The sequence below is a fragment of the Anas platyrhynchos genome, chromosome 11, assembly GCF_047663525.1.
Source record: "Anas platyrhynchos isolate ZD024472 breed Pekin duck chromosome 11, IASCAAS_PekinDuck_T2T, whole genome shotgun sequence".
Lineage (NCBI taxonomy): Eukaryota > Metazoa > Chordata > Aves > Anseriformes > Anatidae > Anas > Anas platyrhynchos.
The window spans coordinates 23,189,796-23,259,352 of NC_092597.1; the positions used below are offsets into that span (position 1 = coordinate 23,189,796).

The following is a 69,557-nucleotide window of genomic DNA, read 5'->3' on the forward strand; positions in this document are numbered from 1 at the left end:
ACGGTCCTCCGGGCCCACAAGGATTTGGCTTTATATAGCACCTGGGAGATGCATGTCAGATAACGCTGGCAGGCTTTCAAAACCTTCTCTGCAGCTTTTGTGCCAAGACCTATAGGACGCGTTCCAGAGCATCTCGCAGGAATGTTTGTTATTATGGCAGGCCAAGAAAAAAAAGAGGGGGGAAAAGAGGCAGTGCGGGAGCACATCGCTGTTAATTACCAAAAATCCTTTAATAACCCACATTACTATAAATGATGTGTGCATTACGGGGAGGACAATTGAGGGCTCTGTTTTTCTTGCCCCACGTTGGGGCGTGGAACAATGCCCCCTTGTTGCCCAGCCCGAGGTGGTGGCACTCCTGGTGAAATTGGGGTTTCTCCATCCCGTACCTGTGCCCGCTGTGAAAACCCCATTGTTCGTCGCCCGGGGACAGGCAGGGGCCGTCACGCGACCTTATCTCCACACAAAGCCCATCAGGACATTTCTGAGGAGGTTTTAAGGTTTCCATAAGAAATTGGATTCATTAACCCAAAGCTGTGCGGGTGCAGCCGGGGCTCCGCAGGTGCTGCCCAAAAATGCTGATCAGGAACCTGCCCAAACCGGGATTTACAATATCTTGGTTGACAAATTTTGTTCATTTCTTTCTTTTTTGTTGCTTCCTGGAGTTTTCCAGGTGCTGTGAGGCCGGGCCGCCAGGTGAAGGTGCCCCACTGCCCTTTGGGGGCACCTTCCTGGGGCTGCTGCGGGGCCATCACCGCATCCCAACTGCTCGATAACCTCAATAAATCACAGGATATCCACAGGATATTCCCCATAAACCATGGCATAAAGGTGCGGGGGGATTTGTATTTTATTTTATTTTATTTTATTTTATTTTATTTTATTTATTATTTTATTTTCTTTTATTATTTTTTTATTATTTTATTTTCTTTTATTACTTTAATTTTTATTATTATTTTATTTTATTTTCTCTTATTATTTTATTTTCTTTTACTATTCTATCTCCTTTTATGATTTCCTTTTATTATTTTAACTTTCATTATTTTCCTTCATTATTTCTTTCATTTCATTCTTATTTTTTTTTCTTTTCTTCCATACCCTTTTCCATCACTTTAATTTCTTCCTTTTGTACTGAAACGTCAAATTCGTGCAGGGCAGCCCCCCTTCCCCCGTACCCCTCCGGGTGCCCCCACCGGGCCCTACCCGGGGCACGCCGCCCCCCCACGGCCCCTGTCCCCACGCTGCCGCCGGCGGGCACAAGGACCCAGCGCGGGCCCCGCGGCGCGCCTTTCATTCACGGCCACGCCGCGGCGCGCGGGGAGGGCGGAGCCGGCTCGGCAGAACAGCCAATGGGAAGCGGCGGAGCCGCGCGTCACTCGCCGACTGACCAATGGGCGCGCTCCGAGCCTGAACTTTTGCCACGGCGGACGAGTCGCTGCAGCGCGGGGGCGGGGCCCGGCGCCGCGGCTCCGGCGGGAGGGGAGGGAGGGGGGTGAGGAGGAGCGGCGTTAACCCTTTCGCTGCCGGATCGCCGCCTTGACCTACTTTCCCCGGGGGCAGCCCCTTGGAACCCCCCCATATTCCCATTCCGTGCCCGGGCTGGGGCAGCGAGGGGACTGGGTTGCGAGGGGAAGGGGGCGAGCGGCAAAGCTGGCTCGGTGTTCGGGGGGGAGGTAAATAAGGAGGGGGGTGATGGTAAAAAAAAAGGGCGCGTGTCCCTTTAAGAGCGCGGCCGGCCGAGCCGCTGTTTGCGCAACGGGCGGCGCGGCGCGGGGCCGCCGGAGTGTCTAGACTGGCACATGATGGGGCCGCAGCCAATCGCGCCGCCGCTCGCCAGGGGCCCCGCGTGCGCGCCCGAGCCACACAAAAGCTCCGCGAGGGCGGGCGGAGCGCGGCGGCGGCGGCAGCGGCGGCCCCGGCAGCCGGAGCCGAGCCGAGCCCAGCCGGACCCAGACCCAGCGCCCAGAGCCAGCAGCGCCCCGCCCGCCCCCCGGATCCTCAGCGCTGCCATCCATGTCCTGAAGCCGGCGTCTCTAGTTCCGAGCCTTCTTGGTTTTTTTTTTTTCGCTTTTTAATTTTTTCTTCCGTTTTTTCCCCGATTTTTTTCCTTATTTTTTCGCGTTTTCCGTTTTTGCTCCTTTTCCCCTACCTTTTTTGCCGTTTTCCTTTTTCCCCCTAAATTTTCCGGGATATTTTCCCCTAATTTTTTCCCTTTTTTTCCCCTGATTTTCCCCCTTTTCCCCCTAATTTTTCCCTAATCTTCCTCCTTTTTCCCCTCATTTTCCCCTAATTTCCCCCTAAACTTCCCCTAATTTCCCCCCTTCTCCCTTTTAAATCCCCCTTTCCTCCCCCCTTCCCCTCCTTTTTTTATTTTCCCTTTTCCCCCCCATTTTTTCCTTTTTCCCCCCATTTTTCCCCTTCTCCCCCTTTCCTCCCTCCCCCCCCACACCCCCCCTTTCTCCTCCCTACCACCCCCCCCGGCCTCCTCTCACCCCCCCCACCTCCCCCCTCTCCCTCTCCCTCCCCCCGGTTTATGCTCGGCCTCCCCCCGGCCCCGTCCCGTGCCCCGGGCCTCGCCGCCGCCGCCGCCCCCTTCTCGCCGCTCCCTTCGCGGCCCCGGCGCGGCGGCGGCCGATGGCGGAGGGCCCGGCGGGGCGGCCGTGAGCCCGGCTCCGGGAGCTTCCCCGCGGCGCCGTCTATGCCCGCCCGGCGCCCCCGCCCCGCCGCCCGCCCCATGGTGCAGCCCCGCCGCGGGCCGGGGGCGAGTCGCTGCGCAGGGCTGTGGCGGGGCGCCGCACGGAGGAGCCGGGGAGCGGGGCCCGGCCGCCGGGAGGGGGCTGAGATGAGATAGAGGCGGCGGCCGGCCGGCCACCAGCCCCCCCCCCCCCTCCCCTCCCCTCCCTTCCCCTCCCCTCCCCTCCGCCCCGGCGCCACAGGGGGCGGCGAACGGCGCCGCCGGCCCCCGGCCGCCCGCTCCTCGGCGTATGTTCAGGTCCAAACGCTCGGGGCTGGTGCGGCGCCTGTGGAGGAGCCGCGTCGTGCCCGACGGCGACAACGACGGCGGCGATGGAAGAGCCACGAGCGGCGACCGCGAGCCCGGAGCCGGCGGTGAAAACGGCGAAAAAAGCCCGGAGCGGAGCCGCCCGGCCCTAGGGAGCTGCGGAGGGGCCGGGGGAAGCCGCGGGGGCCCCCCGATGGCGGAGCGCCGGGGGGGTCGGCACCGCCGGGGGGACGCCACCGAAGGAGCGAACCCGAGACGCGGCCGGGAGCGAGGCGGGCGCACGGTGACCTGCTGCCTGTTCGGGGAGAGGCAGCCCGGAGGAGCCCCTCGGGTCGCCCCCCCGAGCCCCGACGGCAGCGGAGCCGGAGCCGGAGCTGGAGCTGGCGGCTGCGGGGCCCCCCCCGGCGGTTCCCCGGAGCGGAGGGGCCGCGAGGCGCGGTCTCGGCTGCTGGTGCTGGAGCAGGAGCTGAAAGCCGTCACCTACTCGCTGCTGAAGCGGCTGAAGGAGCGCTCGTTGGACAGCCTGCTGGAGGCGGTGGAGTCCCGCGGGGGGATGCCGAGCGGCTGCGTGCTGGTGGCCCGCACCGAGGTGCGTTTGGGGGGCCAGGCGGCTCCCCCCCACCTCCTGCTGGGGAAACTTTTCCGCTGGCCCGACCTGCAGCACCCCGCCGAGCTCAAACCCCTCTGCGAGTGCCAGAGCTTCGGAGCCGCCGACGGCCCCACCGTCTGCTGCAACCCCTACCACTTCAGCCGCCTCTGTGGGCCAGGTGAGAAGCGGGGAGCTGGGGGGGGGGCTGTGGAGATGGGGGGCAAGGGGGTGGTGGGGAAGGAGGGCTGGGGTTTGGGGACGGGGGCCTGAAGTTTGGAGAGGGGGGGCTGAGGTTTGGGGAGGGGTCCTTTAGCTTTGGAGAGGGGTCCTGAGTTTTGGAGAGGGGGTCCCGAACTTTGGAGAGGGGTCCTTTAGTTTTGGAGAGGACGCACTGAGCTCTGGAGAGGGATCCTGAGCTTTGGAGACAGGGTCCTGGAGTTTAGGAAGGAGGCTCCCGAGCTTTAAGAGGGAGTCCCAAAGTTTGGGGATCCCCCACCCCAAATTACCCCATGCCCAGCCAAGATGGGACAGGCACCGGCGCTTGGGAGACCCACGCAGCAACCCCCTTTTCCCTATATTTTTTTTTTTTCCACCCCCCCCCGCGGAGGTCCCCCTGCTATTTAGGTGCCGAAGGGGCGATAATGTGCAGTTTGCATCCTGCTGGCGCCAGCCTGGCTCGCCGCTTCTCGGGGCGGCCGCGGAGCCGGGCAATTACCGCCGCGCCTCCAGCCGCAGGGCCCCGCGCGGGGCTGCGGGACCGGGGGGGAGCGGGGGCAGCCACAGCCCCACCGAGCCCTGGGCTTGGCTTTTGGCTTTGCCCCTTTTTTTTTTTATTTTTTTTTTATTATTATTTTTTCCTTTTATTTTTTTTCTAATTTTTTTTTTCGATGCGGATGGAGAAACCCCGGAGGATATCGGAATCCTGCTCACGGTCCCCTTCTTGGCAAGGGCTTTGATTTTATTTATTTTGCAATCCGGAATCCTGCCTCGCTTTGCATCACTTGGTTGAAAGAAACTTCTGTGCTCGGCACGCAGCGCCGGCGCGCTGCTTCCCCCCCGAAGATCGCTAGAGGCTGGAAGTAGCTTTTTGCTTCGATTGGAGGGGATGGGCGTTTATTTTAGAAGCGGCCAAAGTTTCCAAGCCGCCTTCCCGCAGCGATGGCTTTTTCCCAGTGCTCTGTGGCTGCGAGCCCCGGGCGCTTCTGGCGCGTTCCTGCTCTGCAAGGGGGTCCCTGGGCTGGGGCCCCCCCAGCTCCAGCTCTGCCTCTACTGGGGGAAGGCAGCGGGAGGCCCAGCATGGCCCTGGTGCCGCCACGAATGGTGCCCCTGCTCTGGCCACGGGTGCGCCTTCATCCCCAAAATCCCCGCGGGTGATGGGATGGAGCAGCACAAGAACTCAGCCGTGCTTCGAAGAACCGCACCGTGGCACCGGGTCCAGCTCTGGCAGGGGACCTGCTGCTGCTCCAGGGCTGGACGTTGGCTCCGTTTCCTGTTTGTGTGATTTTTTTTTTTCTTGGAGGCTGTTAAGAGCCCTCGAGGAGAGCGTCTAGCTGCTGGCAGCATGCTCGGTTAGGGCCTTTCAGTGCCTGTTTCGGGATGAGGATGAGGAACCTTTCCTTTTTGAGAGGTATGAATTGGGCAGAGGCCATGCCAGAGCACCACGGAGGGGATGCTGACGTCGGTTTTGATGAAATAACCCCAAGTGAGCTGCGGTCATTACACTGAGGGACTGGTCTTCTGCTCAGTGTGGGAGCTGAGGAGCGCACGCTTGTTGGAGAGGCCTGGGGTCAGCGTCCTGCCTCCGAATTTCCAGGGCAGCGCCTCCCCAGCGTCAGCATCAGCCCAGCTGCAGCAAGGCTGAATTCTAGAAGGAGCTCATGATTGAGAAGAAAACCCCACCTCTACCCCAAAAAATGATGGAGGACCTTCCCCAGCTCGTCGCGTGGTCTTTATGCTTCCAAGCACAGCAGGAGCCAGCTCGCTGACCCGATTCATCCAGGCACTTCTGGGGACTTGCTGCGGGCACGTGGCTGTGGATGTGCTGCTGCTGAGCACCAGGCGCCTTCACGGGGTGAAGGACCATCAGAGGACCAAACTGGGGCCCACATGACTGAGCCCCCAAGCAGCCAGGTGCTGCTGGACACACCAAAGTGACTTTGGTGGCTTTTTGGCCGAAGCCAGCCAGCCCTCAGCATCGGTCTGTCCGTGCCAAGAAAGGAGCCTCTCGTCATCACCCAACGCCCATTTTTTAGTCTTTGTAATGCGGAGTTTGGGGAGCTCTGGCTGGGTCCTCGCACGTGGGTTGGAGCCGCTGTTGGGGTGGCCGTGCTGGGAGGCAGGACGGCCACGTTCCCAGCCGTAATGTCTGCCTTGAGGGGTCAGGGCTGAACCCTGTTGGGCAAAGACATGGAGGAGACTTGGTGTAGAGTTCCTGGTGGGTTCCCAGTGCGAGTGGGCTTCCCTCCGTTGTGTTTGCAGCCTTCAAAGCGCTCCTGACTCAGAAGAGCTTTCATTTGTAGACTGAACACAACACTAACGCAAACTTTCCTTTTTTCCAGAGTCTCCACCACCTCCTTACTCTCGGCTGTCTCCTAATGATGAGCAAAAGCCACTGGGTACGTGCCTTCACCTCTTTTGATCTCCTGCAGCTCTCGTGCTGCAGCCCCGGTGCCGGCACCTTGCGGTGGCGCAGCGGGCAGCGGCGGGGATTTTCTGCCTGCTCATTACTTCTGAGCAAGCATCAGCTGACGGGCTTCGAGCAGTAAACGAACGCCGGTTTATCATCCCAAATTGCCGTGCGGGCGCATGCAGATTTCCCCAACTGAGCCGAAGCCCACGGGGGCGTAATGAAGGGTTCCCGGGCGCCGTGTTTTGTCTGCGTGCGGGTGCCGGAGCGAGGGGGGCGTGGGAGCTCCCGGCTGCACCCCGGCCGGCTCCTGCCCTTCCTGTGCTCATTAACCCGAGACGCAGCCTCTCCAAAAGTCGCTGCTCTGTAATTTTGGAAGGGCATTTTGCTGCTCCTAATGAATCAGAAAAGCTTTGGAAAGGGAAAAGCCCTCCCTAGCCTTCGCGTCCGGAGCATCCTGCGAAGGAGATTTGCTGGTTGTGGGTTGCTTTTGTTTTCCTTCTCCTTTTTTTTTTTTCTTTGTTAGGTGTGGGAAAAAAGAGAGGGGAAAAAAAAAACAACCTCGTCCCTCCCTGTTCTCCCCACTGCGGGGTAATTCCCTTCAGAAAGTGCTGGTGCTGCAGGGAGGGATGGTAGGGAGCCACACGTGACTTGGTTAAAACAACAGCCAGGGCCTGAAATCTGCTTCATTGGCTTGTTTGATTGGAAAAATAATAGTTAATCTGTGAGCAAACAGTTGAGCACTTAATTAGAGGGGTGTAAGCAAGAGAGAATAACAAAGACTCTTAACTTGTTAAAACAAAGTTTCCTTCGCTTCAGCAAAGAGGAAGGAAGGAAGGAAGCAAGAATAAACAGCTTCAAGAATTTTAATGGCGATAATTAAGTATAGTAACTATGAATTGTTTAGAGGCTTAATGTAACCTTATCCAGTAAGCACCAAGTTCCTACTTGTTTGATTGACTTTGCTGCAGTTATTTCTGTGGTCGAAGCGATTCAGACTTTGCACGGTGGAGGTACAAAGCTAAATGCTGCTTTTTGGCCCAGCTGAGAGTTTGTCGGGAGCTGTGGGCAGGGGATGGGAAGCAGAGGGGCCCTGGGCACGCACATAGCGCTTGCAAATTCAGGAGGATTAAAAACTGGGCTTTTTTTTTTTTCCTGTCTCTTTGCAGATCTATCGGATTCCACGTTGTCTTACACTGAAACAGAGGCTACAAACTCGCCCAATGTCACACCCGGAGAGTTCTCAGGTTGGCAGGCGGTCGTGCTCCCGGGGAGCTCGGGGACTGGAGGAGGAGGAGGAGGAGAATGGAGGGGGGGGGTTGTGCTGCGCCCTCCCTGTGCTTGGCACAAACGGGGAGCACGAGGGGCAGCCGCTCAGGGTGGCTGCTTGGAGATGTCTGGGCTCCAAGGCCCTGGCTTTGCTCTGCCCCACCCCTGCACCTTTTCTTGCATTTTGCGGTGCGCAGGCACCACCAGAGGCGGTTTTGGAGCAGGGGATCAGGATTTGGATCCGCGTGGCGCTAGGGCTGTGCTTGGTCGTTGAACCTCTCCGGTCTGGGGCTGAGCGCTGTGCGGCGGGGAGGAGGAAAGAAGGGACCTGTCCGTGGGACCTGCTTGTTTCCATGCCAGAAAGGACTTCGTTTGAGGCAGAGCCTGGCAACTAGGTTTGGGGTGGACAAACCCACTGAGCTATCCGGGGCTGAGCACCTGGGTGGGTTTGGTGCTCGCTGGGGCCGGTGCAAGAAGACGGGGTGGCGGTGACTTGGCTGGTTTGGCAAAACCCACTCCTGAGGATGCTCAAGCCTTCAAGCAGCACAGCATGGTGCTGTTGTGATCGCATGGCACGTGGCCCCGTGGGCATTTTTTGGGGATGGTCTCCCTGGGAGGCTCCCCAGTGGCCGCAGGTCTTGCCGTGTGCGTGCTGGGGGCTCGCCGTGTGCGTGCCAAGTGGCTGCAGCGGGGAAACAATTGATAGGAGCACGGTGCTGTGATAAACGTGTGCTCCCAGCGCCCAGCAAAACATCTCCTGGGCTGGATCCGTCCCCGTAAAGCTCCCCGTGCCCGTGGCTTTTATTGTAACTTGATAATAGCCATTAATTACAGCGGCGGAGTTTTAAAAGCAGGGTTCCTGAGGATGTAATGGTTTAGCTTCTATCACAGCTGAGTTCTTTATGGGACATCTGGTGGGGTTTCTGGGCTGGAAGGGAGATTTTAACTTTTACTCGAACAATATAATGATAACATGTGACCAGGATCGGGCTGAAATCGGATCCCTGCTCTCCCCCTGCGTGGTTTCAAATGGTGTAACTTTTAATAAGAGTCTGGGGCTGCGTGATTTATTTTTCCCCAGCGCTCCCGATTGCTGAAAGAGGATAAGAGCCTCACTGAAGTTAACCCATACTTGTCATCGCTGCAGAGTAAAAGGAGAAAAAAAAAGCACTTAGGCCGTGGTCTCTCTGCCACGTTTGGGTTTGTTTATTCTCCATCCCGACTTATTTCGTGGGTCTGTGCAAACGGCACAGGAGGCACGCGGCCTGCCCTGCCCGCGCTGTGTGTACCGAAGGAAGGAACTGTGCGTTTAGCTCCCCTTCCAGAAATAAGGACGTTTTGGATCCAGCATCAAGCCGCTACTATTTATTGCTCCGGCTTTGATCATCAAAAAGGCTTTTCCTCCGAAAACCACAGAATTCAGTTTGGGGTAACAAAGAGAGCCATTCTTGTGCTGTCGCTCGTTTGCTTGATGGGCTTCTAAACGGGAAGCTTTAGCATGAAGTGGGAAGATCATCTCTTTATATGTACAAAAACTGAAAATGCTGTTTGAAGTTGGGCCTTTTCATGGTTACAACGATGATCTTTACCATCTGAAAGGCCGAAGCCTGAGGTTTGGGCCATGACATGGGGCTGTCTGCCCATGGGTAACCCCGTGGAGAGCAGGTTTTGGGAGCAGGTTGGGAGCGCTTCTTGTTCCTCTGAAAAGTGCAATGGTCAGGAAGGGTCTGGGGTGGTGGAGGAGGCACTTGGAGGTCTTTGATCCCAAGTTTCCAGCCGTGGAGTTGAAGCAGCATCACGTTTAGGCACACAGCAGTTTGTGGGGTGGCCTCCAGTGTGCCTGAGATTTACTGGTGCAGCCGAACCCTGGGGATCCATCGGGGCTGGTTCCTGGGGGATCCGAAGAGGAAAACCTGGGGTTTCGTGGTCCTGTGGAGCCCGGGCAGGTTTCTGTGGGCAGGCTCACAGGGCCGAGCAGCCACGTGGGGACACCCAGGTCACTGCCCTGGCCTGGGGCTGCCGATGGTGGCTCCGTGCCGCGGTCACCCAGGAGGGGACGTCCCCAGCCCAGCTCGCCGGGACGGGGCTGGGGAAATACCAGGGAAAGGGCAAAATCCAGCGAGGCAGAAACAAAGCTCAGCCCCGTGACTCATAACTGGTGGAACATTTGTAGTAATTTCTCTCTTTTTTTTTTTTTTCCCTCTTCCCCTCAGACTTGGCTCCTCCAGCAGTGCCAAGAAGCTGCTGTACCCGTTCGACTCGCCAGGCTTGCAGAGGGCTGCGCGGCTCTGCAAACTGGTTCGGGGTGCAGCAAGCAGCCCGGCCCTGGGGGCTTCGCCGTTCCCTGCCTCCCCCAGGGCTCTTCCTCACCCCAAAAGACCCCATTTCTTGCCTTCCCAGTGGACAAAACCCCATAAATTTGCACGAGCAGCGATCCCGAGGTGCTGTGGTCTTGTTCATGGTGGCGCTGAGCTCTCCAAGGGCTGTGCTGGAGCAGGGGCAGCGGTGCCGCTTGTCGGGAGCGGTTTATCTGTCTTTTGGGGTCCATGGGATCATGTTGGGGCACCTCTTTTCCTTGAGCAGCTCTCAGGACGGGGAGGTCTGAGCCGTAGGAGCAGGCAGCAGCTCCCGCAGCAGCCGGTGCCAAGCCTTTGTGCTCGCTGCTCTGCCCCGAAACGCGCCGCTCGTCGCGCCGCCTCGCCTCGTGTGCCGCCGCACGCCTGCTCCCTTGCATTGAAAGTTTCATTGTTCGGAGGGAAAGGCCTTTGGGAATCGGGCTGCCTGCGGGGCTCCAGCCTCGTGTGTGGCAGGGCTTTGCTCCTCACCATGCCTCCCTCCTGCACAGTCCCTTGGCTACAAGTCCTGGCGAGGGCTTGTACCCGCAGCCAGGGGCTTTGCAGGAGGTGCCGGGGAAGATGCTGCCTTAGGTGTTCCAAAACTGGCGTGCTCTTTGGTCCAGAGATGAATTTGCTTCCCCTGTGCTCAGGCTCTTTGAGAGTTTCAGCCCTGGTGGGCTCGCTCGTAGCATCCGAAAGGTGCAGCTGGGACCCTGGTAAAGATCTGGGATGAATTTGGGGCATTTGGGAGCCTCTCCTGAAAGGATGGAGCCGGTGTGAAAACACATGGATGGATCTGAAACCTGGAGAAGGAAGGAAAGGCTTGTGTGCAGGGCTGGGCTGTGCCAAAGGATGCGCTCTGCATTACTCTGGTGTTGGCAGAGGACAATCGTGGATTAACAGAGTAGAGAAACCGAGACTGGATGGGCCAGAGCTCATTTAGATCACTTCTGTCAGGTCTTGGAAAGCCGAAGGATCTGCTTGTGGTGGTGGTGGGATGCAGGGATGGTGTCCCTGTATGCTTTGGGATGGCTCAGCCCCGTTGCAGCGATGTCCCGGGTACAAAGGGAGAGCTGCAGGGGGATTTTCTCTGCTCGCAGCAGCCTTGGGAGGCTTCAGGAAGCAGATTTCCAAATGCACCGCATGGAGAAAGTGAGCGTCTCCCTTCCTCTCCCCCCCCTAGAAATAACAGACCACGAGGATTCATGCTAACAAGGAAATTTATGAAGATCCTCTGTGTTAGGGATAGGAAAAAAAAAAAGCCTATAAATATGTAAGGCGGATGTGTGTGGAAACTGGGCAAACACTGCCCTTTCCAGGCGGGGGGAGAGACTGGGAAATTACCTGCTAGTAGAAAACCTGCTATTTTTCTCGTTAGGCGGGCAGTTTCTGCTGGAGGTGACGAGGCAGGGGGGTTTGCAGCGGGTTTGGGAGCATTTTGGGGCTGGGGGCTGAGGTTGGGAGCGGGCAGCATCGCTGACCCTACTCCTCCTGTCTGCCCCCGTCCTGTTCCAGCAAACAGACGTCCCCCCTAAAAAACGAGCGGAGCGTATCTGTGCATCCAGCTTAATCACAGACAGATGTTTATTTGGGCCAGTAATGGTTTTGGTTTCCTTTTTCTTTCATATTTAACTTAAAGCTCGCTGGCGTGTCTGACTCGGAGCAGTCCATAACAATCAGGGTTTGGCTAAAAGGTTTTCTCGTCGGAGGAGCGCGCGCCTTGCCAAGAGCTACTTCTTTGATGCAAAAAAATACATCCTGGAGGTGCTTTGTCAGATGTTTTTATATTAAACATTTTTCCCTCCATAGTTTTAAGTTTGCCAACGGGAAATAAAATGCATCTATTTTCCAATGGGCTTCAAGAGAGGAATTCTGCGCGCCGCGTGAAGGTTTTCCCCCACGGCCCGTGGGCTGCATGGATGCTGGAACACGGATCAGAGAGCGCAGCCGCACGGCATCCCTTTTCCCTTCCTTTCCTTTCCCTTCCCATCCCGAGGACTTCACACCACCAAACCTCGCTGTGGGAGCGAAGCCTCCAGCCCTGCCTGGCCCCGACATCAAAGGCAGCCCCAAATCGCCGAGCGAGCCCCCAGGGAAGGTGGGGAAGTCCTCGGGGATGGCACCCTCAGCTTGCAGCGCTCACCCCTTTCAGAGACAAAGGTGTGCAGCAAGTGTCCTCAAACCGTCCGGGCTGGTGATGAGTGCTCCAGAGCCTGCAGATCTACAGGAGGGTCCTTGTTGGATTTATTACCTTGGGGCTTGCTGCAGCGGTGGCTCCGGTGGCAGCTCCTGGCATGGAGACGTTGGTTCCTGCAGGGCAGGAGGGCAATGAGGAGCAGTGTCCGGAGGTGGGGCAGCACAGAGACCTCGCAGGCCTGCAGCTGAACTCATCTGGAGCATCAAGACTCAGCAAACACCCTCTGGGGCAAGATGATGTGTGGAGAAAGCCCTTTAGACCCAGGCTCCGGAGATGTTCCCGCATGCGGAGCTCCCTCCGGTGCAGCGGGTTGCTCGAGTTGGGTCCCCAGCCCCGTGGTGTGTTTTGGGGTCTGCAGGAGCTTGCCCAAATTTTGCCACCCGTGCACCTTCGTCTCGCCTTGCACACCCAACGCCCCGTGTGGAGCAGCAGGGAGGTGGTGCTGAACCCATCGGCACGAGGATGAAGTTCTGGTGGCGGCTGCGCAGCTGTGGAAGGGTTTCTAAGGCGAGTGCCACCTGTTTGTAAAAATACCCTGCGGGTTATGGGCTCGCAACGCAAGCCTTTTGGGTTTTGGAATTGATTTCTGAGCTGGGCCAGGTCAGTAGTGTGGGGAGGGGAAATGAACTTCAGAAAGGGTGAGGGGCTGCTGGGGAATGCGCTGGAGATGCGGAGAGGTTTGTGCGCAAGGAGAGGGCAGTTGGCTCTGTGGGCATCCCTAGAAGGGAAGAAAGGCTGTTCTCAGGGTCTGCAGCTGCTGTGCTGTGAGAGGACATCACCAGCCTCCAAAAATGCTGTCCTCCAGCAGGAAAGATGTCGTCTGGGATGGAAAATGGAGAAGTGTCAGCGATGCATCCAGGCTCAGCGGGGCAGTAGGGCTGGAATCCACCCCGTCACCACCCACCACGTGCATTCCTCCACCTGTAAGAGATCCTTCCTCTTCCATCGGTCCTGCTTTAACAGGCAGCACTTAGAAAAATGTGGACAATCAGAGCTGTCCCTGCTCCAGGAGGACAGAAAAAATGGGAGCTGGCTGCCAGAGCCCTGGGATCGTTTGTCTACAGCAACACAAGCCCGCGTCTTGCACAGCCAGCGGCAGGAGGTTGGGCTCATCGATATTTGGCCCCGTGCCTGCTGCAGGGATTAAAGCAGCTTTGCAGACGATGCCTCTGCATTTGTGTGTGTACACAGAGCTCCTCGGGACGTGAGAAATGGCCGTGGTGGAGCCGGTAGGGTGCTGTAAAGGCAGTGTGTGTGTGTGCCTGGGGTGCTCTGGGAGCAGTGCCCCGTTCCAGAGGGAAGCGGTGGCAGGGCTGGGGACGGGGCACTCGGTGGGTGCCTGGAGGACGGAGCCCCAGAGGTGCTGTCCCTCTGCAGCAGGGACTGCTGGGCGAGGGGACAGCACGAAAAGCCTTTGGGGAGCAGTGTGGGGACAGCACGAGCAACATTTGGGGAGCAGAGTTTGGGGAGCAGCGTTGTGCTGGGGACGCTGCATTTTGCAGCACGTGTTGTAGAGGAGTCAGTCGCCTCTCCTCTTCCTTCCTTACCTGGATCCACACTGGCTTTCAGCAGCTAGCCGAGATGTTTTCGGCGTAGAAGTTCTTGGAGTAAGTACAACACCCAGATAAAATATGTTTTTGTCTGTGGTTCATTGAGTAGTTCTGGTGTTTGGCCTTGAATCACAGAGCAATCACATCCCTCACTTCTCCAAGCACCTCAGCATCACACTTGGAGGAAAAAAGAAAAAAAAGAAAAAAAAAAAAGAAACATCAGGAAGTAAGCAAGTTACTTAAAAGTAAATTAGTTTAATCTTTGTAGCCAAAACACTACATTCTTGCACCCTATTAGGAGTTGGATACGGCTTTCTAGGTAGTAAAAGTCCTTTTGATGTGACTCCGGTTGTGTCTTTCAAGCAGTGCACATCTGATGGCACGGCTTTGTTTGAACTCCCTCTCTGTGCGTGTTTTACTTCTTAAATGGATTTGCTGAATACTGGACACAGTGTATTGCTGACCTTTGAAAACGGTGAATGTTTTGAAGGGGAATTTTGGCTTCTTGGAGCGACCTGTAGAGAGAGGCTAGCATTCAGAGTTACAGTAATAGATTTTTTTTTTATTTTTTTTTGGTGGCACTTTGATGAGTGAGAGGTGTTTATAGGCTTGATTCATACCCGAGTTACTAAGGTTTTCCACGGAAATAACTTATTAAATCTGTGGCGCTTACCGAAACGATTGAAGTCCGTCGATTTGCTATTCATCAAAGGCACCTCCTTTCCTGGCCGCCGGTCCCTAACTCAGCATTTTACCTCTGGAGGATGCTCAAATCCAAGCGGGGTGTGCGGTGCGGGAGCTCGAGACGTGTTTTAGTAAGAAAGAGAAAAAAAAAAATACCCCAAGACAAACTGGAAAAAAAAAAAAAGACTTCAGGAAAAACATCTCCCGTCCCTCGGAGCGGCTGATGGTTAAACCTGCCTCGCTGGAACACTGCTTATTTGTGTGGATTTCACTTCGCCGCTCAGCAGCCGAAAAGTACATCCCTTTACTGCCTCTGGCCGGGCTGCTGCCGGCTTTGAAGTGCCTCGCGTCCCTGGAACCACAGGGTAAATCTGCTGGCGAAGGAGACTCGGCTCTTTGTCCTCCCGAAGTGCTGGGGATTAGGCACGGGGCTGTTCCTGCTCGCATCGCGCTGCGGGGCGCAGCCGCTGCCTGGAGAAGATGCCCCATGCTGGGGGTGTCAGGCTCTCAGGGTGCTGCCCTTGCTCATCCGCCTGTTTTCAGCCAAGATGACCAGAGCTGAATTCCTCCACACCACAAAACCCGTTCCTGCCTCTCCTTTTGGGTACAAACTTGCTCTGGGAGCAGCCTCACTGCGATGCTTCTCCATGCAGGCGGTGCTTCATGTTCCAGGTTATAACCTGCTAAAAAGCCAAATTCCCAGTGATAAAAGAAGGGAGGCAGGGGAGATTATATCCATACCTGTGTATGCATTGATTCATTTCAGCAGTTTTTCATTCCTGGGGGAGCAGGAGGCTTTTTCTGGCAGTCAGAGGGCCCTGTGCCCTAGGGTTGGTGTGATCCAGCCCTGCAGCATCCCTGCTGCTCCCCTCCATCACCTTCAGTCCTTCCCTCCCCTTCCTCCACCTGTGCTGAGGTTTTGGGGTTTGGGGATGGTCCTTGTCCTAGGTGGGAGGATCAGGCTGCCCTTCCCTGCCTCAGCTGGGCTTCAGAGGCCGGAGGATTTTAGGATTCAATTTTAGGAATCGGTGCTGGATCCAGCAAGCGCCGTGCCAGGGATACCTGGGAAGGATTCCTCGCAGCAGCGCTGAGGAAGGTTCAAGACCCAGATGTGTCAGTTTTATCTATGTATTCCATTAGAAGGAGCGAACTGTGCCAGCAGAAAGGCTATTTTTCAGCTCTTTCCATTTATTAAGGTCTCGTTTGCTAAGATTTTTCCACTCAAAGAGCCAAAGAATGTTAAAGACTTTTTTAAAGGAGAAAAAAAAAGCCAGCTGCTTTACTCTTTCACACATAGTGATGCAAACCGCTGTTGTCTATTCAAGAAAGAAAAAAAAATATGGATATAATAAAGAACAAAATGCATTTCCTGGTTTGAAAACCAGCCCGGCAGCCACCTGAAAAGAGGTGCAACACTTGGGGCACCTGCTCGGTGGGTGCCAACAACGCTGCGCCATCTCCTCTATGCTCACCCTGGCTCTGGAGGGTGCAGAGCAGCAGATGTGCTGCTCAGAGCACGTCTCTTTGCCTTCATTTCCTTGTTTTTTCCCCAGGCCTTTACAAAACGTGGCTGGATCTGGTGGAGGGGAGAGTGCCCGGCACAGACAACGGCTGCTTGTGAGCTGCCGCGCCGGGCTGTGCGCTGGGAAGAATGGCACGGTTGATCCCTCTTCCCCCAGCACAAGGCGCTGCAATCCCTGCCCGCCTGTCCCCGGCGTGCCCGGGCTGCAGAGAAAGCAAACATTGACCGTGGTGGCTGTAAACGCTCCTGGCTCTGCTCTCAGCCCCTTCTGAACAAATGCCGTTGTGTCCCCGCGGCGGCCGGGCGAGCGCGGTCACATCTTCCTCGTGCGCTGCAGCTCGTGCCCTTTTGCTCTTTGAGCCTTGAAGTGAGCAGCGTGTGAAAAATGAGGTCGCTGTGGGCTTTCTTTTTCTGTTTTAAAGTGAATGGGAACCGTAGCATAACTTCTTGCAAAAAGGGAACCAGAGAATTGCACTGTGTTTTGCCTTGTGCTCATGTTTCTTCAGAGTCTGATGCTTGCAAAAGGGAAAGAAATGGATGGGGAAAGGTCTTCCCACTAATTAAGTCAAAGCAGTAAGTGTAGCACATGGGGAGCGTCGTACTAAAGCATTAAAAGGCATTTTGAAATATCCCCCAGACAGCTGAATGGGCTGTCCCCTGTAGTGTCCTCCTCTTGGGCTTAAGTGGCTGATGGTGCTCTCAGCTCACGTCCAGGTGTTGCGTTGCGTTGAATTCTGTTGGGTTGCATTTTATGGTGTTGGGTTGCATTGAATTTTGTTGGGTTGCATTGTGTTGAGTTGGTTTGGGTTGTGTTGCGTTGTATTGAATTGGGTTGGGTTGGGTTGGGATTCCTGGTGCAGTAAAAGTGGCGTGGCCCTGCTGGTGTTGGCCCCATGGGAGTATGGCTTTGGCTGTCCCTGCTCGTCCAAGAAGAGGAGGAGCTCTCCTCATGCTTTGAGGAAAAGTCCACGGACAAAGTTGAGCCAGGTCTCTCAGCTAAAAATCGCTGGTAATTACAAAAAAACTCCTGCTCTAAATTTCAACCCGTTCGGTTTATTTAGTGCAACAGCTTGGTGCACCCAGCTGTGCACGGAGCGAGCAGATGCAAAAACTGAGAGTTAAACGTTGTGCACCCAAACCAGCCCTAAAAGATGCGTGTGTCCGCAGCCTCCACCCAGGTCTTGGGCTATTTCTGCCCCAGGGCTGATAATGGTGCAGCTGAATCCATGAGGTTTTGATTGAAGCCCATTGAAAGCTGGAGGACCCCTTATAGAAAGGTTTTATGAAGGGCTGGAAGTGGGATGCCAGGGCTTGGAGGGGCACGAACACAGGGGGCAGCCCTTCGTGGGGAGTCCTGGGCTTGTTTTCCCCCCAAGTGTCTCAGGAAGTGCTTTCTGAGATCTGCAAAGAAAATCCAACCAACCAAAAAAAAAGAAAAAAAAAAAAAGAAACCAACAAAACTTTATGAATCAATTGGGAAGCCAGTAAAAATTAGTAGTAACAAGCTCATTTCAATAGAAATGGGTTTGCTGCTCTGCCGGCTGCCAACCATTTATGAGACTGGCTCAGTGCCGGCGAGCAGGGTCCAGCACACTGCATCCTTCCACCCTCCTGCTGCTGGAAATAATTTGTGACTTAAAAAAAATAAATAACGCTATTGTGGAGCTTGTTTTATGGTTGGGGCCTGAGTTGGGCGAGGGTGACAGCTCCAGCTCCGGAGTTTGCAGAAGCTGGCTGGGGGCTTTCTGCTCCATCACCTCCCGTGGGTTTCTGCTGGGTTTCTGCAGAGCAAGCGAGGATGCTGGTAGGTGGGTGCCAGATCCACGGCACGTTCAGTCGGCTCCCAGAAATCCAGGGCAAGCAGAGGAGAGCTGGGGCAGGTGGCTGTCCCAATGCAGGAGGATGCCACATGTTGGGTAGCTCAGCGGCGCGCGGCAAAAGCCTTACACGGGGCGAGGAGCCTGGGTTTTGGTGCTGGTGCCCTGGATGTGTCTGCTCGTGTCGTGTTTTCTGCCCCGCTTGGTCGGTTTTCATGCAGGAAACCTACTGAAATGCTGTCTGGAGGGAAGGGAATGGGCTGGTTGGTCCAAACGGCAGTGGTAGGTAACTTCTGGACCTGCTGCAGTCTGTGACCATCGGTGGTGGTTGGTTGATGTGTTAGGAATGAGCCCACCAGAGGATCCCTGTGGTGCCACGGCCTTTGGGAGCTCTTGGCCTTGTGGGATGGGCGATCCTAGGACAAGGGGTGAGCTGTAGTGCTGGACAAGGTGGCTTTGGCAACAAGCAGCTCCAGGGCTGGGGGGGGGGGGAGAGCTGTTTGCACCCCCAGGGCTTGGGGTGTGCATCCCATCCATCTTCTCGTAGCCGAGCTGATTTACACCCGGGTTTGGAAGATTTTACAGCCGTAAAAAGAGGCAAACGGCTGTGACGTGAGCCGGGGATCCGTGGAAACTTCCACTCCGGAGGAGATGAAGGAAATTCCTCTGCGAGTACAAAGTAAGGTAAAGATCCTATGTGCGCGGCGAGTTGCTTTTCCCCCCATTGTTGAGCTATTTTAATGAAAGGGAAATGTCAGCAAAAGTGTGTTTAAAAAAACGTCACTCACGCATCGCTGGGCTTGGAGTAGGAGCTCTCCGGGCAGCCTCTTCGCTGCCGAAACTGAAAAACGAAGCCGTGCTTTGTGCCCAGATGATCACGGACACGTATTTTGAAACACCCCTGCTCTTTTCCACGTAGAGTCACTGCTGTGGGCCTCGGGAGCTGGCCTGAAGCCAGCCGTGCTCGAAAGGGTCGGTCATTCGAGACTTGGGGCATTAAAGTCCTTTGCAGATCAGTTTTGCTCTCGCCGTACTGCATTTGTTTGTGTAAAAAGCCTCGGTGGGGTCGGTCTGCGTCTGTCTTTGAAGGGCTCTGCTTCAAAGGCTGCCTGTGCTCGGTGTTTTGTGTGCTGATCCTGCCTCGCCTGGAAAAGCCTCGGCTGGGTTAAAACCTGCAGGAAGGAAGAGCCGAGCTTGGGGTTTGGAAGCCATCAAGGAAACTGCGTGAGGGAGGGGTGAGCGTGCCTACCTGGGCTGGTTTGTGGCTTAGCAGAGAAAAACGAGCTTTTTCTTCAGCACCCAGGGGAGCGCATTGATCTGGGACCAGATTCAAACCGTGCGGGGTCAGGGCTGCGAAGGCAGCGGTGAGGGCTGGTGGTGCCCACCCGGACTTCATGGGTCAGGTCCCCCATAGCTGGGGTTGTTCCCGAGGTGCCACCCGGCACGGCCACACTGAGGAGGAGAGATCTGGGCTGGCCTTTCCGAAATCAGTTGCAGCTGAATGCCACCAAACATCGCGTCTGTGTCTGCAGGTGGAAGGACCCACTGATGTGTTTATGCTCACAGTCCCTTTCCAGCTTGATTTTACACCCAGAGTAACCCAGGAGCACGATGCAACATCCATGGAGAGACAAAGTACCTGAGCGAGAGGTTGCAGGTCAAGGGGTGATGATTTTGGGGCCACTTCAGGGTGGCAGTCCTCGTACTGAGATTAATCCAATCTGATATTAGATTAATGCATAAGTCTGTGTCTGAGCCACTTTTATAAGCTCTCACTGCAGGCTACAGGGAGAAGGAGGGTGCTGGGATGTGTCCTCGTGCCCGCCACGCCAGCGGAGGGGATTTAGGTACTCTAGGAAACCCAAACTATTTTTAAGGGATGGAAACGTGCCGCGCTGGCTGGGCCCTGCGCTCCCTGAAATGAATGGCACGGGTCTGGACGGGGGCCGTTGTTTTGTAGCAGTCGGGAGCATGATGTCAAGGGCAGAAAATAGTGTTTGTTGTTATCAGAGTAAAAGCTGAATTTCTTACAGCCTTTTCCTGGGCTGCCGCCCCTTCCAGCCCTCCCCGGCCCCTCCTGATTGCTTTTCCAGCCCCGTTACACAACGCGCGGCCGCTTGGCTCGCTCAGCTGGTGGCGAGCAGCGTCAGGAGCTGGAGATGTGCAGAAAGGGGAACGGGGTTTGGTTGGGGTTTTAGGGCCTTTGAGATGAGAGATGCCAAATCAGCAGGGAGTTCTGCTAACTGAACAGCTCGCGAGTGGGGCGCAGCCACCTGGGGACCTGGCATTGAGCAGGGCTTGGGGCTCGTGGAGATGAATGTCCCTTTGGGGTTGGGGTTTGGGGCTTGAAGGATGGATCTACAAGGAGGTGAGGACAGGAGGGCTGCTAGCAGCACGTGGGGTTGCTTAGCCTGTCCTTGGAGGCTGCACTGTGTCGATCAAGCTCTGCCCTAAAGGAACTTCACGTTCCCATTCATCTCCTGCTGCGTTGTCCTCCAAGAAAACCTTTCAGCGGATTTCTGCTCCAGGTTAACTCACAGAAGCTTTCCCCCGTTCATCCCAGGTCTCTCCTCGTTGCTTTTCCTTCGCAGCACAGGCTGGGGAAGGCGCTGGGCCCCCACCCAACTTTGCCATTGCCTGTGGGTGTTGAGGTGTTTGTGAGCCACGGTCACTGAGAAGCAGGGGATGGGCAAAATTTGGGCAGCCGGACCTTTCAATGGGTGCAACCGCATCGTTAGAAGAAGGAATTACCCAGAAATTTGGAGTGTGTTGGAGCTGTTTTGTGCCACTGATGGCAGTTTGTATGATCCAGGCTTGCTTCGTAGCTGGTGGCAGCCCGAACAGCCCGGTAGGCTCTGAAAAAGACAATTTGAGTGCTGGGGGCAGGCTCAGCTCCGAGTTACAGCTGTCTAAATCCAACCTCAGGGAAGTCAGGGGAGATACTTGGCATTTCTGGTCAGTATTTGGGGCAGAACCTGGCTTCCCCCATATGCATCAGGGAAGAATTGATTTTAAAAAAGAGGGAAAAAAGGAAAATAGGTTGGTGAGAGGCTGCTCAGTGCGGGCTGGGTGTTGTGGTGCCTTCCTGAAAGAATTGGTGCTTTGGAAAAAGGGGTTGCCTCGAAGAGCAGCGGAGGGCACTGGGTTATGGCAATAAATAGAAGCGAGCGGCACTTCTAGAAACGCGAGGAATGTGAAAATGTTTAAATGATTTAGTAGGAGAAAACTTTATTTAAACATTTAATCGAAAAGCACGCTTTCATCTTTAAAACATCAGTGTTTGAACTGCCATCCAAGTTTTTTTTTTTTTTTTCTGGGCTTTCCTTGCACTTCATCATGCACAACACAAAGCTGTGCCTCGCGAAGGGAATAAACTCCAAGTCCCCCGTTCCCATTTGGTGTCGTTGCCTCAAACACACCTAAATTACAGTGAGGGAGCAGTTCCGGGGAAAACTGCTGAACAAGTTGTTCCCTGCTTTACTCAGGGAGATGTGCATTTATTTGAGGAATGGGAGCTAGAAGGCCCCGTGTCCGAGCAAAACCTCATAAAACTGCGCAGCTTGCCATATGGAAAGCGCCCTGGGTACAGATGCAGCTCTCAGCATGATGTTTTTTCCCCATCACAAGACAAAATCCACCTAGGGGAAACACATCTCCGTGTTGGGGTGCAGAAGGCAGCCGAAGAAATCCAGGTTTGGGTCAGCCCTGGCACATGGCACTCAGAAGAAAATCGGTTAATCACTTAATTCTGGAAGAAAATCACTTAATTCTTGAAGTGGGTGCTTAGCAGAGGCTGATTTTGGATGTACGTCAGCGTTGGCCGTATGATGCAAAATCCAGGGCTTGCATTTCTAAGGGAAGTATCTCAGAATGTGGCCCACTGGGTGGCAACTTTAAATTATTTTTTTTAAAAAAAAACAATGACACTGGAATTATACTTGCTGCCATGGCTTGGTGCACACACACCTTCCATTTTGGGGTGAAGGAAGGGGATCAGCTTCGGAGTTATTTCCCATTTGTTCCAGTGCAAGAAAGCACCAGCACATGAGCACATGGCAGGATGGAGCCCATCGTTGAGCTCTGGGAGCTCTGTGCCACATCTCAGCCTCCCCACTGTCACTTCTGGCCCGTTGGGTCTGGGCTTAGCTTTGGAAACGTCCCCGTTTGTGCTCCTAAAAACGTCCCTGCGTGTGCCGCACCGATGGCCTGCCGTGCTCCGACGTGGAGATTTACGCTTCCTAAGTACACTGTAGAAATTTTCTAAAGTAGCTTAAATATTTACACAATAAGCATTTAAGGAAACTCTGTTATGTCTCTGAAGGAGCTGCTGCTCCTTTGGGCCCAGCAGACCATGAACGAGGTCTTTTTTTTTTAATTGTCTGACCTCCAGGAATTTCTTTTTTTTTTTTTTTTTTTTCACCTAACTGTTTTGAAGCAGACAAACAAATGGAAATTCATACACAGGAACCTATAAATAATGTTAATGGCCTGGCTTGTGTCCTCAAACGCCAGGAAATTTAGAGGCATGACGGCGAGCTGGCCCCGGCCCTGGCTGGGAGGGGACGGTGGGCGAGGGCGGCGCGCGTCCCGGCGGTGCCACCCAAGGGTGGCTGTCCCCAGGGTGCGTGGGGACCCACATGTGCGAGGTCCCATTTGTCAGGGAGAGCCGTGACCCCGGGATGCTGAGCATTAAGGGGTTTGGGGTTTGACATCGTGGTTTGCAGAGGGCTGTTAGACCACGGAGCTTTTTCTGGCATTGAGGGCGCAGTCGCGGTGCGGTGGTTTTGGGGCAACGTGAGCATCCCCGGTGCGTCCAGCCCTGCGTCCCTCACCACTCCTGGCCAGCTCCAGAAATGCTGTGCCGTGCCCCAGGGCGGGCTCTGGTAGCAGCCACAGCTCTGCCTGCTTTGCCTTGCCCTTGCCCCGGGGTGGAAAACTTTTCTTTTGCCATCAAATTGGATTTTGTAAAGCTCCAGCACTGCTGCTCCTCCTCAGCGTGCAGCGTTGTCCGGCTCACATGGAGCCCTGGTGCCAGCAGCCCCTCTCGGGGCTCCCCACCAGCACGTCCCTGTGCGCTTCCCGAGATGCACGTTTTATTTTTTTCCTCCTGCTTGCACGGCAAACGGATGTTTAGATCCGAAAGGAAATCAGGTCGCTGTTTTCTCGGCTCCGCGTGCAGCAAACAGCCCTCGAAAATAACTCCTGCCTCGCGGTGCCAGGAAAAACAGCGGAGCCAAAGCGTTGCAAGCAAAGAATTGCTCCTTCTGTGAGAGTCCTCCTCCGCTGCTCCAAGTCTGCACGTCGGGCCCGTTGTTTTTAGGTTTTGTTTTGAGGTTTTGAACCCCGTGAGCTGTTCCTTCCAAAGCGAAGGGATTTAGCGCGCAGTGGGCGCCAGGTCTCACTGGTGACTTCCTTGGACAGGGAAGCTTTGGGGTGGGAAATTGAATGATGGGTTGTCAATTTGGGACCCGGTGCTGGGACCCAAAGTACACGGTGCTTTTGCAGGGGTGACCAAGGTGAGGTGGCCCTGAGGGATGTTGGCTGGGAGAGACGGTGCTCCCTGGGGTGTCCCCGCGGGGCTGGGATCCCGCAGGGCCAAAATCCCCTGCAGGGAATTTTGGCCAGGGCTGTGGGAAGAGCTCTGCAGCCTCCGCACAGCCCAGCCCGCGTGAGTCAGCCCGGGCAGGAAAGGAAAAGCTCGGGAGGTTTGGAAAAGCGGCTGGGAGGGCAGGCGATGCCCTGCCTGCACCCTGCCTGCACCCTGCCTGCACCCGCACCCCACCCCACTGGTACCCAGGATGGGATGGGTGCCACCAGCCCTTCCCTGGCTGCTGGCCCCCAAAAATCCATCACCCATCAGCCTCCGGCTTCTGGGGTGCTCCAGCAGTGCAAGAACCATGATTTTGGGGCAGAACCATGATTTTGGAGCCTGTCCCCATCTCACTGGGGACCGTCTCGGTGACGCTGCGGTGACTGCAGGCACCGGTGCGCCAGGGCGGTGCTGGGGAGCAGGGGCTTTGTTTTTCGACTTGATTTTATTTTTTTTCGTTGGGAAATGCAGCCTCTTGCAGTCATGCTGTCACAGTTAAAATAAGGTTTAAATTACAGGGCTGGCTGTGGCTTTTTCCCTTTCTTTCAGAATTTTTGCCAACTTGCAATTTACTTAATGAAATCCTGCTATTTCGTTTAACGGGGATATTTTTTGCAGATGTTGATTTAACCCAGCTTTATAAAATATGTGAACTGTGCAGTTTCTTTCCTATTTTTAACAATTTCAGGATTCTGGTGCAGTAACACGACAGAGTTTGTAACGTCGATAGCGTGGTTTGTTTGTCCCGTGCAAAGGCTGAGGTTGAAGGCTGAGGCTTTCCGTGTCGCTCGCGGCCGCTCCTCCCCATCAGAACCGCTCAAAATGTTGCAATAAATGAGCAAAAGGAATCCAGAGGAGGAAAGCGTCGAGAGTTGGAAGCTCTCTGCTGCTCCGTGCATGCATTTCTGCAAAATCTCGGACTGCTCTTGCACGCAATTATTCTTCAGGTGGTTTGGAGCAGAGGGTACAAAAATATTCATCTGTGTGTATCTGCTGTATGGATGAGCTGTAGGGGAACAGAAAGAGAAACGAGGCTCTCCCCGGTGGTTGGCAGGCTGTGTTTTTCATGGATTTCCCCAAATACGCCTCCCTTTATTTTTTGAGCTCGGTTTCCCTGGAGGGAGGAGGAATTCGGCGTTTCTCTGTTAGCGCTTGGCTGAGTTGGGGCGCGCGGTCTTGAGCTCGTTAGCCGTAACGAAGCGCTCACGTGCTCCGGTAATCTCCCTGCCTTTGCTTTACAAAGAGCCCGAACTGCTCTGCCTCTCTCCTGCCCCTCGACGCACGAAGCATCTCGGGGATGGCCCCGGAGGAGCTGCAGCCAGGAGCCTGGCACAAACCCACCCTGGAAAAGATCATTTTTAGCCTTAAATTTCAGCTGCCCCCAAGAACGAGGACGGCTTGTTCAAGGAGGGTGGGAGGCTTTTTAACCCCAACTGGGCCCTTTTTTGCCAACACCCGCTGGTACACCCAGTGCTGAATGTTACTGGAAATGGGAGCCCTGGAGCCCTGTCCCCGCTGTACCACATCCAGCCCCTTCCCCTCGAACACCCAGCGGGGAGCAGGGGAATGGGGGTGGCTGGGATTCGTGTCAGTGCTGCAGGACGCGATGCATCCCACTGAGCTGTGCGTATTTTGGTATTTTCCTTTTTTTTTTTTTTTTAAAGAAACTGTGGTTTTCAGAAATGAAAACAAACGCTCCGTGGCCAGGGAGGGTGAGGAGCGTGAGTCACCTCCACTCGCCCTGCGCACACACGCGGCGAGGAGCTTTGTCCTCTCAGAGATCCTCAGGAGATGCTTTTGGGGACTTGTGGAGACCCCACGCTGCTGTCCCATGGGGGTCTGCAAACATCCTGGGGGTTACAAAAACGCTGCTTTCCCTCATCCCTCCCGTTTATCCCTTGCAGAATGGGAGGCTCAGTGGTCACGGCCGTGGCGGTGGCACCGTTCCTCCCAGGAGGCAGAAATGGCCAGCGTGGCATCCTCCCTGCTTGGCTGGTGAGGATGAGGGACCGGCTACGGGGCTTGGATCCGGAGATGCTGAAGTCATTGTTTAGTCTTTGCTCGAAGCAGGAGTAAGAGCCCGTGGACGTTGGCCACGAGCAATCGGTGGTGGAGCAAGCCGCTCGCTGCAGGGAAGGGCTGGAATAGCCCCAGAAGATGTTTACACATAAATACATGAAGCAGCTATCGGAAAATCTGGCGTGTGTGGGTGCACACGCATGCACGCAGCCCTCTGCACGTTCGGCCCGGCTGCGGCCGTGCAGACGTGCGGGAGCGAGCGGGTGCCGGAGGGCAGGAGCCGTCCCCAGCACCCCACCTCTATCCCAGAGCATTTCACTGCTCTCCACCAGGTAACACCCCTGGGACCTTCCCATAGAGATTTAGCCCTGCAGCGTGGCTTGCACACAGCCAGGATTGTTTCCTTGCAAACCCAAGGTCTGTAAATTTCTGCTGAATTTCTGCAAAGCCACCGTGAGAGGACTCTGGGTGAACACAGGCGGGCGCAGCTGCGATGCTGCAGCCCCGGGGCTCGGCCAGGCAGCAGAGCTGGGGGTGAGATCTGGCTGGAAAAGGGTCCTGGGCTTAGGGCAGTGAGAACAGAGCCTGGAGCCCCTGCCTGGTTCCTGTATATGTAAGAGCATTGGAAAATAAATATATATATCAAGGTGGCTTGGGGAGAATTGGTGAGCCTGCAGGGAGGTGACAGCCAGAGCCCTTTTGGGGACTGAGGACAGGTTGGGATGTGGGGCTTGCAGCCAGTGTGGGTATCAGGGAAGGTTTGGGGGGAAAATCCAAGGTTTTGGTTCTCCCAGAGCTCCCAGGCTGAGATCTGGGGGCTGTGCAGGACCAGACTCCGCACCCAGGCGGCCAGAGGGGAGCAAAGCGTCTCGTTCCCAGCCCCTTTGGAGAAAAACACTTGACAGGCTCCTGCTCATCGCCCCCAGGGAGCCTCCCCAGCCCAGCACTCCTCCGTGGCAGCTTGTTTTCCAGGTTGGTGATAGCTCCTGCAGCTCTCGCAGTCCTTGACACTCGCCGTTGGGTTGGCATCCAGCCGACAGCCATCTGTCTGCAGCGCCCGGCGTTGCAAAGATGCCGCTCAGGGCTGCACGGCGGCCTCAAGCTGGCCAGATCAGGGTGGCCTTGGGTTTTTTTTTTCCTCTTCTCACGTCGCCTGCCCCCTCCAGATCCCCTCCGTTTGTTTGCAGGCGTCACAGCGCTAGAGAGGAGAGCAGGTGGAGGCTGCGCCTGTGCACACACTGGAGGAGGTGGCTCAGGCTGCAGCGTGGTCCCAGGCTCTTAAAATACAGCTGGCGGTGGTGGTTGAGGTGGTGTGGCTTGGATTCTCCTCTCAGGGAAGCATGGTTAGAAAATGCAGAAAAACATGGTGAAGCTGGTGCACTCTCAGCTGGCTTTGTGGTCCCGTGCGAGAGCTGCAGCCCCAAGTCCCCAGCACTGCTGGAGGAGCAGGGTTTGTGCCAGGGGCAGGGCCCTGCTGGGAGGTGCTGAGCGTCCATCTCCTGGACACGGCTGATTTGTGGTGGGCAGGATGGAGCCAAGCTGGAATTTGGGGCTCAGGGTGGCAGGAGATGGGGCATGGGGAGGTGGTGCGGCTTCTGCTGCATGCCTGGGTGTCTGCGCCTGCTGTTTGGAGGAGCTCAGAGCTCTGAATTGTGCAATAAGTGGAGTCAAAAAGGGCCTTTAAAAAAAAAATCCACTGTTTTCTTTCCATGGTGGGTGGAGGGATGTGCGTGTAGTGTCATCAGTGGTCCTGCTGCCGTGGATGCTTCTGTAATTTTAGCGAGCGTGGGGAGCGGGGAGGTTTGGGCATCCTCAGAGGCATTTCTGTCACTGTCTCTGCGACTTTCTCACCACGTCAGTGTCTGGCTTCCCAAAACAGCTCCGTAACCTCAGCATCACAGCCCCCCTGGGCAGAAAACCCTCAGCTTAGTGCTGGTGGGCACCAGGCAGGGCTTGGATCTGGGCGCGGAGGAGAATTATTCCCATTTCTCTTCAGAGGAACCTAGTAATTAGTTTTTGCTTTGAAAACACTTGGAAGCTCTCTGCTGCAACTGCTCCTCAATCAAAAACTGTTGTTATTTACAAGCCCTTTTCCAGTATGTTTCTTCTGGGGATGCTCCGAGTTGTGGCAGTGTTTCCAGCTCTGGCCATGGAGCAGACAATTTTCCTTCCCAAGAGCATCCCCGGGGATCTCGAGGAGCACCCAGAGCTGCTCCGACATGGCCAGCTCCAAAGCCAGCGGCACAGACGGCTTCAAACGAGAGCAGAGCTCAGCAGCTCCCTTGGGATTTGCCACATTTTGCTTACAGGGTCACTTGGAGGAGCTGAAAACATAAGTGCTCGACCTAAGAATTAAAAGGAAAAGGGATTTTTGTCTTTCCATTTCTTTGCAGCAGCCTCTCGCTGTCTTGCACTCTTCCCTGCAGATGGTCTCAGGGAATGAGGCTTTTCCCCAGGTTTTAGTGCATTTTGTGCACCGTGCCCAGCAAACAAAGCTAACCCCTGCTAGGCACCGCTGGGGAGATTTTCAGCAAAACTCCCTGATTTTTATGGCACATCGGTTAGCGCAGTCCCCAAACCCGGGATTTCGCAGGGCTCGGACGTGCCCAGGGCTGGCTTCCAGGAGCGGAGAAACCTCAGCCAAATTACGGCTGATGACAGGTCTGGTGCTTTCATAATTGGCAGCGACTGCAGGTGATTACGTTCTGGGCTGCTTTTGAAGATGTATTTACATTGTTGTGCTCGCTCCGACGTGCCAGGCACAGCGCGGTGCCTTGCACAACGCCTGCAAGAGAAGCCGAGGTTACGCCGAGACTGTTGGACTACAAAAAATATCACCCAAATCTCCAAAAACATCGGCCTCGGAAGGAAGGCATAAAAACGGCAGTGAAAATACCTGAGTGATGCTCTTCCAGTTTTCTTACTTTTGGGGCTTTTTTCACCCTTGGCTGAAAAGACCTTTGGAAACCACGCAGGGGAGATGGAAAAAAATGTCCTAAAATCCCTTACCCAACCGTCTGGGCTGCATATTTAATGGCTAGAGGAGGTACAGCGGAAACAACCCCCTCGAGTTCAGCTTGAAAATAACCCAGCTGATGCTGGCTTACGAATTTCAGGGCAGAACGAAACCCGGCCTGCGTTTGTCTTTGAAGGATATCAGAAATCAGCACGAGCTGATGATTTTACGGAGTGGTTCCTTCTATGCACAGAAAATTGTTTTCGTCCTCGTTCTTGGCGTTGGCCCCTGTCCTGTGTTGCTTTTGTTTCTCGGGCTGCCATGGAAATGTCCCCCTTTCCCCCCAGGCCTCTCCACGCGCCTCTTCCACCGGCTCTGTTGCCCGCCAGACCCTATTTTTTGAACTAATTCAATTAATTAACCCAGTGCAAGTGTTCTTCTGAGTTAATCATCTACTGGGTTAACGAATTAAATCGGCTGATGGAGGAGGCTGGGGAGCGGCAGGGCCTTGGTCCGAGGTAAGGGCCAGAGGAGGAGGAGGAAGAAGAAGAGAAGGAGGAAGAAGATGAGGAGGAGGAGAATGAAGAAGAGGAGAAGGAAGAGGAGGAGGAAGAAGAGAAGGCAGAAGAAGAGGAGGAGGAGGAGGAAGGTGCCAGGAGCATGTGCAGGGGACGGAGGAGCTGGGACCCCTGGGCCACATGGTGGTGCCACCAGGCCGGTCGCAGTGTGAAATCCTGCTTTGTACTGCAGGCCCAAGGCGAGCAGAGCCGTGTGCCTCAGCCTGGCATGGAGCTGGATGCTTTGTAGCACGGGGAAGGCACAGACATGAGGAGAAGGCCCAGGAAGAAGCCTGGGGCTGTCCAACCTCCACTCCCCCCAGCTCCCTTCTCCTCGGCCTAGCCTGGGTCCCACCACAGCACGACCTTCGTGCTTCAGCAGGGAGACCAAAAATTGAACGACTCCTGGGCCAGTGCTGGAGCTGGTGGAGTGGCTGCAGCCCCTCGAAGTCCCTCAGGTCCCTCAGGACCCCCCCCTGCTCCCAGCGAGGGCAGATGGGGCTGGGTGGCACATCCCCAGTGCCCGTATCCTGCTGGCCACAGCGTGCGGGCTCTGGGAGGGGGCCGAGTGGCACATTCCAGCTGAAACTTGTAAGGCTGAGGTATTTTAAGTATATTGGCTTAACGAAAATGGTTGGGAGCTTTGCTGGGGCAGATTGACAATTATTTTTTTTTTATTTTTTTTTTTTTAGTTTGCAGTGCCATAAAAATTCCATTTCTGCCGTGGAAAGTTTTAACTTCTTCCTTGCCCCCGGAGCTCGTTTCTGAGGGCATTAATCAGGGATTTGAGCCGATGGCTCCCCGGTGAACTGTTAAAAGCTTTGGGGGAAATGTGTGTGTTCTTTGTGCCGGGCTCTTTATCTGGAGCCTGCTCCCGGTGCCCCTGTGTGGCTGTCCCCATCCTGCTGCCCTGCCCTGGGTGCTGGAAACAGGCTCCTGGGCTGCAGCACAGGGCAGAAAAAAGGCTCAGATTGGGGCTATGGTGGAGGAAAACTCAATGGGAAGAGCTTGGCCTTTGAGTAACAGATGTGATGGAGCTCAGTGGCCACGGGAGCGTTAGGAGCAACTCGGGAGGGGCATGTGGCTCCACCACAGCGATGGAGAATCCTGTTTCAAATACCCACCGAGCACTCCTGCGGGCTGGCAGCTGCCAAAACAGGATGATATTTGGGGAGAAATGGGGGCACTACTCCCTTTTCACCCCATTTCTGGGGTCCCATCATCACCAGATTTGATTTTGCAGGGGGACCCGTAGCAAGGGTCTTCCATCCCATCCTGCCTCTACGTGCGACACCAAGCAGCAGGCAGGGACTGGCTTGGAAAAAGCATCTTTCTTTTTCCCCTTCTAATGAACTGCTTTGAACTCTGCTGGCATAAAGTGCTGTCACATCCCAAATCATGTGAAACCTCCCGTTATTTTCTTTACCTCCACGCTCCGCAGGGAGCGAGCGCTTACAGCGTGTGCTCTTTGCATTTATTCTCCTACCCGGCTCCCACTCGCCCGAGCCGTGCAAGACCATTTTCCCGTCAAATTCTGGTTTTGATTCTCCGTCTTGCTTCCTATCTTGTTTTTTTTTTTATCTCAAATTGTTTGAATTTCCTTTTGGATGTGCCTGCTGCAAGGCGCTGCAGCGGCAGAGGAAATGGTGACTGGGAGGAACGAGCCCCCGAGTAAACAAGGGCCGGAGTTTCAGCGCGTCCATCTGATCGATGGAGGTGGCTCTGATGGAGGAGATAGCCCTGACGCCAGCCCGAAATGTGGCTGTTAGAAGTTGGAGCTGCCTACAATGATAGTTGTTAAAAATGCGGTGTATACCATCGAGGGAGGCACGGCTGCACTCAAACATTTTCCTTTTCTTCAAAAAGAAAGGCAACAAGCACGCCTCTGTTCCAGGAGAAGAAGGGGAAAAAAAAAAGTATATAAAAAAAAAAAGTGGGTGTTGTTGTCTGTGCATAAAGGGCAGCATGGAAAAAAAGAGGAGGAAAAATGGAATATTTATTTAAATTGCTTTTCTGCCGGCCGCCCCTGCTGTCTGCTGAGTGGTAGCGGCTAATAGCTGGAGGCGAAACTAATACTTGGCAGCGGATAAGACACAGCACAGGCCCCCTTGTATTAGGGGCTTGCTGAAGTGCTTGCTTTATGTCAGGGCTGCAAGATGAGTTCATCTTTCCAGGGGTTGTTTGAAAGCGCTGGGAGATAAAAGAAGGCGCAAGAGCCCGCGCGGCCGGGGCACGGGAAGGGTCCTGCGGGAGGCTCGGGGTCAGAGGCTCGGTGCTGAGCCTCCAGGTGTCTCCTCGAGGTGTCTCAGTGTGCCCACGGGCTTTCCGTAAGGCGTCTCGGATTCTAGATGCAGCAAAGCATGAGGTGGTAAAAAAAATCTGATTTTCAGCCCATGTGTAGGTTGATGTCTTTACCCCAAAATGGGAAGGAGACACGGCGCCGAGGGTGGTGACACCCACACCGGTCCATGTGCTGCTTTCCTCCTGACGTTTGAAGTTATCCCATTCTTAAAGGAAGGGAAATCTGGGGGCTGAGTGGTAGTTTCTAAAAATTGAGGTAACAAACCTACCTACCCAAATACTTGGTGGAGGTCAAGAGATGAAATGTGCAGCTGGTTGCTGCCAGCTTTTGGGCCCGGCAGATGAGAAGCTCCAAGCTCGTCTGTGGCCCCCAGCAGCATTTGGGTGGGACAGGAGCAAAATTTAGCATTTGTGAAGGATTTTGGAAAGGTGCTGGGCTTTCCTTTCCTGGTGTTTTCATCATTTATGAACTATGTGATATTGTATCTCCTAAAATCTGGAATCCCTTGCCTTTCAAAGAGCGAAACGCTCTGACGTTTGCATGGTGGTAGGCCAAGGGTTGTTAGTGGAGAAGGCCAAAAGGTTTTCACTGATGCCAAGCTCTTGATTTCGGGGTTTGTACAGATGTGGCTGAGGACAGTCTCGCTCCAGGAATGGTTGATTCTATCAGACTGCGTTTGGGTCAGATTTGTGTTAATGCCACGTTGGTTAACAGTTTCTGCAATCAGGCACTTCAGCCTTTCGGAGTGCATTGGGTTGTTTCTTCAGCTCCTGGACATTCAGGGGCAGGAGGTCATTTGAGATGGAAAAGCAAGCGCAGATTATTGGCCAAAGAGCAAGAAAAAGGGGAAAAACCTTTCTGTTTGCTGATTTTAGTCTAAATAGAGCCCATGTCAGGGGGCTCTATTTAGTTCCAAACAGGGAGCAAAAAGAGGCACTTGGAGCTCAAAGAGGAGCACAAAATGCACTTTGGAGACCTGTGGCTCTTTGTCATTGCTCCATCCAGGAACAGGCTGGTGGCCGCAGAGCAGCTGCTTGGTCAACATCTCTCCTGGCTTTCTGCTGCTCTTGCTGTGGGGTTTGAAGACAAAAGCAGCCCCAGCTGAAGCGTGTCCCCATTTAGCCTGGCCATTGCCACATCTATAGGGTCACACGCTGCAGGGCCTGCGTTTTCCCATGGCTTTGAGGCCCAGGACATCAGCTCCAGTCTTGGGAGGCACAAAGTTGTTGTTGTGCTCCTCCACGGTAGGTCACCAGAAACTTCCCACTTCTGGATACAGCACACATCAAACCAAAATGGGGCCATTGGCATCTGTGTGGGGTCCTATAAATTATTTGAACAGATATGGGGGAGGGAAAGGGTCTGATCTGGGGTTTTGGTGGGGGTTTGGACCACGTGGAGGGGTCGGTGTGAGACGATGAGCATTGCCCGCGGCCAAGGGCATCCCGCCGGCTCTGCCCCTTCCCTGCTTGCCCGATTACCCCCATCTCCCTTCCCCTTAAATTTGCACAGTTACAACTCAAGTTAAAGTCTTCACAAAGCCGCTTAATTCAAAGATCGTTAATGGGGAGGGGAGCCCGTTCCCCTCCGGGGGAATTTGAGCCTGAAAAGAAACGGGGCTGCGGGGCTGTGCTTGAAATCCGGTGCGTCAATGGGGTCTCTGAAGCAAAATAATGGCATCACCCCGCGTGCGAGTTAATCAGACTTGATGGCACGGAGGCGGAGGGGTCAGCAGGCCGCGGGCGCGTGATATATTGTCAGGGAGCTTAATGCCGGCCGCGGAGCAGGGCAGAGCTCCTGGCTTGAAATCCCGGAGCGGTTTTCTTTTAACTGGAGGTAGGAGCGGGGCTGATGTCTAGCAAGAGGTTAATTCGCCCCCTCCGGGGCCCTTGTAGGGGTGAGGTTCCCATGTTCCTTCTGGGGGCATCATAAAAACTCCAGTGAGCTTTGAGCAGATTTCTGGCAGCCCGCATCCCTCCCGTCTTCCCCGAATGTAATTCCTAGAAAGAAAAGGCGTTTCTTATTGTTTTGGAGAGAACTCCAATGGCTTTATAGGAGGACAGGTATAGTTCGGGGAAACTACTCCCCCCTTGGCATGAAATGCCTGCTCAGATTTTGTGTTCCCCCGTGGAAACATCGGCACTGCTGTTGCAGAATATTGCACAGCAGAGCTCCTCATCCCAGCAGTTCGTGGGCATCCTCGGCGTTTCAGCTCGACCCAAGTTTGCCTTTGGACGTGGGGGTGCAGCACCACAGCAGTGCTGGAGGAGCTTGGGGAGCTGCCAAGGTCCAAGGGTGGCCAAGCCGTGGTGGGGGTATCGGGGTCCAGTGTCCCAGTGGGGTCTGGGTGATGGAAGTGGTCATGTCTTGAGTTCATGGGGTTCTGGCTGCTGGACGCAGAGCTGAACCTTAAATCAGAGAGAGAAAGGGGTGTTGGGCTCCGTGGGAGCTGGAAAGTGGCCTACTGGGGCACCAGCCCTTGCTTGAGCCTTCTTTCCTGGGGCCATTTGACAGAATTGGTTGAGAACAAGCTTTGGGTTGAAGAGGAGTGTTGGGTTGAAGACGAGCGTTGGGTTGAAGACGAGCGTTGGGTTGAAGACGAGTGTTGGGTTGAAGATGAGCGTTGGGTTGAAGATGAGCTTTGGGTTGAAGCCAAATTTTGTTTTTCACAGGAACACAGCTGGTGGGTGGGGAAAGCCATTCATTTGCCCTCAATACTTGACTTCTCCCAGACAATCACAGCAAACCCTGACTCTTGCTCTCTGCTTTCCCCCGCAGATGCCAGCACGTCGCCCGATGCCGTGAAAAGGAGCCATTGGTGCAACGTGGCCTACTGGGAGCACCGGACGCGCGTCGGCCGCCTCTACACAGTGTACGAACAGTCTGTCAGTATATTTTATGACCTACCTCAAGGAAACGGCTTCTGCCTCGGACAGCTAAACCTGGAAAACAGGAGCGAGACTGTGAGAAGGACTCGAAGTAAAATCGGTTACGGGATTTTACTTAGCAAGGAACCGGACGGTGTGTGGGCTTACAATCGCAGCGAGCATCCCATCTTTGTCAACTCCCCGACACTGGACATCCCCAACTGTAGGACTTTGATCGTGCGCAAGGTGATGCCGGGCTATTCCATCAAGGTGTTTGACTACGAGAAGTCCTGCCTCTTGCAGCACACCGCTGAGCTGGATTACGCGGACGGGCCCTACGACCCCAACAGCGTGCGAATCAGCTTCGCCAAGGGCTGGGGGCCCTGTTACTCGAGACAGTTCATCACGTCGTGTCCGTGTTGGCTGGAGATTTTGCTCAGCAACAATCGATAACAGTCAGCCTCTGACGAAAGGAAAATGGAAAAAAAAAAAAAAAGACACAGACTATCCCAAATATCACCTACCTAGATTTAATATAAAGTTTTATATATTATATGAAAATATATATTATACTTGTAATTATGGAGTCATTTTTACAATGTAATTATTTATGTATGGTGCAATGTGTATATGGACAAAAAACAGAAAATGCACTTTGGCTTATATAATTCTTTCAATACAGATTTTTTTAAAAAAAATTATACAGCAAAAATAGGAGAAAGCCCTAATTTTGATGTATGGTTTTTTTGAAAATATTGTTAATACCCAGACAAAAAGCTAATACCAGTCACTCATTGATAATAAAGTATTCGCATTATAGGGGGGTTTTTTAATTGTCTTTTTTTTTTTTTTTGGTCTTTTTTTTTTGGTCTTTTTTTTTTTTTTTCCCCTGACTGAAGTTCAGAGCAGCATCTGCTCAGGCTCTGCAGTCAGGAGGGATGTCCAGAGGGGTGACTGCTGTCTCCCATCCCAAAAAATGGTCAGTTGCTGGCAGGCTGCAGCAGTGTCCAAGAAGAGGGGAAATGGGGACAGCATGAGACCACGGAAAAAACAGAAGGTGAGAGAGAAATCTCTTGTAGCAGTCCTTGCTCAGGGCTCGCTGCTCTCTGGTAACACACAGCACGGTGGGGATGTAGGGGCGATGTGTGTGCCTGTTCCCATTTGTGCAAATCAGTGGGTAGCAGTGCTGGTGGGAAGAGCAGAACAGAGCACGGCCCTAAAGGCCAGTAGGACCCAGTAAGACCAGTTTGCATTGTCCAGCAGGACCAGTTTGCATTACTGACCTTGCACTGACTTGGGTACCTCCTGGATGCGTTTGATGGTTGAGAAACAAACGGTGCTGTTGGATAACTCGTAGTTGGGTGGCTCCTCTGCTGGAGGCAACGTAACATGGCCTGAATTTTGGGAACCTGAAATAAGGTGGAAGTGAGTTGGACGAGGCTTGTGCAGGTTCGTCCCGTGGCTCTCCCAGTCTGCCAGGCAATAACCCAATACCAAATCGTTCCTAAGAAGGAGCAGCTGCAGCCAGAAGTCCTGGATCCATGAGGTTGTCCCAGCAGAGGTACATTCTGGAAATTGGATAAAATCAGACATTTTGCTGACTTCTCCATCAGTTTCGTTCCTCTCATTGCTGTAGCACCATGCGCCTGCACGGGCAGGTTGGGTGGTGTTCGGCTTCACTTTGCCAGTAAAGTTATTTGCTGTGTTATTTATTGCCAGTGACTGGTGTGGCCAAGTCTTGGAGTTTATCACCAATCTGTGTAAGTTGGCTTTTTGTGAAGTCCCTGCCTCTGGAGTCCGGTGACTTTAAGGAGCTCCTCAGCTTTCAGTGTTAAGGGGATGGTTTTGTAGCCCTCATATTTGCAGAGAAAAGCAAGCAACAAGAACTTAATGGCTCCAAACCCAGACAGGGACTAAACCAGGACTGACTGACTATTAAAAATCCCTCCTGATAATACCTGGGGGGTTCTACAGCAGCTATGAGCAGGGATGGGGCAGGTGGGGACCTCGCTGCACCAGGAAAGGCGCAGACCCGGTGTGGATGTTGGGGAGAGACGCGAGCAGGGAATGTCGCAATGCCATTTCTGCAGCTCATTTTTCAAATTATAACCATACTTGAAATGATATTTAATTGGGACCACATTGGTTGAGTTCACGCAGCATCGGTACTAATATGACATCATTAATTTTTGTTTGTGTTACAGCCATTGTTGTCAGGGAATGGTGTCAAAACATGTCACTATCGTTTAAAGCCAGCTTTCAAGAGCCTTGCGGGGTTTTTTTATCCCGTTTGGCTTAGATTTGGTGTGTTGTGCCATACCACCTACATCACTCGCTGTATCACTTCCATGCACTTGGTTAAAAGATCATTTTTATTTTAAGATTTTTTTTTTATTTCTTTTTTTTGACAAAAAGAGGGTTTCGCAAATACCGCCTTCGTTTCAACTCAGAAGAGCCAGCCAAGAGCCGATTTGCTTCTCCATGTTTGCTGCCGGTTTCCTTTTCCAGCCTCCTCTTCCCTGGCTGCCTCCTCACCACCCAGACAGCCTCACACCCCTGCAGCACCCATCCCTGTCGAGATGCCATTTTGTGGGACATCCTTAACCATCTTTTGGGGCCCTGTCCCTTGTGCCCTCTCCTCCTCCACCCTCACACGAGCGGAGGTGGCAGCATAGCCCCAGGCAGTGCCAAATCAGTGCACCCACCTCTAACACATCCTCATGGAAGGACAGTGAAGGACAAGGGAGGATGCCCCGGTGCTGTTTGCTTTGCTCCTTGCACTGCTGTGGTGGCACCGAGCTCCTGGTTTGCCTCGGTTTTTGCTTTTCCCTGTGCTGAAACTTGGAGGGTTAAGGTCGGGGTTTCCGTTGTGCAACCCACTGACGGTGCTTCATTTTTCTTTTTTTATTACTCATGCGCTTCCCCGGGCATAAATCTAGAGTTTTATTTCAGTTGACAGCGAGGCTTTAAAGGGAATGAAAAGGATTTTATGGAGAGGCAATGAAATAAGACATCAAGTATTCCTCGCTGTCCCTTTTCTCCCCTTTAATGCTTTACTGTAATCGTTCGAACTTTGGCTCCTCTAAAGAAGCTGTAGGACTTTCCGAGCAGCACCGCCTGCTAAAAGCCTTCCCATTTACAACCAACAACCCCCACTGCTAACTTTAAACACCCCCAAGAAAGCCAGGTGGGCAGGAGCAGGCATTTATCTGGAAGAACTTTTCTCCCTGCCAGGGTTTGCAGGAGCAGCTGGGCATCGTTGGGCGCTGCTACGGACCCAATGGGTCCCAGCTGCGCTCCCCCAGCTGCGCTCCCCCAGCTGCTGGTGTTTGTTCATCAGCCCCAGCCCCTGTAGGAGGGGTAATAAACCCCTGACCAACCCCCCTTTTCCCCTTTGCAGCATTGTGAGCTTGGAGTTTGGGCTGGAGAGCTGGAGGTTTGCCAAAAAGCAGCGTTGAGCAGCAATATCTTGGTGTCAGAGCCCGGAGGTGCTTGCACCACCTGATGCTTCTCCGTCAAAAAGGTGGGTGGGAGCGTGCCTTGGTCGGTCCTTGCGGGATGGGGGTGTTGTGGGTTTAATGCCAGGGCTGGTGGAGCTCCCTCAGCCCCACAATTTCCTTGACCATGCAGAGCCTGATCCTGCAGGAGAGCCTGGAAGGAGCGGTCTGGCTCATGCTGGCTGCTGCAGGGATTGTCCCCAGGGGTGGTGGGACAGGGAGGTGTCTTAATGGGGTATTTGGGCTGCAAACCTCGCTGGGCACCTTCATCAGAGCACTAACAGAGGGGTCCCTGGTTGTTTGTGGGGTGCAGCCCCAGCCAATTAATGTCCCATTGGTAAGAGCACCCAAAAGTGCAATTCTCCCGGAATCGGGCCTGAGTCCTTGTGGGCTTTGGTGTGTGGAGTGTGTTTATTTGACAAGATCCTCTTAATTTGAGTAACATCATGCTTTAAAGCTGTCTGTGCAACGGGCTGATGAGAAGCAGCCAGTTGCTGCTGGTAGGTCCTGAAGATGTTCATCTTCTCTGCCCTTGACTTTCAGTGCTATTAAGACTGTGAAATATCTTTTGCTTGCCAGAATGGGAAAGAAATGAATGCTAAAAGGAACCATGCTCAGCTCTTACTGGAAAGAAAGGCTGAAATCCTATTGTAGCAATTTTTGCCACTGTTCTACAGGCTGTTAACCTTTAGACCCTAATCTTCCTTCTCAGGGCTTTATCTTTCAGTAGGAACATGGGGGATGTGTTCAATGCACAATTAAAAGCTGACTGTTCCCCTATAGCATGGACTGGCAAGGGGAAAAAAATTGCTGTTGACGCAGAGGAATGAGCTCCAGGTGATGCTGTTTGACTTCATGGTCACTGTAAGGAATTAAACTGCTCTGGTTCTTGGTTTTGGGTTGAAAATCAATATTTTTAACTGAGTTGCTGAAGGACTTGGATGCGTACCCACACTTCCAAAACCCCGGTGGCCCCAATAGGCTCGGGATGTGTTTGTTCCTCTGCTGTAGCTGTGCTTGTTGTTGGCAGTGGGGCAGGGGATGAGCTTTATCCGCTGCCCAAAGCATTTGGTGGCACCAGGACGGAGGCTGAAGCAGCCGTGTGGTCAGGGCTGCTGCTCTCCATCCTGCCTCCAGATGCCTGGCCTCAACCACAGCCCTTCTAGAGGGCAAAAATTCGGGTTTGCAACAGGTACAGCCCTGACATCGGGTCGAGGAGAGCCCGAGATGCTGTGGGTGACTGCGGAGCATCCGGGGTTGTTTCCTGTCAATAACTCCTTGTGCTTCCCTCAAAGGCCTTATGTTCCTTTTGGTGTGTGATGAAGCCTCGCTTGCTGCTTTGTGGATAATCCCCTCTATATTCCTGATTTATGAATGCGCTGGTGCGATGGACAAAGTAGCATCTGTACTATATACACTGTGGGAACAACCCAAAATTGCTCTGAAACTTCACTGGCTTACAATTATATTGGATTCTATTAAATTAAAACACATAGCACATATATTACACAATAAACCACAGCTATTTCATGGATCAAATTAAGTTTTATTTGGGCAAATTACAACCTTTCTTACAGTTGGGCCTTTGTGAAACCATTCCTTTTTAATAAAAGCAGGCATTTTTGGCAAATGCTCTTAAAGTGTGCATTCCCAATAACTGCTTATACTGTTGCTATTCTTTCTGGGATATATGTGGCTAATTATCTTCTCCTATTTAGGAGAGGTTCAAATGAGCAGAGTGGTATCTTCCCTTTCCTCCCCCCCCCCCCCCCCCCCGTGCCTCCCTTCTGCTGGAATTTCTTATTGCTTTCCGTTTTTATTAGCTTGGCTATGGAAGTCAGCAGAAAAACCTTCTCCTCGTTAAAAGCAGGAGCCTGTTTCCCGGAATTTCTGGGGAAAACGTGACTCTCACAGCCAGCCCTGGTTTGGGGCACAGAGCTGGAGACAGGGCCCGGGGAAGGGGGATGAGAAGCAGCGTGCGCACCAGGGAGCTTTTGGGGGGGTGGAGGATGTGACCCCTCTGCAGAGCCAAAGATTTGGGGGAAATGAAGGTGTTTCTTGAGGAGGAGGCGGATTGAGGTGCTCCAGCTGCCGTGGTGCTGGGGATTAGGTTTTCCTGCCTGTCTGAGGAGATGTAGGCTCTGGTTTTAAGGCTGGGATCTTGTCGATTCTTATTTAAGCATTTAGTTTCTGCTGCAGCTTTCCCTGCATAGGGACAGCTTGGTGCATGTGAGGGAGCGTGCCAGACCCCATGAGAAGCCTGTGGTTGCTCATCCTTGCGTGGATTTTGTTGAAATTGAGTAAAGGGTTCAAAAATTGTGGGGATGGACAGGCAGGGTCCCTCGCTTCCATGTTTCCTTAAAATCTTTGCTAAAAAATAAACCCAATCAGCCATGCCTTAGCTTTGGGAAGTGCTGCTTGCTGGTTTTCCTGCCTCCTGCTTTCCGTTCACTGTTGGGCAGGGATTAGAGCTACCGATATTTTCTGTGAATAATATTTCTCACGGTATTTTTCAGCCTGGACCAGGAAATAGAGGAAATGTCCTAAGTGCAGTCTTCCTCGGGTAACATCAGTGCGGCTTCTAGACCAGTGAGGCTGAGATAAACACCAGAGGAGCATCCAGCCGTGTGTAATCCTGAATGCACGGTGCAAAACCTCTGTAAGCTTTAGGTTCATATTTTTTTATATGGCAGCACTCCGGTGTAGTGTTTCCTATGGCTCACAAACAAAGGATGCCAAAAGCTGGATGTGCTAGCAGGTCTTTTCAGTGTGTTTCCAGTCTCTGCTTTAAATCCTGGTAAAACACAGGTATGGGATGGCTGCTCAACTCTGGTTCTGTTTTTTTTTGTGTTCAGTTTAGGGCATGGATGGTCCAGTAGCACCTCTGGGTATGGGAAGGATGCTCAGGCTGTTAGCTCAGTCGGGTGGGGATTTAGGGAGCACTTCGAGCTGTCAGTGTGGAATTCTTGGAATAAACTGTCCTGGGCACATTGCACAAAGCTTCAAAGCTTTTTGTCAGAGTTTTCCAAGTCCTTCTGGGCACTATTGTCATGAGATCAAGAACTATTATTTAGCCTCCCAAATCACATCTGGATGTGTTTAAGGGATTGTTTGGCATGATTGCATCTGGGGGAGGGTGTTAGCCCTGGCAGTGGGAACTGGTGCTCAGGGAAGTCAGTGCCAGCTGCAAGAGCCCATGGGCTGGTAGCATCTCCCCATCCTGTTCTCAGCCTTGGGAAGGGATTCCTGGGTCCAGTGGTTTCACCATCACTCTATATCTGCCATCAAGTGCTTGCTGAGGGGTTCCTCATCTCATGTCGGTGCCACAAGATGTGAGGTTAGGTGACAGCCCTGTGCTGTGTGTGGTGGGGCTGTCTGCATCCCCCAGAGGTGCTGTGAAGGGTGGATGTGGGCCCATGACACAGGCAGGTAATGGGATTATCCTTTTTCTAGAAGAGTCCTAGAATGGCCTCTTTTACGGATTTTTTTTTTCCCAAATAAACATCTCTGACCTGTTGCCTGCTTCCCGGAGGAGCCCAGTGCTGCAGTGTGATGTGATTGTGATCCGGGAGGTTTGGGCACTTTCTCAGTCGTTGGGACAGAGGCCCCAGTGCCTTGTGTTGGGGCAGGAACCCGGTGACAGTCACAGACCCCTTTTGATATCACAACAGCGTGGCTGTGTCACTTGGCTGGGGTCCGAGCCCAGCTCCATGCCCAGGGCACACCCTGCGGTCTGCGGGCACTGCAGGAAGAGCACATGCAAAGGGAAAAAGTCCCCAAAGCTTCCTTTGCAGTCTGGCTGCAGGTTTTGGAAGGAAACTTCTCTACCTGGTTTTGGCTACACCTTGCCCCTGGCTTGCTCACCCGGTATCTGTGGCTTCTAGGATCTTCCAGCCTGAACTGTATTTTTTTTTTTTTTAAGCTCAATGCTGCTCCATCTCAGCCCTGCTCTGAGAAGTGTCGTGGTCTCCTACTGAAACCCTGACCTTGATACCCAGATACCCAGCAGGGGTATCTGACATGCTGCTGAGCTTGGTTTTGGGATGCAGACCTGCAGCCCCAACCAATTCCTGGGGAAGTTCATGGTGGCTGGGGTGTTCCTGCTCCCAAAGGATGCTTGAGGGCAAGGTAAGAAGAAAACCCCCACTACCCTCTGGAAATTGCTTTCCTTCGCCTTATTCCACAACAACATACTCAACAGAAATAAGCGTCACACTGCATTTAGTTTTGAAGGTCTTGTCTGCCAAGCTTGAACACGCAGATCTCAACTGAGCAGGCACCGAGCGCTCGCAATGGTTAATTATTACCCAAACGGTGTCTGAGCGAGTCTGAAAGGGCTGAAGAATTATGAAACTGTAATGAGGGAGGCCCATTCTTGGCAAAAGCTTGAGTGATTCAAATGCTGGGGAATTCAGTGTGTTTTTCTTTCTTCTGAGGACTTTGAGAGCCAGCCGATGGTCCGGATTGCATGGTGGGGATTGAGTAGGCACAGCAGGCCAAGGGAGCTGGTGGTGTAAGGGCTTCAGCTCTGTCACATCAGCTCTTTCAAAATAGAAAAATAGCTTTGGGTCTATGGTAATCATTTCTTAAACATCCCAAGCATGTGAGTTTCTGGACCTGCCTGGTGCTGGATCTCAAGGAGAAGCTCACTTTGTGCTGTTTGGCTGGAGGGAGGCGCAGGTGGGACCTTGCAATGGCCATTTTCTCTGCTCACCTCTTTAGGGGTCTGTGTAGTCTTTAAGCTCACGTACTGGCAGTTCTCACAGGGAAGGGGTCTGCTTTTTTGTGGAGTTGCTCTTTGGCCTTGAAAGACCAAGAGAAAAAGTTGAAATGTGCCACCCCCAGACCTTCCTCCTCCTCAATGCTGTGTAACAGGAGGCTCCCTGCCACTTTTGGGGCTGGGTCCTTGGCATGGGAAACTTTTAAAATCTGGTTTTCTTCCTACAGACGCTTCACAGATCCCCTGAATCCTGTGGGAATGCCTCCAGTATTCTGACCCCGGGGTCTCCGTGCCCCTTTCTGAAGTATCCCTCGTGCTCCTTCTGCTCATCTGATTTTTCGGCTGTTTCACTTCCAGCTTTTCAAGGACCAGTTGCACATAGATGGTCAAAAAGGCTCTTCTGCTTTGCTCAAAATGTGTCCCAGGAGGAAAGTCCCCACCGAGCTGCCTTCCTGCTGCACGCAGTGAACTGCACAGGATTCCCCTGCTGTCATTGCTTCTGGCACTTCACAAGGGCTAATTCTTATAATTGTCTGCTCAGTGAAGTGTTTGCAGAGCAATCCTAGGTCCTATGCTCTGTCCCAGGGGGCGGCTGGAAGGAGATACTGGTGTCCTAGGTTGCTTCTGAGAGCTCTGCCTCTTTGGGGGTCCTCGTAGTCCCAGTGACACTGCTCAGGTGCCTTCCTGGAGCCTCTGGGCAAGCCAAGGAGCTGGCTCCTTGCAAAAATCTTTGCTTGGAGTCATCTGTCATGGTTTGGGGCTCAGCAAGGGGATATAGAAAGGTTTTCAGGTGCTTGGATTATCACCATGATGTGGTGGTGAGACTTCTTGTCATGAACACTGAGACAATGCAAGGGGAAGGGAGCAGCAGGAGGGGGAAATCCACCTGTCTTCTGGGATTGGGGTGCTGGTTGTTGGTTGATTGACCCCAGGCTCCAAGGTGTGTGTGGTGATGAGCTGATGAGTGGGATCACCAAGCTGCTGGCACCACCAGACCTACATCTAGAGGGCTTTGTGGGGAGCTGGAGGAAGGATGGAGGCACCCAAAGAGCTTCTCCAGAGAAAAGACATCCAGAATGCTCTTGTGAGCCACGAATTCCTTCATCTTGTAACACTGCATTTCTTGTCTTTCCTGCTTTAAAAATCACGAAGAAACTTAGAAGCTGATTAGTTTGAAGGATGCCCCATTTTGTGGTTTCTCACCTCCAGCTTAGCACAAAGATGCAGCCTTGCAAATTGCTGCAGTTCCATTAGATCAGCACTTTCTCATCAAAAAACGTTCTCACAATTTTTTGCTTGGCTGTGGAGTCGAAATCAAAACAATGATCAGTTGACCTAAAAGACAGACGGGGATTTTTTTTTTTTTAGTGTTCTGCTTTTTGCATTTTCTTCCCCCTTGTCTCTGGGAACGACCTGTGCGTTGTGAGTGGCCCCTTGGAGTTCCTCCTATTTTGCAGATGAAATCATTGCAAATCCCAAGAAGCAGGTTAACGGAGATGGCAGAAAGCAAGTGTTATTTCTAGGGGATGCCATGCATTTAATAAAATGTTTCTATTATGGGCAGGCAGTCCCTGCTAACCCTGCTTTAGAAGGAACTTGTTATAACTCCACACTGTGACCTGTTTGTATCCAGGTCCTCCCCATGGCACAAGCCACTGCTGGAGCTGTGCTTATTTCCCCCAGGGCCTGAGAGCATTCTCCTTTCCTGGAATTTGGGGACCGAGGTGTCATGTCCGTGTGGGTGCCCTCTCCCTGCACTCACCCCCTGTAGTTGTGCAGCACAAAGAGCAAGGGCTGCACCAGTGGGACCCTTACATAAACCTCCAGGGTGAGAATTTCCCTGCAGGAGGGCAGCCCTCCATCCGTGGGAACACATCAGGGGACTGACTTTTTCCCAGTTTTACCAATCCTTGAAATTTGACTTAATCCAACCACAGCGAGCCTGTTCCCTGCACTGGGTTTAGTGGGCAGGCCTTAAATACGCAGGATTTGTGCTGCTGTCGGTGTAAGTAACCTATTAAATCACAGCGTGTGTGGAGTAATTTGGGCAGCGAGACTGCAACATCTGAGGTGACTCCAAGTGTGTGGTGCCCTGATGGGAACTGACCTCAATATTTATTTTCCTTTCTAGCAAGGCTTGATAGCCGTGTCCTTGAATTCTTGCATTAGTAAACAGCCCAGGGAAAAGCGTACACGAGCTGGTATCGAGCAAGATGAAAAGGGGCCATGTGCTGATTTTGGAGTTGTCTAAGAAGCAATTCACTCTAAAACCAGGCCAACTCTGAAATTGTCAGAAGGATTACAAGTGCCTCAGCTTAACATTCATAAACTGTGGATTATCAATGTAGGAGAGAGCCACGAGTCCATCTTTTAATGGGATGTTGTGAAATGTGTTTCCTTCAGGATGAGTATGGGGGTGGTGGGAGATCAGAGCTGCTGATCAGATCGTGTAGACCACGGGCAGTGCTCCTACAGCTGTGCTGCCCTGTAAGAACCCCTCTGTGTCTGAGCTGGCTTCAGTAATATATATATGCCTCAGAGGGAACCAGAGCAAAGGTTGGTAAAGCTTCTGGGTGTCACCCCTTAGAGCAGTGGTCCTGGAGTCAATGGAAAACATCTGCAAAATGATCACAGAAGTCTATGCAGGCAGAAAAATAGCATAGGGGGAAGTAGCAGAAACTTTCAAAGCTCACCCTACTTCTTATATGGTTGCAAACGAACATGACTGAGGATGTTAAAGAGGTTGTTCTTACTCTATATATCAAAGCACCTCTGGGATTATGGTGTTGAGATGGGCTGGGAAGCTTTGTTCCTTCTCTCTCTAGGTTTGCTGTTGGCAATGTCTCCCTCAGGTGACTCTCAGTGAGGGGAAGACTTCAAGAGGCTGGTATTTATTTCAAGCTCTGTGCAATGCTGCAAGGGGTACGTTTATGCAAGCCCTGCAGGCCCTATGGTCTGCTTGAACTGGGGCTGCAATCTGGGTGGATCTGGGTCAATCTTGACCTGGTGCTGCCCCATCCTGACTGATAACCAGGCTGATGTCCCCAGGTGTGGTGACAGCCTCTGGCTGGCTGCTCCCCTCCTAAGGGGCCTCTTGTGCTGAAGTGAGCAGGGAAGTGCAGAAAAGCAGAACTGCTGCTTGTCTCCTTTCCTCGTTAAAAGGAGTGGGAGGGAGAGAAACATCCAACGCGACCCCCTGCCCCCACAAAGCCTACCCTTGTCCTGGAGTATTAAAAACATCCTGGAGCTGAAACCATGCTTGTGCTCGACAGTGCTGGAGGAGGATTTCTGCCAAGACACTGACCCCTTGTGGATTTTGCAAATGTCTTTGCATCTATTTTTCCCTCTTTGAAAGGCAAAAATCCTCTTTCAGACCTTTGCTTGGTCCCTTGCAATCCGGAGCTATCGGAAGATTTATTATTAAACGGAGGCTCCGGGGTGATTTATGAAATTACAGCTGAGCCGTATTGTGCACTGGTTACAAATTGCAAAGATATTCCATGGGACGTGAGCTCCAATGAGCCTGGGATATATTACACTATGGGGAAAAGGGGAGCTTAAAACCAGCTGGCCGACTGTAACAACTACAGCCACTTCTCTTTGATGAGAAGATGATATACATCTGGGTTTAATACAAAACATGATGGACTGACACTGGCTTTCGGAATATCTTATACAAACTGGATAATTTTCACTTTTTTTTTCCAGAGCTGTTGCACCACTTTATTCTAAGTTATATTCCTTTTTTCCTGTTGTTTCTGCACGTGTTAGTGACTTCTTCAACTTTTATAAGGAGCTGGGGGTTGTTTCCCACCCGTTTCCAGAAGAGTTTCTCTCCCCACTCTTATCGAGTGCATGCAGCGATGCTGCAGTGCCATATGTGGGATCTCTGAGCTAAATTGGCTACCTATAAATACACCCCAGATGTTGATGGGGGGAAAAAGGAAACTGGAACACATTATCAGGAAGGATGTGTCGTCTTTGGAGCAAATCCCTCCCATGGAGACCCCTCCTCTAGCTGTTAATGACTGCGCTTCTCTAGGAGGAGTCATCCGAGCACCCTGCCACGGTGGGTGCGTGATATATATTATATATAAGGACACCTCTTATGGCCCTCCGGTCAGTAGGAAGTCCCCACGAGCCAGATGCTATAGGTTGTAGAGCCGTGTAGTTGCTCTGAAGATGAACCCAGTGGAGCTATGCTGATTGACAACATCTGGTCTAGAAATCTCCTGCCATCCACAAAGGCATGTCCTGGTCAGGTCTTGGTAATGCGGGAGTGGGAGGAATTTGTGAATTGACTCCTCTTCCTGAGATTTGCCATGAGCAGATTGCTCATGCAGAAACATTTTCAAACACTTCAATCCAAGAGAACAGCAATCTCCTATTTAACTTGTTAGTAAGTCACAGCATTTCATTTAACTCTCTTGTTTGCGTAACATTTTGCTCTGGTTTTGTCTGGCCTGTGTTAGCGTAGCTCTTAGATCTGCCTTTGTGAATATTTAATGGTAAGTCTAGAGTTTCCTACATTTGGGGTTTAAATTGACCGTCATGAATAACCCTAACACGCACCCATTTCCAGTAAATAATTCTCAGAGCCTGCATGCAACTAAACTTGCCTCAATCTTTCCAGAACTTTTCAGACTGTGTCCGTGGTTCCCTGCCATAGTGCTCCTGGGAAGTACCTGTGAATATCCACAGGGTATGAATCCTGCTCTCCAACGGTTCCTGCCAGAAGTACTTGTGTTCCCCCAGACCCACCTCTGGTCACTGTTTGGTACCATCAGGGAGCAGGCTGCATCCTTCCTGCTCAGCCCTCTGCACCTACGGGGGCTGCAGCTCAGGTGCTGCAACCTCCCAGGCTCAGCTCTTCACCTCTGGGTTTAAAGGGATGAAATTTTGGAGGGCGGCCCCCAGCTCTGGGAGCTGCTGGCTGTGTACTTTGTCCTTTATGGAGTGACCTGTGGATGGTGGAGCCCTTACATCTTTGTCAGCGTGATCCAGCACCACCGTGGTGCTGGCTGTGGGTCAGGATACTCCAGCTCCCAGCAGATTTTCCCCCCCGCAGTCGCCTTTTTAGGATTCTCTGGACCAAGCTGTGCTTTCATGTCTGGCAGCGTGGTCCCCGGAGAACCCTGTGGTCTGGCCTGGGAGAAGTGCTGCGAGGAGGATGGAGCGTAAAGCATAAATTTCTGCAACACCAAGCAGTCCTGGCTGAGCCTGGCCGTCCTAGCAGGGTTACGAAATACCGGCATGGCTTTCTGAGATACTAATTAGGGATGGACAAACCAGAGGGAAGAAAATAAGAAATCCCTTTGCACTCTTTCTGGGGTTAAAGAAAGTTCAGCTAGCTTTCTGCCTCCCCCTGTTATTTTTCCCTGTTGTGCAGGCTCTTCTCATCCAGGTTCCAGCAGGGCTTGGCCGCGGAGCTGCTGGAGCGCCGGGGGAGGCTGTAGCTGTCGCTGCAGGATTTCCAAACCGGGCTGCAAGAGGCCGGTAATCTCAATATGTGACTGGGAGCAATCCCCCTCTTGTGCTGCTGGCTCCCCAAAGAAACCAGGGATGTGTCACATACCCAGCAAAGATCTGGTTATTGCTCGGGGAGCTGGTAAATGTTATCCCATCTCCTACAGGTGGGGAAGGTGCTTGGTGTGGGGCTGTGCTCAGTGCTGCGGGATTGCTGAGCTCTCCTAGGGTCTGGCCAGGGTTTGGGGGTGCCCAGCCTGCCTTTGCCAATTCAGCTGCTGCTCTTCCTAAACCCTTCCCATAGAGTAAGGAGTGCTCACAAACTGTGCTGCAAAGTCACTCTGCAGCTCGCTGAGCGTCACAGGAAAGCTTTCTGAATAATGAACAGCAATGCAAGTGAACGACCATGCATCCATGCATGTGCCTTTGGCTGTGCTCTGCTCATCTCATTTTCCACGGGAGCCCCTCTCCAGCTCTTTGTGCAGAGCTCCCTGCCTCGGCGAGCTCTGCAGCGCTGGCTCAGACCCACAGAGATTAAAACCCCGCGATCACAACGCGTTTGTGTCTGGCTAATGAAGCCCTGCATCCAGGGCAGAATTCCTCTAATGCGTTAGGAAATGGTTATCATTTTTCTTTGGCACCGCGTTCCGTGTTTGATAAGCAATTGCCTTTGGCCAAAAGCAATGCCAAGATTTTAGTGCTTGTTACAGAGCTAAATATGTGATATTGCAACACATGTAATTGGGATAATTTAACACCCCATTAACGGAGCGCAGGAATGACCTCTTCTCTTACCATTGTTTGGGTACGTTTTTATAAGTCTCGCAGCCCTTTGGGAGAATATTTTTTTTCACTGAAAAATGGAGATATTCCTCATTTTGGAGCACTGAGCAGAGGCTTTATTGCAGATGCTTATTTCCAGTGGAAAACCTGGAGTCAGGCACATCCCAGCTGAGTAATTAGGAGCGAGGGGTTCATGGTTCCCAATCCTACTTCTGGCTCCAGGCATGTTGCCTCTTTGCAAGGGACTGTAAAAGGAGGGTGACACTGACTTCTGACCTGTGTGGCTCTTGTGATGTCCTTGTTGCAAGGCAGGAGATACCTGGAGATGACTTGTGCTGGGGATGGGGTCAGTGACTGTCCTTCCTCTTGCCTTATGGCCTCTGGGGGAGGTGGGTGCATTGGTGTGTGGATTCGTGAAGTCCAAAACCAGGTCTTCTGCAGTACTTTCAGAAAAAGCTCTTTCAGAGCAATTCCAGGCTGTGTTAGAAGCAGGAAGGACTGGCTGTGGCAAGGGATCTCAGCCTGCAAAGCTGCATTTCTGGTTGAACCTTGCTCTTGAGCTCTGGGTGATGGGGCTGGCTCTATTTGCATCAGAATAGCTGCTTTCCTGATCCCGAGAAGCATCTCCAAGCCTTTTGATCTTCTTGAGCATATGCATGTGAGAGGTGGACTCAGCCGAGCTGGCTGGATGCGGTGGCGCACTGGGGAGCTGGCAGTGACAGCCCAACCCCAGGAGCTCGTCCCAGGTCTGTAATTAAACCTGTTAATCGTCTCGCAGTGGTTGTGGTGCGTTCAGGTGAAATCTTGCTGGATTTTAGCCTGACGGCGTGGCTGCTTTGTGGGGTGAGGCAGAAGGGGTTGATATGGGTCCAGGCTGGCCCTTCTCGCTCCTTCAAACCTGCTGGAAGCCCAGGCTCATGGGGCACCAGCTCCTTTCCCTCTGCACCTCTTAGATTAAGAGCAGCTCTAGTTTTAGGGCAGCCCATCCCTGCTCATGCATTTTTCAGAAAGTCGTTTTGTTGCTGAAAATCTGATTTCATTCAATTAGCATCCAAAGGCCCAGCAGGGTCTGAAGGCAGGGGAGCGCCTGGTGCTCCTGGAGAGCAAAGCCAAAGCCACAGACAGCAACCCCCAGCCATGAGGTCCTGCTTTCCTGCCAGCTACACTCCGCTAATTGAAGGGACAGTTTAATTTTAGCCTTTCTGGTGATGCTGTTCCTTTCCTAATTAGATCCAGCCTGATAGGAAAGACAAAAAAAATTAACTTTAAACCTGCTGGAGGGTTTCGCTCTCCCAGCTAGGCAATGCTGGGGACTGGTTTTGAGTCTTGAAGCCAGATAGGACTGCTTCTGATTAGCAGGGAAGGCTGCTGGAAGAGCTTTGCTCTCATCCGCTGCTGGTGGGTGTCTGTGAGCGCTGCTCTGCCCGAGCCCTCTCCCAGCAGAGCAGCGAGAGCCAGGGAGCTGCTGCGTGGCTCTGTGCTGTGGGGTGGCCTGACTTGTGTCATCCTGCTCGTGTTCTCAGCAGCACATAGATAAAAGGCAGCACAAATGAGTTTTAAATTCACAAGTATTGTTCTTATAACTTGCGTCTTCCCAGTTAGGCTCCTTCCTATATAAAACAAAGGCAAAACTCTTTGCAACTGGGAAAGCCATTATAAATAAGTTTAACTTTGTTTTGATGCCGCTGAAAACTTGTGTACGCTTATTAGGACGTCATCGTGCTTAAAAAGCCATCCCAAAGCACTTCTCCAAGCAAGCAGAGTGTTTTACTCTCGTGGGTGCCTGCCCTGTTGTGCCACGCTTGGGCCATGCTGTGGCTCCAGCTCTGTCTCTGAACATGAGCTCTGAGCTGAAACCAGGTGTCCTTGGTCTGTGCCACAGAACAAGAAATGCAGGTGAAAAATAGAGAACTTGGCACAAGTTGGTCCAGTGATTTTTTTTCAAATTCAAATATTCTTCCTCTCCTGAAGCACTTTTTTTTTTTCCAATAATGTCAGGCTTTATGATTCAATCAATTGCTTTTGAGTTGTAACAAGGTTTTTTTAAGTTAAGATTTCTTAAAAGCTTGGTTTTGAACCTTGAGTCAATTTTTAGCCTGGCATGGTGTGTTGCGGATGACTTCTACCCCATCAACAAGGGATTTTTTGAATAATTCTCCCTTTTTTTCCTAGATGCTTTTTGTTGCCCAAGGGAAAACTATTCAGCATTTAGAAATCTTGGATTTTTAGGGCAGAAGACTATGAGGCAATGCTTTGAAGCTGGAATCTCCTAAAACTTGCAAACTATTTTTCAGAGCCATCAAGTGCTATGGAGGGAACTCCTGTCCTGCTGGCCGCGTGGTGCACGTGTATCTGAACGGCCAGCTCCTTGTTGAGAGATTTAATTTTGCTTTTGCCCTTGGTGTTCTTCATTTTTGGTGTAGACAGGTTAGAAATGGTTAAGATTTTGCTTTGAGGGGCTTCCTTTGATGTCCATGGTGCTGCCTTATCCCTCGGATGGTGGGACCTGGGATGTGGGCAGTGTGCTGTGGGTGCCTGTGTCCCAGCAAGGAGCCCCAGCCTCCTCCAGCGAAGCCCTGGTGGGCTCGGTCGCTGTCTGGAGCGGCTGCCTGACAGGTCCTGTGCCCTTGGGTACCTGGTGACAATATAAAATGTTGTGGTCTTGCCCTGAACAGGTTTGAAACGAGCTGAGTGAATCCAGTGGGATGTGAGAGCGATCCAAACGTGCGGGGAGTGTCGCCAGCTCCGCGCTCGCTTTCCCCCTGGGGCGACGTCCCGCTCGCATGAACGGGGAGCTGGTGGATCGAGTGCTGTGGCTTGTTTGATCTGCTGGGCTGCTCTGCTTACACACATCGTCTATGCTCTGAAAGCTCTGTTGATTTTTAGCTTGCATTGGAAGCACACAGGCTCTGAGACCTGCAGAGCCTACCAAGACTCCCATCCCTGATGTATTAAAAAAAAAAAAAAAAAAAAAACTTTCAAAGAGCTTGGAGGACTCTGAGTGCTTCTCTTCTCCTAAAAGCAGAGTTGCCTGTTGGTTTTGGAGGCCTGCATTCCCCCTGGCATCTTTCCACGCATATTTTTAGAAAGGAAGATCATACCTTCCATCTCAGAAATAACCCAACCTGGCGACTCAGTTTAGAGCACAGAAATGCAAAGCTCCCTGCTGCTTCCTTCTGCATGGCGCTGCTCAGGCTCCTGTAGCCTGCTGCTTGGCCATACCTTGGTCAGCTTTGGGCATCTCACAGCTCCTTGGGAGCAGGAGTGTGCTGGACCACATGGACCTGTCTCCTCTCCACCAGTGGTGGCTTCTGTGGGTGTCCAGCTGCCAAATTTCACAGCAGCATCTCTGCGTTGAGAGGACCAGGGCACCAAGTCTTGTTGGAGACCTTGCTATTGCTAGGAGAGAGGTGGCTATCTAAAAGCATCCTATGTAAGTCTCTTGACTAAGGTAACTTCAACATTTTGTAGTTTATTTTTTTGGGGACACAATTAGATTTATTTGCCTGTTACAAATAAATAGAAGGAAAACCTGTGTAAGTGCATCCCAGTGAGAGATCCCATTTAATAGTTCCAGCTTGGCCCTTTGCTCACACAATCAGCACCTCCAGCAGTGCCTGCTCAGGTGGAGCATGAGGAAAGCCAGCTCTGAGCCTCGCAGGGGCAGGATGCCCCTCCTCACCCCTGCTCTCTGAGCAAGCCTGACCCAGCTGCTGCCTTTCAATGCGCCTGCATTTATTGGTAAAGCTGGGATAAGCCCCGAGCTTAGCACCAAAATGGGGCTGCTGATTTTTTTTTCCCCTCCCTGCTCAGGGCTTGTGCATTGCAAATGCAAAGTGTAATATTTAATGAGGGCACTGGGGTGCTCGAGCTCGTTTAGTTGCTGGTAAAGCACCCGGGGACTCGCAGCACAAAGGTGCTGTGTGCTGCTCTGATAATCGCTCCCCTTCCCCACGCCGAGGCTCAGCCTTACCCACAAGTGCTGATCACACCGCTTTTTATTTTTTTCCACTCACCCTATCAGCTGTATTATCTGGAGTGTGCTCTGAGTGATTGCAATGTTGAAAGGCCCCAGAGTTAATTGGCATTAAGAATGGTGTAGTATTATTAGGTGTGCCTTAATGTAACAATCTCCATTTTCTTGTATTTACTCTGTACTACTGAGTAAATGCAGAGATAAAAGAAGGTGGAATTAGCACTTCTCTTGCTTGCACTAAAGCCAAGTCGCATTATTTTCTTTTCTGTGGGTTTAGGCCTAAAAGTAGCTCAGGTATGTGCAAGTTTAAACAAGACGAACCAGGGCCCCATTAAAAATTACTCTCTCCTGGATAATATTCAACACGGGATTAATAGTAAAGGGGCTGATGTCATCCGAAAGCTCCCGTGACCCTTTGCACTTATTTAGCACGCTGCTGAAATAAAACGTTTGTTACGCAGAAGACTTTTCCTGCTGGAAAATCTGATGCTGCCACCTTTCCAAAAGCAGTGGGAGGGGTATTCAGGGCAATGGGCAAAAAAAAAAAAATTGGCAATTAAGAAACCACCTCCTTCCAGGATTACCCTTGTTGCCCCTGCGTGGTGTGTGCCATGGGGGGTCCTGGCTGCATCCTGCTCACTGCCCATCACTTCCCATGGTGGCAGGGGTGTCACCAAGGTCACCTCTGTGGAATTGCTCCTGATCCATGCCACTTTGGTCATGGCTGGGAATAAAAGGACTGTGCAAATCTAGGCTGGACTCTGGAAGCCCACCTTGTCCTCCAAGGGCCTGTGTGAGCCACGTCCTGCACGGCTGCCTGGCCGCTGCTAAATGGGGCTGGAAAAGGGCAGGATCAGACCCAGGCGTCTGTCTGGGCTGCCAGGTTACGAGTCCCCGATAAGGAACGGGGCGTGCTGGAGAGTAATTACATAGCCGCTCTCATCTCCGGATCTTTACAAACATTAATTAGGAGATTTCATAAGATCAGTTAGCTGCCTTTCCCTGTGCCCGTAGGGACTGGGAAATATTGCAGCTCTTCCCTGGCGCGCAGCAGATGCCTTGCCATGGTCAGGTTGGTGGCGGAGCCAGCGCTAACGCCCTGCGTCTCCTTGTGACGCTGCCCACGCTGTCTTCAGCTCCAAAAATAATTGTTACATGTGGCTTTGGGTTTCTCTCCTGGTTTCCTGGGTGTAAATATATACCCAGTGTGTGAGCGTAGGAGAGCCTGCCTTGGGATAGCCCCAAGATGCACAGCACGATGAGCACCTGCAGTATGTGGAGTGTCAGGCACTGGCAATATTGATCGTGTGCCTCCCTTACCTGCCCTCGTGCTGGTTATCAGGCTATCGGGGGGGTTATTGGGTTGGTTATCAGGCTATCAGGGGGGATTATCAGGCTTGTTGGCAGCCCAAGGTTGGCTTCTGCTCTTGTGAATCAGCAGCTGTGCGCCAGGTACGGGGTCTGGATGGCTCAAGCTGTGGCACAGTCTCTAATAAAGTCAATTCACTTAATTTTTTTTTTCCCAACAAATGTCTCCCTTTTCTTAATTTAAAACACCCCACCGAGCAGACAGCTGTCTGAATGGGTTTTGTCTGAAGAACTGGGGGTCTTGAGCCTCACTCCAGTGTTACTCCCAAGCAGGGCCATGTGTATGAGGGTTATTGCTGTTGCTGAGACAGTCTTTTTGTTTCTCGAGGTGGGGTTTAATTTTATTTATTGTCTTTATGGCAAGCTTTGGTGCAGGGCAAATTCAAGCAATGCTGGTTTGCTCTGCCACCCCCTAAAAATAAATATATAAATGTATATAAAATTGCCATCACTTTGGTGCTGCCAGTCCTAGCTGGGGGAGACCTAGGGCACGGTTGGGTGGGATCATCCCCAAACCTGTGTCCTGTGTGTGGGGAGGATGAGGAGAAGCTCTGGCCGGGTGAGCTGCAGAAGCAGTAGTTCCTTGTTGCCCCATGGGTCTCGGTCTCTGCCTTAAGTGGGCAGCTGCGGGTGGCTCTTGGAGGGGCAGTCTGTTGGTCCCTGGGTGTCTTTAGTGGCCCACAGGGCAGGAATTCTGCCCCATGTCAGTCTGTGTCTGAGCACGGGGCACAAGGAAGCACCCTGACCTTGGAGGATCTGGGCCCGTTCCCATGTCCTCGCCTGGTGAGGTGTCTGAGGTGTGGGGCTGGAGACTGGGGACCACAGAGCTGCCCTGCCCACCCTGGGCCCATTTTGGGTGTCATCCCAGTGAGCACATCAGCTGTGGGTGGCTGCCCCATCACCAGCAAGGAGAAAGGATGGGGATGGGGACGGAGAGCAGCCTGCTCAATGGGGCTGGAGCTTGCAGTGCCAGGGACCTGTGTGGGGCTTTTCCAGAGGCGCTCCCAACAGAAAAATGTCACGGGACGAGTTGGGCTTGTTCTCCTGGCGGCATTCGCTCTGAAAAGCACGGAGGGAGCGGAGCTGCCTCCTTCAGCCAGCGCCGGGCTCCCAGGCTGTGGGGTCAGGGCAAAGGGTGAGGTGTGCCCGTCCCCTTGGTGCAGCCCCACTGCCCTTCTTCCCCATACTCTCTTCCCCATACTCTCATCAGGCTTGAAATCATGCTGGACTGTAATCTGAGGTTTAAGATAAACTAAAAAAGGAAAAAAAAAAGCGGGGGGGAGCAGAAGGTAATAGGATAATCAGGCTCCATATTGATGCTGTCTAGTGTAATGTGGGGAAAAGCAGTTGCAATCCTGCCACGTGAAGCAGCTCTGGGGCACCCAGGCATGGGAACTTGGGTAGCAATGCCCTAAAATACCTCCCAAGCTGTGGCAGTGCTGGTCTGGACAGCCTCTGCTCCTTCTCAAACAGGATGCGGCAGTTGAGCTCCCTAGGTAAATAGGGACAGATTAGAGGCTGGAAAGCATTCCTGTTTCACAAGGGCTTTCAAAGCTGAGCTTGAGAGATCGCTTATCTGGCCCATGCTTAGCTGTGGTTTTGACCTTCTGTGCTCCCTATTGCAATTTCCTCTCCGAGGCTGACACACGAAGGGGGAGGCGTGCTGTTTCTACTGAGAAGTTGGCCTCATTATGCAAAAAATAGCTTTAATTTCTAATGCAGGCTTTGGCAGGCTCAGCTGGAAAGGCAGAGGATGGGGCTGAGCTCGCCTGTGGTGAGAAGCGGGGAGGGATGCTCGAAAAGCTGCTGTGCGTGACCTGCTCCAGAGCTGCCCCCTCAAGGGAACAGGAGGGATGGTTTATGCTTGGACACTGGCTGGCTGTTTTGGGAAAGGATCCCTGGAAAGCTGCTGTCCTCCTGGGCAGGGAACCCGCCTGGTCCTTAGGGTGTGCTTCACCTTTGCTCCAGAGCTCCTTGCTTGGAGGATGCCACATAGCTTGTAAATATGTGGGACGAGCTGTACTCTGTGTTTTCTGGTGGTGAAAGTTTAGCTGAATCTCTTCAGTTTGCATTCCTCATGGATTAGAGGACCTGTCCTCCCCACGGGAGCATAGACAGGGACATTTGCACTTGTTTCAAGGGTGATCGTGCAGCTCAGGATTCATGAGTGATAAAAAGGAGCTTCATCAGAAAATGCTGCTCCAAAAAATCAATGCAAGCTGGCCCAATCTGAGCTGAACTGAATGACTGCTCAGCAGACACAAATCAGGCTAAAACTGCAGTGTCTTGGCTTTCATGGCCCGGGTTGAAAACCCAATATGCTGACAGCAATTGTTCACAACTTCACTTACCCCCACAGGTATTTTTAAAGTCTAGCATGCCTTTATAAATTAGGCAGCCAACGTGTTTTACGGTCTCTCTCATATGATTTATTTTTTTTTTTGGTGAACTCATGCAAGATAAAAGTACTAGCTGTAATGAGCCCCGGTGTTATCTAAGAGCATCTGGGAAGCATAATGCTCTGCTTCGTGGCTGTGGAGCCACTGCTGGGCTGCACAGCGAAGCAGAGATGGTCAGGGTGGGTGGTAAAATGAGAATTCAGCTCTTGGGCAGTGTGGAAAGCCAGCGTGGGGCTTAGGAGACTGGGTTTCCCATGGGAAATGTGAATTAATATCTGCTGATGACCCAGGTGGAGAACCACTTGGTTCCATTTTAGCTTGTATGTATTAAAGCTGGGGTGGATCCACTGCAGTGGTAGTATCGAGGTGAGAAAGATGTGGTTTTGCTTGTTTCCCCATCTTGGAGGGGTCCCTGATGTGCACCCTGATAAGGTGGGAGCTCCTGGCTCTGGCTGGAGAAGCTCAGCCTGCTGATGCTTTTGGTATGGCAGGACATCATTAGCAGATGCATAAATGCTCTGGAGCCAGCCCCTTGACAGGGTGGTGAAGTTTCCCTGCTGAAACCATCCTGCTGACCAAAGGCTTTGGGTAACTGTGCACATTTTCCCTGTGTTTATGCTTTCCTGAAGCTTGCTGGCAGGTCCAGGCTTGTGCTGTGTCTATCACAGAATTTCAGCAGTGATGGTTTCTCATCCAAAGGAGTTTTGGAAGCTGGTGTGAGGGTGTTGTGCTGGTGACCGCTCACAATTTGCCAATGTCCTGGATCTGGCTGTGTTTGGGGCAAGGAAACTCTCCAACAGCCAGGGGTATCTACGTGATGATGGTTCTGCTGCTTTCTGATATGGGGTGGAATTGAAAATACCAGCGTGCAGGTATAGCTGGGGTCCAGCATGACACTGGCAGAAATGCTTTGCTTTGTGTCTGGGTTGAGAAGCTCTGTGCAGGTGCTTTTGGAGAACTCTTACCAGAGGTTTTGCATGATGCCTCACTGTGAAACGTTCCCTCTGAAATGTTCGTTCTTGGAGCAAAGTCATCCCTGGAGTAACTTGACTGGGGCTAGTGGGGTTGACAGGGAAAACTTGGGCTATTTCAGGATGCAAATCCCTGCAGTTCTTAGGAAGTCGCTCATGTGTACAAGCAGCTCAGATATAATCAGCAGTGCAAACACGCTGTTTCTCTCGGAAGCTGTTTACATAACATTTCAGCAGTGTGTAAACCCAGATGTATTCATATGGAAAGGCTGCAATGTCAAAAAGCAACATTACCTATTGACAGCAAGGATGAAAAAAGCACCCGTCTGTGTGCCACAGGTCTGGGACCAAAGCCCAGCAGCGTCCTCCCCCCGTTCCCAGAGCAGCAGCTTGCTCTGAACCCTGATTTGGGGGAGGATTTGTCATTACTCATAGTTTGTTTTTTTTTTTAAAGGTGCTGGGTGAAGGCTGGCATTTCTGGTTGTGTTCTGGTTGTGCCCGTCCTGGTGTAGGTTATGGATGTCCCCAGTTACGTAGGGGCTGTACATTGTGGCTGCAGACTGCAAATCCCTGCAGAAGAGAGGATCTGCTGTGTCCCTGGGTCACCTCTTCCAAATGGAATGATTTTCTTGGTGTCTCATTCCTATATTAATTCATTCAGGTCTGGAAACGTTCTGCCCCTCTAGTGTTAATGGCACTGACCTCTTTGCCTCTTCTCCTTTTCTGTAATCCTCCCTCACAGTATGATGAATCCTTGCAGGCCAACGTGGTTTGTACCCAGGATGTCTCCCCCAAATCCTTCAGCCACCTTACCTGCAGGATTTGCCATGCTGAGGCTTCACAGCCTGGTGGGATGGTGGTGATAAATGGGCAGACGTCTGAACCTCAAGCAACTTCTTGTCTTGCACTTTGCCTTGATCTGGGAGTAAAATCCCTTTTGTCTGTGTGTGTCACCGAGTAACAATAAGTTACCAGCCTTCCTGAACACCAGACACGCTTTTGTTTTGGCCTTTGGCCCTGAGACTTGATGTTTGCTTGTATTTACAAGCCCAGTAATTACTGTCCTGAACCTGTTATCAGTGTAAATACATACAAGGGAAATTGCAAGGTTATGGTTGAAGCTTGCAGGTTTTTAGACTAACAAATATTTTAGCCTGGAGTTATATTCGACTTTATTTTTCTTTTAAGTGGCTCTGGGTAAGATGAGAAGTTGCCTGTCAAATTTGATGGGGTCAGTAAAATTCAACCATGTTCTACTGTAATTAACATTTGAAAAGAATTTGCTTAGGAATTAGCTGTTGGCAGTGAAAAGCACCTCCTTGTATGGAAACAGAGGAAGCCCATCAGGGTCGATACTGTCCTGCTAGTGAGGAGTAGGAAGGGAAATCCATCTGTTAACGCTTGTCTTCCTGACAGTTACTTGAGGATTCATCACGGGATGCTGGCTAGATCAATCACAAGTGTCAGCTCCGTGTCATTTGGAGGTGCAGCGATCATCTGAGTAAGCACCGAGTGGAAGAGATTTCTATAATGATGGGAAGAACACGATAATTAAAAGCGTTTAAGAATGCAGTGGTCTGGAAGTTGAACTGTCACTTATTTCATCAGGACATGCAGCCTTAAACAGGTTGTCCTGCTGGGAAACAGATTCTCCACTTGAGCAGTGCCTGTGGTTCATTTCTGTGCTCCCCAGCTCGAAGCAGGGACGATGCATTGAGCTTTCTGCAGTGCCCTGACGGACAGAGATCTGAGTGCTGTGGCCACCAAGAAGTTGCTGGCCTTATTGCTTTGGCCAGATTATTTTTCACTGTAAAAATTAGCAAAATTTCAGTTTTCCTGAGTGGCAGGAAAACAGCCCTGTGTCCTCATCACTCAGTGACAACTGCTTCGACTTCAGATTTCAAAGCATTAAGGAAAAAAAAATCCGTTTCATTGAGATCAGAGGGGAAGTGAGGTTTCGGTTTATCAAAGGTTTGGCAGTTTGGCTCTATCTGCAAAATTCTTTCCTAATAAATAACTCACCAGGCTTTTTCAGGGAACAATAGTGTTACTTAATAGTGCCCTGTAATTGAGGCTGAAACTGTATCAATAGACACCCAAAGGCTTTTTCAGTTGACGTGGATCAGAGCTGCAGGGACAGGGGCTGACTTCAGAGGGTGCTGGGCTCAACAAGCAAAGATGACTTTTGGTAGCTGAGTGCCACCTCCAAAATGTTAAACAAAACTGTTCCTGAAAGCATTTTTCTTCTTGATGTGGCTGTGTGCTTGTTCTTTGAAGCAATAGGAGACTTATTTAAAAAAAGATACTTAGACATCAGTGCGGAATACAAAATGTGGGGTCAAGCACCGCTAGATGCAGCGGTTCAGGTAATTTGGCTCATTACTGTGACAGCGTGGTTGCTAATGCTGGGTCCAGGTGATCACTTTCAACATTAGTTCTTACAGATTTGCTTATCTTTTGCTGACCCTTGCCTGCAAGGGTCTCCCTGTGTGGATGGGGTGGGTGTGAGCACAGCAAGGTGGGCACCAGCTGATGTAAACCAGCTCGTGCAGCTTGCATTCGCTATCGGCTCAGCTCTGCTTGGTTGGGGTCATCTTTATGATCTCCTTCTGTGCATTTTCACAGGCTATCATGCTTTTCTCTTCTGCATCACCAGGTTGGAGCTATTTGGGCTTTCCGATGTTATCTCGTCCGAGCTTACCTTTGTTATTGCCTCAGGGATGCCACTGGGGAAGCAGAGGGGAACCCAAAATCTAGTTGCTCACATCAGGAAGGCCCACCTTGATTTTAGAGCACTCCTGTAAAACAAGAAGCCTTCATCTCCAACAATATTTTTTTTTTGGTTGGATTTGGCTTTGGGTTGCACCACTGAAGTATGCAGATCCTCGGGATGAGAGAGGACAGGGCAGGAGGGGGGTCCTTCGTGTCCTTCAGGTGAGGTGGTCCCAGGTCAGGAACTAGACAAGGCTGGGCGTGGAGAGGTGCACGCAACAACCAGCCACTTGGGAACTTAATCCCTTAATTTCCCCTCATCAAGTGGGTCAAAATAATAATAATAAAACAGGTTTTCTCATGGCGATGCGAGCTGTAATTCGGGACAACCTTCCTCATTTAGCAGAGGAGAACGCATCAAGTTCCCGTCTCTTCTTCCAGCAGAAGCTGCCTGGAGAGCAGTAATGAGCTGCCCTGGCAGCACTACAAAGGGCTCTGCAGGAGCAGGTACGCAGGGATGAGGTAAGTGGCGTTGGGGTGAAAGAGGTGTGGAAAGTGCACTCTGCACACCTCGGGCTTCAAAGCCGGTGATAATTACTGCGTTTGAGGCTGTATCAGCAGGCAGGGCTGTGAGTCAGGTGGGGCAGGAGGACTCTTTGTAGCGCTTTTGTCCCAAACTCCGTGCCAGTGCCACGCTGTGCGAGTGGGATTCCTACCTGGGGGAGCTGGGGCTTGGAGCTGGGGTCACTTTCCGTGTCACCATCACCCTGTCTCTGATGCATCTGTTCATTGTGCCCTGTGAATCCATGAATACGACTAGACTGTAATTGCTTTTCATCTCAAAACCATGAAAAGAGAAAATTAGATGTGGGGTGGGTGGCAGCAAGACGGATCTTGCATGGTGCTGGCAGCCTGGAGCCATCTGTGCGGTGCCTCCTGGCAGCTCTCTGCTCTCCAGGAGCTGATCCCGGTCCCACCTCGCTTCCCCCAGCTCCATGGTCACTGCAGGGGCTTGGAGTTGAACTCACATTGTGGGGCAGGTGGCCCTGAGAGGTGTGCTTTTCTTATGGGCATGTGCAAAGTGCAGCATCATTTGGTGCTTAGCCAAAAAATAGCTCTCAAGCAGGAATTCACAGTAGGCCTTGATGAAGGAGGTCAGCGTGTGCCCATTTTACAGAGCAGAAATGGGTGAAGTGACTGTTCCCAAGTCAGCACCATGTTAGTGGTGAAGGTCAAGGAAATGTTTAGGTGTGCAGAGTTGGAGCTGCCCAGCTTCATCACCATAAATCACCAAATCGAGGTGCGCATCCCACCCAGCAGTGCTCCGCCTTTGTGCATCCCCGAAAATGCATCCCCAAAAAATGCTGAGGTGGGTGATCGTGGTGAATGCCCTTAGACAAGAGCAGTGGAAGTGATGGGGTTGGGTAAGGGAAGCCCATTTCTAGGCCTGGGGATGCTGCAGGTGTCCCCTGTGCCACAGGGACAGGACATAGTGGGGTCCCTGGAGCATCCTCCCATGCTCCTGGGGAGGACTTCCCAAAACGGGGTGCGCTTGCTGAAGGCTGAGCCCCGGGAGCATCGCCGCTGCCTCCCACAGCCCCAGGCTGAGCGCTCAGGGACAGCTGTGGGAGGAGGCAGGCGGGATGTGGAGAATGTCCCTTTTTGTAAATCCCGGGGTCGCTTTCCCCACTGGGGACAGCTGGAACAGAGGCAGCCCCGGCGCACACAAAGGCAGCGTCAGACGCTCCCTCAGCCGCTGTCGCCAGTTTTATCTTGGAGCATAATAGCGACGGAGGGAAGCGGTCTAATCTCTCCGCGAAGGCACTTGATGAAACTTCTCTCCCTAAAGGGCTCTTGTGCCCTCGAACAATAAATGCCATGGATGCGCTGCCAGCCCCGGGGACGCTAATCGGATTCAGACCCGTGGGTGCTGCTTTCCCAGGGCTGCCGGGGGCTCGGCACCGCTGTGGTCGCTGCCCACGCGGGCTGGCGGCGGCGGGCCGGGGCTGGCGACAGCGGGGATGTGGGGTCGGATGCTTCGGCCTCGTGATGATGGCCAGGCCGATGTGTTTCGCCACACAGTGTGCCAGCACGGCACAGCGCGGGAGGAATGCGGCCCCGGGGCGCCGCGGCACCAGAGGGGACCGTGGCCCCAGTGGGGAGGTCGGGAGAGGGAAACACAGGGGTCTTGTCCAGCAGAAATAAGGGACGTGTTGTTGTGGGATGAATGAGCTGATCTAGTGGATGTCAAATGTTTACTCTGGGTTTCCACTGGGTGGTCAGGCGAGGACCGGTGGCTCCGCTTCCCCTCCAAGTACTGAAAACCTCTGTAGGAGCACCAGGACCCATCTAATGGGGCGAGCTGTGGCTAACCTGGGTCATCTTACTTTTTGCCACCTTCGTGGCTGAAGGCAGGTCACCAGTGGGAATGAGGAATGTGATTTTACTCAACAGATCCCATTACCCCACTCAACCCCCCTCTACTGGGCTTTGTGTAACCAGTGCAAACATCTCTCACCGGTCCTGCTGTGCATCCAAACACCTCTCAACATGTTGAAGGTCCCCCAGCCCTGGCCAGGACAAAGGGCTGGGCGGTGAGAGATGTCCATGGAGTGATTCTCACATTGATCATGGCTACGAGCTGCTCAGGTGGGTGATGAAGGCAGTGCAGCAGCCCAGGTGATGCTCCAGCATGGTCTCTGTGTGGTGCAGAGACATTTTTAATGTACTGTAAAAAATCAAATGCACAGTGAAGTTGATGGGATTTTTTCTGTTGCACTTCATTATACTCTGGTCCACATACAAAAAAAAAAAAACAACTTGTTTTATTTCAGTGCAGAATAATAAGGAATAATTTCCTTAGCCCCTAAGCTGCAGGAGCGAGTGCAAAGATGAAGGACTTCATCAACACCCCAGCTCGCTGCTGCACTTTTGGGCAAGCTGTGTGAACCAAGGAGGTTTGCAGCCTGGAGAGCAAGACTTGTGTATTGTCTGCTCCTCCTGCCAATGCTCCAGTCCCATTTATTAGAGAGAACTTCACAGGTGTTTAATATATGTTCCCGGGTTTAATTTACTACTTGGGGAAAGGTAGACAAGGTGACAAAGTGAACTGAAATCTGAAATTACTTTAATTGCAGAGGAGGACAGTTTATAGGCTTCAGAATCCAAGTAATTTATTTTAATGATCTCCTCTGCCCTCGATGCATAATTGCTATTCGCATTTAGAGCTGGTTTCAGTCGAGGTATGCAGTGAAAGCTGGTCGGACCTGTTCAGACGGCAAAACTTCTAGCAACTAATAATCTGAGACGAAAAATTAAAAGCAAAATATATTGTAATGTCAGAAACACCTCTTACTCGAGACATCGCTTTTCACTTAATTTCCTAGGGGCAGCTGTGGTCCATCTGAAAGCTGCAGTCCAAGGCACCCTGCATGCCTGGCTGAGCTCTCTCCCATCCCTACACAGCCAAAAGTTTGGAAAAATCTCAAATCTCTGGGAGCTAAGGTGGCCAAGGGGCAACACTTCCCTCAGGGAGAGGAGGTGGGAAGTGTTTCTGGGGTTCCTGCCTTTGAAGTTCATTGCATTGGTGGATGGGACTCTTCCTAGAGGTTTTTCAGACGTTTTTTTCTTTGAAAGCACAAGGAGAAGCTGTGGGCTGCGTGAACATAGGAGTCCTTAATGTCTGTTAGCTCTGAAAAGCTATCATGGATTTATGGAGAAAAGGGGAAAAAAATCAAAAGGCACCCAGCTGTGTGCTGGGATCTGATGCAGGACTGCCATGGGGCTTAAGGAACCTAAAATCCCTCTCCCCTCTAACTTCTCTGACCACGATGGAGTTGAGGCTGGGCTGGAGCAATCCACTGCAAACCACAGCTGCTGGGGATCTGGCCTGTAAGGCTTACCAGCAGTAAGAAATGGTAAATGACTTTTCCTGAGCAGTTCTGTCCTCTTGGCCAGATTGCTCTGTGCTCCTGGCCCGAAGGAGAAGTGTGACATTCCTCCCCAGAACGAAATCTCACAGGTCCCTCACCCCAGTGCTCAGCCAGCCTCTGGCCCCAATCCTGTGCCGCCTCCAGCGTCTTTGCTTCAAAACCGTGCTAGGAAGAGCTATGTTAAAAAGAATGTGAAGGATGCAAAGTTCTGCTCTTAAAATTGGGAAATCCTAGGGTAAAGCTGCTTTTGCGAACTTATTTCAACCCCCTTGTGCAATAACCTGCCCTGATTTCCAACCTGCTCTCTCCTTTGTGCCGCTGCTAGTGGAAGGAGCGATGGGAGAGGCCATATGGCCTTTTCATCCTCTTTTTTCATGCTTGACAGCATAACGCTGCCAGCAGCTGGGAGATGCAGCGGGGGCAGAGTCCTGCTGGGCTCTGGATCTTTGCTTTGTGGTGTACATGGCTGTGGGAATAGCGTGGTGTGTGCTTGATGGGTTGTTGTAGAGACTTGGGGGAGATGCTTGGAGGTGCAGATGGTGCCTCGTGGCTGCTGTGCATCTGCCCTGAGATAACTGGAGGCTCGAGGCTGTGCAGCACATGGGGCGATTATCTGGGAGCTAAAATGGACAGGGATGGCTGGGCGGGTGATGCCCAAAAACTCAGAAACATTGGCAAAGAGATGGAGGTCGAGCCCTATGCGCCCTGCTTGGCTGTTTGTGCTGGGCTGCCTCCCCAAATCCCTGCTCCTGGGAAGCTTCCCAAGCCCAGCTTTGCTCCTGGGCCCACCACCAGTTGTGACCAGACTGCAATCGCCCAAATTTTAGCAGCAGCAGCCCCTTGCACCTTGCTCTTCTTGCTGGTGCAGCCCATCTGTGGTGCATGCCAAGCCAGGAGCAGGTGTGCTTGTGCCCAAAGAGCTCTGCCATGTGCCATCGGAGAACCATGCAGTGAGTGTCCTGGGAGGGGAAAAGACAGCAGAACAGCCCAGGTTGGCTCCTATGATCACTTACAATGTCACCTATTTTGTAGAGAAAACATCTTTTTTTTGGACGTTCATATGTTGGGTTTTTCTTTTTTTTTCTTTTGACCTTAAGTAGCGACAGTTTCCAGACAATTCAGCCGTAGGAAGTGGGGATCGAATTGCTTTCTTAATCCTTTGTTTTCTATACGAGGGTGTGTGAACTACAAGAAGGATCTTGTTCAAACCCTCGCTTGCTGATTTATGTCCAAGCCAACGGAGCAAGGCTTGGAACCGCGATGCTTCTGGAAAAAAAAAAAAGGCAGTGGGAACACTGTGGGATTGGTGGTGCTGCTCAGCAAACAGAAAGAGGAAAAGGAGAGCGATTTCTCATTCTGTTTCTTAACTCCAAACATGACCCAAGGTTTTCATAAACTTACTGCTCAGGTTTCAGGAAACTGCAAATGAAACTGCATTCCTCTGTGTTTTTTTCTTTTTCTTTTTTTTTTTTTTTGGTTTGAGATGTAATAAAATATCATCACCTACAAGTCTGTGGCCTTTAAAAATATTCTCGGGGGGGCAGGCGTGGAGTGGAGGCAGATTGACTGACGGCTGGAATAAAGCCCCTTTATCTCTTAGATTATAATCTTGCTCTATTTTGAGGGCTGCAGCAGCTTTGTTGTCTCTTTCTTGCTGGCTCTCTCGTGTGTGTTTCAGAGACCGAGCAGCATCCATCCCCCCTCTGGCACTTGGGGAAGCTCACCACAGGAGGAAGCTGAACTTCTCATCACCTAGGAAAATGCGCTGTTTTTTCCAAAGCCGGTGCCTTGAAGGTCTCAAGTGTAACTAGTGGGGGAAAAGACATATTTAATAGGAATGTAAAAATAGCAGGAATGAGGGCAGGAGCAGTGGGGAGGGGGCTACATTGCCTCGGGGCTCCAAGCTCTGTCCTCCACCAGCTCTGCTCACCCCTTGTGCCTGTCCTGGTGGCAGGAGCACGCGATGCCATGAAGCTGGGGCTGAGCTGGAGCTTCAGCTCTGGGCAGCAAAGGGCCAAAATGGTGGCAAAACAAACGCAATACCATTTAAAGACAGAATTGTGCTCTGTGGCTATTTCTGAGCAGTTTAGGCATGGAGAATTCAGTAGCGCAAGATAAGTGGATGTGTTTTAGTGTTTGGATCCCATGTGGAGATAAAGATGGAGAGCAGCAGCAAGCCAGCACCATCTTTTGAATAAGGACCCGTCTTATTTCTGGTACAGCTCACTAGTTAGCACCAACCAATTTTTTTTCTTAATGTCAATGAGATAGCTCAAGGAAAAAAATGTCCTTGGTGGGCTCACCAGGAGGTCAGGGAGCTTTCCTGAGATCTTTGCTGGTAACTCCTGGTGTTTTCCCTGTGCTCCTGTTGGGGCTGCTCTGGGGGATGAGGTGAGAGGTGTGCGGGTTGGGTGTGATCCAGCATGACCACATCTCCTCGCTGTGCTCGTGCTCCTTAGCAAATCCACCCAGACCAGTAAATGCCTGGAGTGGAGAAATCTGGGAAGCCTAATTGCTCCTAATAATTAATCTTCGGGGCCAGTTACAGGAATAACACAGCATGGGATACCTTACAGCACACGTGTGCATGGAAAAGCCCCTGAGATGCTGTAGGTGCTCAGTTTGCTGTGCCGTATGTGTTGGAGTCTCTTGGGACCCGAGGCTTTCACCATGACTGAATTCAGACCTTGGGGCCATGTCCTTCTTGCCTCGTTTCCACCCAATTAATGCATTAATGGCAGCTCCTCACCCTATCAGCCATCTCCTGCACAAATTGCTGTAATGTTCTTGGAGGGGCTGAATTTGGGAGGGATGGAGCAGAACTCAGCTGGGCCATTGTAGCACAGAGCAGTCCCTACAGGCAGCTACAGCCCAGCACCAGAGACCCAGCTTTGTCGAGCAAAGGCAGTCAGAATGCCTGGTTAATTAGAGAAGACCCATTGCTGGCAGACGTGGGGGATATTTATTTTTAAAGTCTGTTACTGACAGTGAGAACATGCCTCTGGCGAGAGATCTGAGGCTCTGGCTATGTAATTCAGTTCAAAAAGGGATTTACTTTTTTTCAAAACCAAACCCAAGCCCGATGTCCCACCTCCTCCCGGCCAAGGAGCGGGCGCGATCAATGAGGCAGCGAGCTGGAAGGGGCGAGGGCTGTTATTTACGCAAAGTTTCCACCTCCTTCCTTCCTTCCTACCAACTCCCCGTGACCCAGACCTGCCTGGTGAGGAAAACGGTTCCCCAGCCCTGCCAATTCTGGGATAAATAGGTCATCCAAAATATGCAAAAGCCAGTTCCAAGTCTTCCAGCATGCAGAAAGACCTCAGAAGTCTTGGGATGAATGAAGCCCGTAATAACTGCTCTGCTTCCAACCTGAGCTTTTGGAGCTGTGGCTGCTCCAGGAGCAGGCACCTCCTCAGCAGTGCAGGAGCACGATGCAGCAGAGGAGGAAGCAGAGCAGCGGTTCCAGTCTTATCTGCTTGTTTCAGACCTTTTCAATAGCGACGGCAGCTGCAGCCTGGATTATTACAAAAATGATATTTTATACTTCCCTGTAGACAGTGACTGTATTTTTTTTCAGTCAAAATAGAGGACAGTCCAGCCAAGGATGTCTTGGTTAAACCTTAGCGGTGTTTTTGCCCTCGAAATAGAGCTGCCAGCTATTGCTGGATGATTGGGATGATGGAGGAGGGTTTACTTGAGGAAGGAAAACTTGTCAAGTTTGCTCCAGCCACAGAAAACACCTGGGGAGGAATGGGTTGCCTTGAAAATGAAGGATGGGGGGATGTACCAGAGAGCTGCTGGAAGCTCTCATCTGCCCATCTGTACGTTCCTATTTTCACCCTCCCCACAGTTTGATTTTGATAAAAAGCCAAGCATCTAGTGAAACCACTGGGTTTTGTTTTTTTCCTGTTTTTCTCAGAAGTTTTCCTTTGAAAGCCAGCTAACAAGCTGCCGTTCTTGCTTGCTAACTGCTGTTAGCACCTGATGAATCAGCAGCCTTGGGTGGGGTGAATCAGCGCTCATCATTTGCACTGACTTAGCTTGAAATTGAATCGTTGCTTTTTAGTGTTAAAAGCAGGTTTTGAGTTGCTTCATGCACTACACTGATATCATAATTATATATCCTGCAGCACATATGTAGGAGCTAAAAGGGAATCATACCTAAAATACTGTGTCTCCAGATTCCCCTATTCTTTCCGCTGCTGTCTTTGGCACGCCTCTGCTCTCGAGATGAGCTCAGTGAACATTTGAGGAGTTGTCTGTGTTCCTCCGAGTCCCCTGGGATGGCAAAGAGGCTGTGAGTGCATGAAACAGTAGAATTGGGTCAGACACACAGAGTGCCATGGTCTGAACCGTGAAGGTTTTGACCCTTTGCGGGTCACTAACCCCATGGCAATGATCTCGGCATCCCCGTGGCATTCCCTGAGCAGCAGCACCGCCGTCCACGTGCGCTGCGATGTTACAGAGCCTCGAGGGAGGCTTTAATCTCCATCCCGCTGAAATAACAGATGCTTGTACCTTTGTGGGAGCCAGTAAGTTGTACACTGTGTTAATGGCTTCATCTGCGTGTTCTCCAAGGCTTTTTCGGAGGCTCAGGGTGATGCAGCTGTTGCAGAGGGATGGGAAAGCAGCAGGGAAGCTTTGTGTGGCCGTGCTGTGGCAGGGTGCTGCTCGTCCAGGTGTTGGGTGCCCCTCGGGGTGACTTGGGAGGGACCTCATCTATCCACATCATCACTGGAGCGGTGGATGCGAAAGCCCTGGAAAGGTTACATGAGGGTATCCTACTGCAAAACCAGAAGCAAAATCCTTAAGCACCTTTGTCTATTTCTTCTAGAATGTTTTCCTTTTTAAAATATTATTTTTTTTTTGAAATGGGAGATTTCTTGTGAGTTGTTGCTGCTGCAGCTCTTTCCATCCCCTCTTGCAGGCTGCCTTCCAGCAGCCAGAGCCGTGTAGGCAGCAAAGCCACCACCTGCACGACCCAGAGGCTTCCTGGCCCCCAGTCCTTTTGGGAATGGGCTTTGGGGTTTCTACCAGGAGTGCTGGCTTTCAGCTTTCTCCTTTCTTTCTCTTCTTGCTGTTCCATGTCAGTCTGTCCAGGGTATCTTCAGTCTGTCCAGGGTATCTTTACTCTCAAGTTCACTATTAATTAGCGGGGTAACTGTGGATCTCCTGGTCAGCAGTAAGAGCAGCCCCAGCCATGGTAATATCCAAGTGCAGCCCTAGAAGCAGCTCAGAAACCTTCCCCGCAAGGGTTATGCCCGGCCCTGCTATTGCACGGGAACAGGCTTTGTGCAGCAGAGGCACCAGGCCCTGGGTAGCGAAAGGTGGGAAATAAAGGAAGCGAATGTCGTTAGTGAATGTCGAGTTAGTTATCAACAACTTCCTCGCATTGTTAGTCCTCCCTCTATTCCTGCTCCGCAGGCTGGCACGCGGCCAGGCGCCGTCAGCAGGTATTTCCCTCCTGCCCACGGCCTCATCCATCAGCATCCTCCACCAGATCCATCCTGTTGCGCTCCGAAGGAAGCGTTAAAAATAACAACAGGAGCGGTGCGGTGACCCCGGGGGTGAGAGCATCTCCCTGTACGCTCGGTATCTGCAGATCTGGGGCTGGGTGCTTAAAATGCTCCCTGTTGCCTTTACTTTGAGCAAATCTCTCAGCATCTGGTGATAAGCGAAGGAGAAGAAACCAAAGTGCTGCATGAGGATCTTACATGGGATATAGCTATTTAAAAAAAAAATGACACGAGGCGGTTTCTATTTTGTTGCACAAGGAAAAGGATAGGTCTTAAATTTGTAAAATCACAGTAGTTTAATTTGTAAAATCACAGTAGTTTAATTTGTAAAATCA

The 69,557-nt window shown here is 52.1% G+C and overlaps 1 protein-coding gene across 1 annotated transcript; it reads left to right on the forward strand.

Moving 5' to 3' along the window:
* Positions 1-1,689: 1,689 nt before the first annotated feature.
* Positions 1,690-34,701, forward strand: SMAD6 (SMAD family member 6). Its single transcript, XM_038185064.2, has 4 exons — positions 1,690-3,768; positions 6,149-6,205; positions 7,386-7,463; positions 33,794-34,701. Exons 1-4 carry the CDS (start codon positions 2,985-2,987, stop codon positions 34,333-34,335), a joined length of 1,461 nt encoding a protein of 486 aa, XP_038040992.2. The 5' UTR covers positions 1,690-2,984; the 3' UTR covers positions 34,336-34,701.
* Positions 34,702-69,557: the final 34,856 nt, after the last annotated feature.

Coding starts and splice junctions, on each gene's coding strand:
- SMAD6 (XM_038185064.2), top strand. CDS start 2,985: ATGTTCAGGTCCAAACGCTCGGGGCTGGTGCGGCGCCTGTGGAGGAGC. Junction 3,769..6,148: donor CAGCCGCCTCTGTGGGCCAG/GTGAGAAGCGGG, acceptor CCTTTTTTCCAG/AGTCTCCACCACCTCCTTAC. Junction 6,206..7,385: donor TGATGAGCAAAAGCCACTGG/GTACGTGCCTTC, acceptor GTCTCTTTGCAG/ATCTATCGGATTCCACGTTG.